Source organism: Aegilops tauschii, chromosome 1 (genome assembly GCF_002575655.3).
Source record: "Aegilops tauschii subsp. strangulata cultivar AL8/78 chromosome 1, Aet v6.0, whole genome shotgun sequence".
In the NCBI taxonomy this organism is placed as follows: domain Eukaryota; kingdom Viridiplantae; phylum Streptophyta; class Magnoliopsida; order Poales; family Poaceae; genus Aegilops; species Aegilops tauschii.
In genome coordinates, this window is record NC_053035.3 from 489646889 (window position 1) to 489718977 (window position 72089).

At 48.3% G+C, this 72089-nt stretch overlaps 3 protein-coding genes across 3 annotated transcripts; all 3 read right to left on the reverse strand.

Annotated features, from left to right (window-relative positions):
* Positions 1 to 10846: 10846 nt before the first annotated feature.
* LOC109759798 (phospholipase A1-II 7) lies at positions 10847 to 13731 on the reverse strand. The gene is made up of 2 exons (XM_020318636.4): positions 12968 to 13731; positions 10847 to 11575 (listed from the first exon to the last, which is right to left on the reverse strand). The coding sequence occupies exons 1-2, from the start codon at positions 13601 to 13603 to the stop codon at positions 10967 to 10969; spliced, it is 1245 nt and encodes a 414-aa protein (XP_020174225.1). The 5' UTR covers positions 13604 to 13731; the 3' UTR covers positions 10847 to 10966.
* Positions 13732 to 45191: 31460 nt separating this feature from the next.
* Positions 45192 to 49800, reverse strand: LOC109759790 (malate dehydrogenase 1, mitochondrial). Its single transcript, XM_020318629.4, has 7 exons — positions 49384 to 49800; positions 49120 to 49293; positions 47786 to 47954; positions 47619 to 47680; positions 47154 to 47278; positions 46286 to 46403; positions 45192 to 45695 (listed from the first exon to the last, which is right to left on the reverse strand). The coding sequence occupies exons 1-7, from the start codon at positions 49618 to 49620 to the stop codon at positions 45555 to 45557; spliced, it is 1026 nt and encodes a 341-aa protein (XP_020174218.1). The 5' UTR covers positions 49621 to 49800; the 3' UTR covers positions 45192 to 45554.
* Positions 49801 to 53541: 3741 nt separating this feature from the next.
* On the reverse strand, positions 53542 to 56298 carry LOC109759796 (GTP-binding nuclear protein Ran-2). The gene is made up of 8 exons (XM_020318634.4): positions 55957 to 56298; positions 55783 to 55852; positions 54817 to 54873; positions 54592 to 54709; positions 54390 to 54479; positions 54124 to 54303; positions 53961 to 54038; positions 53542 to 53856 (listed from the first exon to the last, which is right to left on the reverse strand). The coding sequence occupies exons 1-8, from the start codon at positions 55957 to 55959 to the stop codon at positions 53787 to 53789; spliced, it is 666 nt and encodes a 221-aa protein (XP_020174223.1). The 5' UTR covers positions 55960 to 56298; the 3' UTR covers positions 53542 to 53786.
* Between the last annotated feature and the right edge of the window lie 15791 nt (positions 56299 to 72089).

Sequence of the window (72089 nt, forward strand, 5' to 3'; positions counted from 1 at the left end):
GTGCGCCATTAGTGTGCATATTGTCTATAGCCCTTTTCCTAGTAGTGGCGCCAGGAGGAGGAGTCCTTCTCCTAGTAGGAGTGGGACTCCCTTCTTTCCTACTCCTACTAGGAGGGGGAAAGGAAGGGGGAGAGGGAGAAGGAAAGGGGGGTGCCGCCCCCCCCCCCCTCTCCTAGTCCAATTCGGACCAGAGGGGGAGGGGCGCGCGGCCTGCCCTAGGCCAGCCCTCTCTCTCTCCACTAAGGCCCATAAGGCCCAGTATTTGTCCGGGGGGGGTTCCGGTAACCCTCCGGTTTTCTCCGAAACCACTCGGAACACTTCCGGTGTCCGAATATAGTCGTCCAATATATCGATCTTTACGTATCGACCATATCGAGACTCCTCGTCTTGTCCATGATCATATCCGGAACACCGAACTACCTTCGGTACATCAAAACACAAAAACTCATAATACCGATCGTCACCGAACTTTAAGCGTGTGGACCCTACGGGTTCGAGAACTATGTAGACATGACCGAGACACGTCTCCGGTCAATAACCAATAGCGGAACCTGGATGCTCGTATTGGCTCCCACATATTCTACGAAGATCTTTATCGGTCAACCCGTATAACAACATACGTTGTTCCCTTTGTCATCGGTATGTTACTTGCCCGAGATTCGATCGTCGGTATCTCAATACCTAGTTCAATCTCGTTACCAGCAAGTCTCTTTACTTGTTCCATAATGCATCATCCCGCAACTAACTCATTAGTTACTTTCCTTGCAAGGCTTATAGTGATGTGCATTACCGAGAGGGCCCAGAGATACCTCTCCGACAATCGGAGTGACAAATCCTAATCTCGAAATACGCCAACTCAACAAGTACCTTCGGAGACACCTGTAGAGCACCTTTATAATCACCCGGTTACGTTGTGACATTTGGTATCACACAAAGTGTTCCTCTGGTAAACGGGAGTTGCATAATCTCATAGTCATAGGAACATGTATAAGTCATGAAGAAAGCAATAGCAACATACTAAACGATCAAGTGCTAAGCTAACGGAATGGGACAAGTCAATCACATCATTCTCCTAATGATGTGATCCCGTTAATCAAATGACAACTCATGTCCATGGCTAGGAAACTCAACCATCTTCAATTAACGAGCTAGTCAAGTAGAGGCATACTAGTGACACTATGTTTGTCTATGTATTCACACATGTATTATGTTTCCGGTTAATACAATTCTAGCATGAATAATAAACATTTATCATGATATGAGGAAATAAATAATAACTTTATTATTGCCTCTAGGGCATATTTCCTTCACCACTTCCCTCCCATTCTCTCCATTCCTCCCGCCAATCTCCCTCCCGCTCGCCTCCCAGCCGGCCGGCCGCCATGCCACCGAAGAAGTACGTTGTCCCTCGGGCCGCGGCAACCGCGACCGCCTCTGTCGCCCAGCCGAAGCAGAGGAAGCCGAGGGTGCCGTCGTCCAAGCCACCGGGCATGACAAACGCCTAGTGGAGGGTGGAAGTTCAGCCACAGGAGGCAGTCACCGCCGACCAGCGGAACAGGGCGATCGCCAAGAAGGGCCGTGACAACGCGGCGCGTGCGGCTGCGGCTTCGGCGTGGAGTATGAATCCACCCGGCAGCCACGCCCAGCACGCGCCCTGGGCCCAGCAAGGCGTCGGCTCTCCGTCGCCGCAACCATGGGGATGCACGTCCTCGCTGGGCTATGCCGACGGGGACGGAGCGTGGCCTCATCCTGAACCAGCTTCCCTCGAGAACGACGCCCACGCCCACGCCCACGCCCACGCCGCCGCCAAGCCCGAGTGATGCCGCCGAGACTCCCCGCAGCACAGAAGCCACGCCGACGCCGCCAAGCACAGAGACCCCGCCAAGCCCGCGCACGCCGACTCCACCGACGCTGGAGGCCGACCTCACCGTCTGATGCGCTGCACGCGCGTCCTTTCTTTTTTGTACGCCGAACTTTTCATTTATTCGCCGAACTGTGGCCGTATGATCGCCGGATTTGTGGCGCCTATTTTGTGAGCGGGAATGACTACGTTTGAATTTGCCGCGGGTCGGGGGGCGGCGCCTGGGGGCGTGGCTGGGAGCTAGGTCGTCCCCAGGGGCCGATCTAGCGCCGGTTCGCCCCCAGGCCGCTCTTTTTCGACGCCCTGGGAGGCTGAACGGGCTGGAGATGCTCTGAGCGCCCTCAAACCGCCGCCTTCCCGCCGTCTCCTCCAACCGCCGGCGGGAGTGCGGCCATACGCGTATCGCCACCTCCGCTCCAACCGTCGCGTCCCAAGCCCAACTCCTACAACCGCCGCGCCCCTTGGCGCCGCATATATACCCCCTCTGCACGCTGAAACTGCACACCACATATACCCACTGAGTCCAGTCAGTCCACGACACCGCCACCATCCCGCCGGCGACTTCACTCACGTACGTCTCCGTTCGCCACTCCATCAATCGAGCCTCCATGGCCGGCGAGCCCTACACCGAGGACGAGGTCACCCGCTTTCTCGAGCATGGCCCGACCGTCCCGGCCGCTGAGCAACAGCAGCAGGCTCCGGCGGCTCACGTCGGCGTCCAGCCCGCCTATCCGGCGGCCGCCGCGGCGGACGCGCAGCCCATCATCTGTGATGAGCAGATGATAGCCGACTCGCCGTCGGCGTCGGCGATGCAACTCGAACTCCAGCAGGCGCCTCCCATGATCAGCGTGCAGCACCTCAACCGGAGGCGCCGATGCCACTCTATGATCAACAGATGCCTGGCGTATCGCTGACGACGATGCCGCTCCACCCTGGCTCTCACATGGTGAACGAGTTGATGCCGGTTGTGCAACAAAAGCTTGGCGAATCGCCGGCAATAACGCCGCCACTTTTTGAAGGCCAGGGCCAGCACATATTGGGCGAGTCACCGTCGGCGATGCCGCTCCCTCACCAGCAGATGCCGAGCGACACGCCTGCCACAATGCCACGCCATCCTCACTCTCACATGATCAACGAGTTGTTGCAGGTATTGGAACAAAGGCTTGGCGAAACGACGGCAGCAATGCCGCAAGATGACGGACATGGCGAGCACATGATGGGCGAGCCGTCGGTAAGGATTCCACTCCAGTACCAGCAGATGATGGTGGATCATCCGCCCGTGGCCTACGGCTTCACAGACCTAGACGGCGATCTGGGTCTCCATGGGCTTTTCCTGGAAAACGAAGAACACCTCCCTGGCGGCAATGGCGTCACTGGCATGCCGGAACCGCTCGCGGTGCCTTCAGTCGTGCCGCTGGCACCAGCACCAGAGCAACAACCATCATGCCAAGACTGTCATGTCGTCCAACTGGCCAGGAGCCACAACGGTAAGCATGCAGCATGGAAACCCTACGTACGTTATACACTAGTTTCAATCAATCGCTATGCATGATCCTTACCTGTGATATATTTTTCTGCAGCGGCGATAGGAATGGTGACGACCTTGTCCCTGCACCTCGCGTCCGACGGAGCATATATGCACACAGTCCTCGAAATAACCAGCTCCCAAGGGCCAAACTCCGGCAGCGAACTAATATACGATAGGTAAATGTGTCTGGAACACTTTTGTGTGTGTGCACTCATGCTACATGCAATCAATGGCATCCCCAGATTGATATATATATAGGAGTAGTTTACCACAATAGAATGTTGTTTTTCTCTTTGTTTCAGCCTGCTTGACTACTCCCAAGAGGATGTGGCTAGGATTGTTGAGTCCTTGATTGGGACGATGAGGAGCATAGTCGGCCCGCTGGAAGAGGTCATCATCGCCGAGAGCGGAGCAGCCGCAGACGCAGAGGTAGCCATGAGCTCTGGCATGGTGGACGCGGCCGGTCCGTCCAGCGCGCCAGAGATGGACACGCTGCGCGGTACATTTTCTATCCTAATCTCTACCACCTCCGTTAATCGTCAGTAAGTTAACCAATCTGTGCACACATGTGTTTAGTGATACTACTCTAACTTCCTCCACGCATCGATTCGTGCAGCTGCGCCGGTTGTGCCACCGCCTCCACCGACACACAGGCAGCGGCCGCAGCAACCGGTGAGGGTGTTGAGCCCTGCGGAGCAACAGGACGAGGAGACCCGGCAGTACTTACACCACGTCCGAGAGCAGGCCGAGAAGGAGATGAGCTCGCTGCCACTCGCGCTCAAGCGATTCTGCCGCGACACAAAAAATCCAGACAAACGCAACCTGATCTTACGCCGGGTAACCAAGTTATTTTAGACTGCACTTGTTGTCATTTTGGGTTGGTTATGTAGTTCCTACTAATGATCCTATATCCATATGTAGAGTAATTCATCATTCATTTATATTGCTGAAATCACTTCGGTACCTAACTGGGAAAAGGTGATTATATGGATATAGTTCCCTAATCTTATTGTCAACCAATACATGCATTAAGAATATGTAAAATATAAAACAGCTGATTTCCCCTGTCTCAGGTGTCATTTCCAAGACAAATATGTGTTGTTAAACAGGAATAAATAGGATTGTTTACAAACATTTTTATTAGTGATGATCACCATCGTACTTAAACTTATGGTATTGGTCAATATCATACTTCTTTATATATTCAATTGATAATGATTTATTTCATGTGTCATTTGGGTTTTGATGTTGATAAAACTACTCAATAACAAGATCAAAGACACTCAGAAGGAGGGCTGGCGTGTGGGGAGTGAATTGACCAAGATCAGAAGGTGGGTGGATGGTTTAGTGATAGAGAAAACGCGGCTGTATGACTCTAACGGAGCTGATGGAGAAGGAAGGCAAAAGATGCCATGTTGTCCCTCCCCGCCGAGACGACGATGAAGTTGGTGGCAGTGGCGGCGCCGCTGGTGCTGCTGTGTCATAAGATTGTAGTATATGTAATGTAATCGTATGTAGTGGGACATTATACTTATATTTCCACCGATGTTTGCATGGCGTGCTCCATTATTTATGTAATAAACATATATCTTTGTTGGTGTGGTTGTCACTAGCTAGGTATGTAAAATCGAACAATTTGTGTAATAAACATATATGTTGTTAGTGTGGTTGTAAAATAATCAGGTAGGTACGCAGAATTCAAGTGTTGGATGTATTGTATGCCATGCAATGGCATCAAAGTGCATGGCCTAGCAAAGTTAAGGTGTTCGTTTGGAGGGTACAACACGAGGCACTGTCTCATCGGACAAATCTGATCAGAAGAGGTATGAAGTAGGATGATGTGAAATTAATGCCTACTTTGTGGTAGGGCAGACAAAGATGATGGCCACTTATTTGTCAAGTGCAAAGCTGTGAAGGTGATCTGGAGAGGTCCTGACCTTGAGGAGAATCAACAGAAGTTGCAAAATATTGGATCATCACATCAAATGCTAGACCTTGATGAGAGAACAGTGACGATACTCACCTTCTGGTGGCAATGGTGGTCCATGAGGAACAAAGTTCGGGAAGGAGAACTTCCAATGAGTGTTGACTAGCTGATACAGAGCACGAAATCTCACACCATAGAGTATCTTGCGAACTTCAGTCCCAAGGAGAAGAGGAGGATAGCAAACAAATGGGCGCCGCTTGGATAGAACATGATCAAGCTGCACTAATGGGCTCTTCGCCGAGAACCAAATCACGGGCACTCGGCAAAGCGAAGTACGCTGAAAGGGAGACTCGGCAATAGCTGCCGCACGGCAAACACAAGTATTTGCCAATACAATGCGGAAAAAAAAACTCGGCAAATGATCTGTTTGCCGAAGCCAAGCGGTGACCACACAGCAGAGTGGAGCCACATGGCAAGCCCGGAAGTGGTTAACGGCTCGGTGACGGTGGCACTTCTTTGCCGGGAGCCCGTAACTTGGCTCTCCGCAAAGCGTTGTTTCCTTGCCTTATTGATTTGGACTTTTTCATCTATGTGGGAGCTGAGTTTAGTCCCACCTTGCTAAAGGACGAGCGTCAAGACCGGTTTAAATAGGATAGTCCAGATGTAGTAAGCTTCGGTCTTCATTACACTGTCGTAAAGAAGGTGGACTATTACTATGAATATTCACATGTTCCTGGCAGAGAAGAATCATAGTGACAGTCCATCTTCCTAATGATGGATGATAGCGCTTTTTAGTAATTCAATTAATTGTTTTCGTCTGTGTGACATCAATGATCCATGGACTTTTTAAATCAATGGTTTGTGAAAGAAGTGCGGGTCACATGGCCCCTGTAGGGTGTAGTAAAAGTTTGAGTGTGTATTGAATAAGCCTCATCAGTGGCTACTTGTAAACTACACCATCTTCGAGTTAGTCTCTGGGTATTGAGAGGGAACGTGTCCGGTTTATGAAGTGTGGGTCTTGTTGCTTTGTTAGCCTCGAAACTTCACGTGCCCTCAAAGGAGGCCATTGCATGACACGTCTCAAGCCCCCGTACGTTTTGGACCCGCCTGCAATATTTGAAATTTATTGCACTGGTAGGGTTTTAGCGCCGGAAAATTACAGATCTGCAATGTGGCACATGAAATCATGCCCAAAAGTGAAATGGAAAATCCTATGCGATGTCTTTGCGACATGAGTAGGCCTTGTGTAGACGAGGGAGGGGCAGGCCCCACCACTGGGGGTGAAATTACCTCGAGGACATGCCTGATCCAACTGTTTAAATCCTAGAAAAATTGTACGATGCCAAAAATCCTCGGGAGCTGGCATGGTGTCATCACACGGCCCCTATAGGGTGTGATAAAAGTTTGGGCTCGTTTCGAATAAGCCTCATCTGATGTCTCTTGTAAACTACACCATCCCTAAGCTAGTCTACGATGAAGTGGTATGCGATGTACAGAGGTAGGTGTCCAGGAGTATATGGTTTATGGTCCGCATAAGGCAGCTCGTATGATTCGTTCAATAATACTCCCTCCATTCAAGAATAAAAGGTGTATTGATTTCTGTGCAAGTCAACCCTTTGAATGTTTGACCAAGATTATAGAATAAAATAACAACATCTGCAATACCTAATACTCCCTCCGTCCCAAAATTCTTGTCTTGGACCGTACCTAGACAAATCTAGGACATGATTTTGGAACGGAGGGAGTAGATAAAATATGAAACTACTTTTCATGATGAACCAAATGATATAAATTTCGTATTGTGGATATTGATATGTTTTTGTAAAAACTTGGTCGAACATGCACTCATTTGACTTTTGAAAAAACAAATACATCTTATATAACGGACCGAAGGGAGTAGAGAGGAGGAAGAGAATCATTACAATTAGTATGTATTTGATCAAAAGAGAAATATTGAATTAGGCAATGGTGTTGAGTGGATTGAAGAACTTGATAATCCTTTTTCAGTTCGTCCTAATTGTGGTGTTGCTTTTACTATGTGGTCGTATATAGACATGCATTGACCACTTTGTTATTTATTGAGATGGCATGCTAAATAATTACTTTTGTGACTTCATACAAAGCTTGTGTGAACCATATATAATGCCTTCTTCGTGAGTTAGTTGTTATGTGTGTGATCCATATATAATATACAAAGTTGTCTAAGTGGATATTCTTTTTATTTCTATTTTTGCTGCATGTTCACACGAAAAAGAGGCAAAAACTCTGCTGACAGTGCGTATTTGCCGAGAGCTACACTCGGTAAAACACTGTTGAAATTACCTTTTCTTAGAACTGCGCTCAGCAGAAGGAGTGTTGCTGGAGATGCTCGTTTTTGTAAGCCGGGGGTTTCTGGCACTTGGCAATGTGCAAGAATTTTCTGAGTGTTGGTTCTTGGCAAAGACCTGACGGGGGCAACAACTGTGAACTCACTTTATTTTGCTGAGACGCGTTGTTTGGCTCTCGGCAAACTGTTTGCCTAGTGCCGGACATTTGGTTCTCGACAAAGTTATGTTTACCTGAGAGGTGTACGTCGGGTACTCTTTGCCAAGAACTATTCTCGGCAAAGGTTTTCCGAGTTTATTTGGCCCTTTGCCGAGTATTTCTAGCACTCGAGGTAGGGTGTAACTCCAGTAGTATTGAATCTTGATAGTGCTTTTACTCCTGGTGATCTCATTTGCAAGATGGGGCGTTGTCGCTAGAGATGTGACCCATGCCCGTGACGGGAGATGCAACAACCACCTCCATCATCCACCATCATCATCATCCATCTCCATCTCCTTGTAATTTAGAACTCTTTGTGGATCATTATGTGTATTACTAGTTTGTTTTGTCCATGTTTATCACCACAATTCATATGATGTTTGTCATTCCCATGTGCAATTAGGCCCCCTAGTTCTCTGGGATATAGATGAACCTTGGTATGTATAGGTGCTTAAAACGTTAATAAGGACATTAGATCATCTGTTGAATGTTTGGTTTAATAGCATTCGTGAATGTTGTGAAGGGGTCCCAATCATCATTTCCGCCACAAGGCCATGAAGCATAGTATTGTCGTTGTAAAGGTTAGGGTGTCGAGGTAATTAGAGGTGACAGTAAAAGTCTCCATTCTCCTCATTTGCAACTGATAGGGAAATAACAGAGAACCCTTGGCGAGGCCGCGTCCACGGGGAAACCCTTAATTATCGTAGTGATAACCTGCACGGGGAAGATACGGTGGTGACGTGTGTCGTATCGAAGTCTACCTGAAATAGAACATATTTTGTATCCGGATCCACCCAAATCAAACGTCAAATGTGGCTCAAGTATCCAACTAGTACTATGCTAGTGCATAAGTCACAATAGACACATACCGATGAGAATTTCACCTCTCTGAGAATGCTTTAATTCTCTGCTAGTTCCAGCGTGTTACTTGTTCCGCTGCTTTCATTTATTTCTGTTGATGCTATTTTTTTTCGTTCACAACCTACTCAAAATCATTATTCACTTCCGCCCTTATTTTTCTTCGAGTTAACCATTGAATAACAACGGCAATGAATGTATGGTGGGGGTCACAGTATCCTGGGACACAGCCGACTATAGGAAGACCGACTACTTCTGCTTGGTGATGGCCGATTGCAGGACCCTGTCAGTCAGGGCGTGCACGATCCGACTGTAGCCACTTGGCTTGCTGGTGAAAATCCCTTGGTTGCCGATGCCTTGGGCTGTAACTTTAATAGGCATTACATGTTGCCCCTTGGCCTGCATCATTTTCTGAACTGTATCTCTGATTGGCTTGGGCCTTTGGCTGGGGCATATATACATTTAGGCCTACTACCTAGGTATAACCCGTCATTAAGTTACAGCAAACATTTCAGTAAAATTAAAGTATTGGTGTTATTGGTACCAAACTAAACTTGGAACACGTTATGCTCACAAGTGATCACAAGCTTTCTGAAAAATCTGATTTTCTTGGTATGGAAGGACATACAACTTATTATTATTATTATTATTATTATTATTATTATTATTATTATTATTATTATTATTATTATTATTATTATTATTATTATTATTATTATTATTATTATATCGTTCAACTAAAATATATTATTACTGTATGTCGGTTTATTTTTTTTAGAAAATGTGGATATAACCCCGGCCTCTGCATCTGGACGATGCATACGACCATTTTATTAATTATTATCCACAAAGTAATACATCAGTAAGTCTGAAGCCACCATCTAGGCAATATCTATTGCTACTCCTATCCCTTTGATGAAGCCGTGCCGAATATCCGAGCCAAATACCAAAGAGACATCGCACCAAAGCCTAACATCTAAAGACAGATGCCCCAGCCCAGTCAGGCCGTGCACCGCCGGCGTCGCTAGTCATCAGGCGCATCTGACGCATCGACTATCGGGATTGGGTCACACACCGGACCGGCACACTCTAACAGGCTGCTACCGCCATCATCCATCAGTCCATCTCCAGAGTAGGAACTGACGCATTGACCTTGCTTGGCCTGCCGTTGACACCACCATGGCGCCAGACAACGCCACCATCCTGCACGTGTCCGTCCACAAGCGCCCGTCGCCGAACCTCCACGACGCATGCCGCCGGGATCCGCCGTCAGCCTTGCGGTAGATGTAACACCGCTCCTCCAGTAGTCCCCTCCAACCAGCACTTGCTCCAAAACGATATCCCCAGGAGGGAGAACGACACCAAAGGCGTCGTCATCGTCCGATCCGGGAGGCCCAGATCTAGGGTTTCCCCCGGAGCATCCCGAGTATGATGACGCAAACTGCAACGACGATGCCTCAACAAGGAAACGACATCGGAGACGCCGCCATCGTCCACCATGACCGAAGTCGGCGCTATTTTCATCGGCAATCGCGCCACCAGGCCGTGCAAAGCCGGCGTCACTGGTCCCTTGAACCTGAGAAAACTCCAAAAACGATGCCCTCAAGTGGGACTACGACGCTAAACCACCGCCATCACTCGATCGCAATGCGATCTAGGGTTTCCCCCGGAGTTGCCCGCGGTGTCAAGGACCCAGACAAGGGCGTCGTCCGCAACCCGGCAACCATGGCCGGTAGCCAGCCACTGGGCCTCACGAACACGTCCAACCACCGACGGAGCCGCGCCGCCACACCCTGTTCCGCCGCTGCACGCACGTACCAGGAGCACCGGGCCGACGGCATCCGCCTGCAACCACCGCCGTCCCCTCCACCTCATAGCCCGGCGACGCGCACCGGTGCAGCGCCGCGCCGTCAGCCACCATCTGATCCCCCAGTTCGAGGGGTGACGATGCCCTAAGAGCCGCGGCCCGCCGCTGCCAGATCCGAGCGGGCTTTGCCCGGGGATGCGTTAGGCGGTGGCGGATGGGTGAACGCCGGGAGGAGGCCTTGCGCGGGGGGGTGAGACACCCCGCCCGAGTCGCCCTGGAGGAGGACGACGCGGGGGCTGATCCTATTTTTTGGGAGACGCTGGATCGCAGCCAGCCTGTATGTCGGTTTAGTATATCTTGTATAAATAAATTTTAAAACAATTTTTATTTGACGTAAAACTAAGCATGTCGGCATTAGTTGTACGTGGCATTGGCATGTGGCAGCACATACACACTTCTCAATCAGGTCTCCTCGAAGTCTCTGAGCTTCCAGTGACCATCGGAGTCCCTCACCATGGACTTGTTGTTGATGACATGCCAGTTGGGCGGCACTGGGTACTTATCCTTGAGCGCGTCAGCACCCTTGTTCACCAGGGCCACGTCGCGGTCCACCTCAAGCTTGAACCCGCCGCTGGCACCCTGGAACCCGGCGACGCCGTGCAGGTAGCACTCGAGGTTGTGGCGCGTTTGCACGGTGCCCGGCTGCTTTAGGTACGGCGACCGGCCAGTGTCCACGGGCAGCACCGCCGTCGCCGCATCCACGTACCCGAGAGGCGGGTATAGGGGCACCACGTCACCGGCGTTCCTCACATGAAGCGCACGGAGGTCTGGGAACGACGCGAAGGCCGACTTGAAGCTGTCGTCGCCTACGTGCGGGCTCGCGAAGAGGATCGCCGTCACCGGGCACGGCGGCTGCTGCTGCGGTGAGGAGGGTGGCACATTAACGCCGTGGGAGACCATGTCGACTGCGTTGAGGGTCGCCAGCGACGCGCCGAGGCTGTGGCCCGTGACGGTGATGCTGGTCGCCTCCTCCTTGTGCGCCTCCATCAGCCTCCTCACCTCCTCCGTGACCTGCATGTGGAATCCATGCGTGCACGCTTGATCAACAAGTATTCAAGTATTTAATCGAGCTCTAGATAGCTGAATTAAATTGCAGAATTAAAGCAACAGCACACGCTGCTTTCATGTGTGTGTCGCTCGGTACAACAAACTTTGAACGTTCGGAGATCCAATTCTTCAAGAAATCTACGTACGACACGCTGCCGGAGCTTGTTGTTGGTGGGACCGTCTCTGATCGAGCTTCGCATCTTACTACACTGTTGATCACTTCTAAATGTGCTGACATTTCATCAAAAAATCCATCTCTTCTATAGCAAACCTACCTTTCAACTTTCAAGTGTTAAATGCAGCTGCCTACCGATATGTAAGACCCTCATCAATATTAAAACACTTCAGTTCCTAAGAAAAAAGGAAATGATAAACACCTTACAAATGTGTTACTATATATGTGTAATGCATCTGTATTCCTATGTGTTGAGTACACGGTAGAGGTGAGAAAAATTGTGGAGCGCCACTGCCAATGGGATATAGAAAGATCAAGATACTTAGCAACAGTATGGCAAGCTTAATAATTACTTAATTAGCCCATACCGCCAAACTAAACAAACTACCAGTTGCTTTAATTAGATCAATTTCTTTACTCTTAGAAATATCTGAATTTTAATTAGCTAGTTTATGTAAAATCTCAAGTCTATATCCTTAGATAGGTGGTGCTAACTGCTAATAAATATGGTGAGGAAATTACTTATTATGTGAATGGAGAGATAAAACTTACCGTTCAGCCTTAGAGCAGCTCTAACCGATCCATTATAGCTTAGGCCCCTATATATATGGGCTCCTATCCTTTAACTCCTTATATTTGCTCCTCTAGAAAAGTGTGGTTCCTAGCGAAAAGAAAAAAAAATACTCCTCTAACATTTTTTAGGGATCGGTTAGAGATGTTTCAGCACCTAAAGTATGAGTATTAGCAAATGCAGGTGCTCTATGCTCAAACAACCTTTATACATAAATAATTTGATTTTATACACTTTTTTGTGGGTTATCATTCCATAGCATTCTTGCATAAAATGGGTTTTTACTACTCCCTCCGATCCAAATTAATTATGGCAGCCTTGGTACAACTTTGTACTTAAAAAATATAAAAGGTTGGCTTTTCTTCACTTTTTCTGAAAGTTCTAGAAGACAAAACCACTTTCAGAAATTGATCCTGTGTTTATTTGATAATGTCTAGAATACAAATAGATTTATTTTTCTTCTGAAATTAAGTACAACGTATTTCTTATTCGCAAAAATGGCACAACCAATTTAATTTCCATAGATGCATGCACATGCATGCTTGCTTGACTCGTTGTCGATCGTCTCTTCCGGCAATCAAGCCTAGAAAGAAAAGCAAGTAACGCTCACCTGATCTCTGGCACTCTGCTGGTTGAACTTGGAGTCCTCGTCGCTGGACGTGTACACCGACAGGAACCCATGATGCACGACGGCGGAGTCGAAATCACCCGCCGCGGGACCGAGCACGGGCTCGGCGGACGCCGGCGTGAAGTCCAGGTCATTGACCCACTCGAGGCTCTCCACGGTGCCGCGCCACGCGACGACGATGTCGCGCCGGCCGAGCGCCGCCACGCCCTCGTCGGTGGCCACGGCCACGTACCCCATCCAGTTGGACTCCCGGCACCAGGGCTCCTCCAGCAGCGACGGCAGCGGCAGCACGAAGAAGGCATCGGGCACGGACGTCCCCGTCGTGGGCGCCAGGAAGAACCCGCTGGTGGCGTAGATGAACTTGGTGACGGAGTAGTAGCCCGCGCGGGACACCCCGGCGGCGGCGAGCAGGTCGGCATGGCCGTAGAAGCACGCGCCGGCGTGCGGCGAGCGGCGCTGCGAGTTGAACCCGTCGTAGGTGGCCTCCGCCAGCTCGCCGTAGGCGATGATGGAGGCGCGCAGGTCCCGGTCCAGCGGGTCCAGCAGCCCCTTCCACGACCCCGCGCCCTGCAGCTCGCGCCACCGGCTCGGGATGCTTCCAGGCTCCGGCGACGACATGGCGTGCGTGGGTCTGCTGTCGATCGATCGGCAGTGGCGCGCGCGGTAATAGGCGTCTTAACCTTTTGATTCGCGGTGGCGCTGTATGGCAATGAGTTGGTTGCTAGTAGCTAGAGCTAGTGTTTGGCTCGTTTCTAGCATCATCTTGGGTGTGTATTTATATCCTTGCTAGCACTTCGGTTTTGTGATGTCCTTGGACTACCACCTTGTAAAGAATCCAGCTTTGCAACGGTACGTCCGACCATGCCGCCGGCAGCGACACACACCCGCCAGCTGCTGGTCTTCACCTGCGTGCGAGCGCTCTTTGGTTACTTGCGTGCAAGCTTCAGTTGCTTGCACCCACCAACATCTGACCACGACCTTGAGTACGTACGTACTACTACTATTTATCGTGTTCTTCATGTGCCGTACCAGTACGTGGAGGAAAAATTAAATGCAAGGCTTGGCCTTGGAGGGAGCGGGTGACTGGTTGATCCGACTGAGAAACTAGGTTGGTCATCCATCAATTTCAAGAACGACAGTGCCGTCGTGTAGCGCGCGTGGCTCCTGTGGAGCAAGGGAAGGAAAATGCAGTCTGTGGAGCAGGGCCTTGTGGTGGGTAAAATCGCGATGAGTTGTGCCGCCGTTGTCATCCGTGCGGTCCATCAAGTTATCGCATCAGTCGGTGGTAGGTTTAAGACGGAATTGGTGTTTTTCATGTGCCGTGTGGTACAATTTATCGTGTTCTTCATGCGCCGTGTGGAGTGGATAGGCACGGAGGAAAATTCAAATGAACGTATGGGGGAAACGAGTGACTGAATGATCATGGGCATGCAACAATTTCAAGGGGCATCTCTAACGTGGATTTTCTTTCGAGGGTATGCCTCGCGTATCATAGTTTGTACTCCCTCCGTCCGAAAATACTTGTCATCAAAATGGATAAAAGAGATGTATCTAGAACTAAAATATGTCTAGATGCATCCCCTTTTATCCATTTTGATGACAAGTATTTTCGGACGAAGGGAGTATAAGTCTTTTTAGACATTTCAAATGGACTATAACATGCATCCATACGGATGTATATAGACATATTTTAGAGTGTAGATTCACTCATTTTGCTCCGTCACTTGTTGGAATCTCTAAAAGACTTATATTTAGAAATTGAGAACAGAGGGAGTAGAAGATAGAAAATATGTACAAGAGAATAGAAATCTGCTAGTTAGGCATCACAGGTCGATTCTAACCCAGCCACACATCCACTCCCATAGATACCCTGTGGAGCTGCTTTTTGCTAAAAGATGAGGGGGAAAGGCATCGCCAACGCGGATTATGAATGTCCTCAAATATTTGTGGACATGTGTAGACGTTTCCGCGGATATTCGGTCGGGAGCCGGCCATACAATAATATTCCTCACAAACAAGGTGAACACTAATCCATGCAACTTTGATACATACTAGTTCATAGAGTTTACAAAGCTAACGAGCTCTAATAAACTAGAGAAAAGTACTTCTAATCCTACTCGGCCATGGGGGCGCTTTGCACGGACGCGTAGAGTGCCTAGTTCTTGAAGGCAAGTTCCGGGTCCACGAGGAGTGCCGCCACATTTGCAGCATCTGCATGATCCACCTCCAATTGTGTCTTCGCTGCGCTGCTCCTCCAGTATCGCGAGGGTGAATTGCTCCTCCACCTCCAGCATGGAGAAGAGACTGTCTTCCCTGCCGATTGCGGTGTCAACAGCCATAGCTTCCTCCTCGTCAGCGAGCGCCTCATTATCATCCTCCTGGACCTCCGCCAGCGCCATATGACCACCCCCCCCCCCCCCCCCCCCTTGGAGGTTGGCCCACTGCAATGCGGGCCTCACGCAGGTTGAAAACCTCTGCCACGATGGTGCTCCGGCATCAACATACTGTACCATGTGAGCTTCGAGCAGATCATGGCAATGGCAGAGACTTCATAAAGGTGGATGGGTGTGGAGGACTCTGCTCCAGGCAACAGCAGCTCGAATGGATGAAAATGAAAGAAATGGTTGTGGCTAGGTTGGGGTTGGGGGCTCACCGGCTGGCTTGTGTAGGTGTAGGTTCCTCGGGTGGCACGCTGACCGGCCGTGCGTGAATGCGTGTAGGCCGGAGGCCGTTGAGCCTCCATTTGGGTGAAAAATATGGGCGACTGTCGGGCGTCGTCGTACTTTCCTAGGTTGTCTCCCTATTTGGAGTGACCTGAGGGATTTCAAACATACGAAACGGTCCGACCTAAAATAAATGACCGCATTGAAGATCTAAGAGTGTTTGGATAGTCCGATCCAAACATATACTCCCTTCGTTTTTATTTACTCTGCATATTGAAGTTGAATGAAGTCAAACTTCGTATAGTTTGACCAAGTTTACATAAAATAATAAAAATGATTACCCTTACAAATCTACATGATGTGAAAGTACATTCAAGAATGAATCTAATGGTACTGATTGTTATTGTATATATTAATATTTTTGGTCTATTAAGTTTATCAAAGTTACAAAGCTTGACTTTGACCAAAACTAATATGCGGAGTACTACCTCCGTCCTTCAAAAAGTGTACCTCCAACTTTGTTGGAGAGTCAAACTATCTCAATTTTGACCGAATTTGTGCAAAAATATATCAATGTTTATGAAATCAAATAAATATATGATGAATGTATATGTTATCATGAATCTAATGCTACTAATTTAATGGCATAAATATTGATGTTTTATTATATAAATATGGTCAAACATAAAAAGTTTGACTTTCCAACAAAGTTGAAAGTACACTCTTCAACGAATGAAGGGAGTAAATAAGAATGGAGGGAGTAGAAAAGGTTCAGCCGTTCGTGTTGGAGATGCCCCAATCGCGGATGTAGAACGACAACTCCTTTTTTTTACTTGCCGACGTGTCGTGCGGCTCGAGCAGAGCAAGAGTGTTCCTCATACCGCCTTGAAAATCCGTGGAGCAGGGCGTGGTGTCGGAGCGTAGTAGGTTAATTCGGGACAAATTGTGATGCGTCGTCGTCGATGTTTGTGTGATCCATCCAGTTATCACATCAGCCAGCGGCGGGTTGGAGACGGCACTAGTTGGTTATTTTCTTCCATGACATCAGGCATCTTATGGCAGCGTTTTCGTCTTCGGCGAGTCCATTCGCAACATGTGTGCTCCTGAATGTTTCCCAAGAGAGGAAGGTATGAACGGAAGTCTTAAAGAGACAGCATCAACAACTTCTCCTCTTTTCTCGGTCGAAATCCAACAGCGTGCGTAACTAGTTTTTCTAGTTACGTCGAGCGGGCAGAGTTCACGGATTGACGTGCAACCTCTTTTTTTTCTCGAATATGCATGAATGTGCATATCATATATTAAAGAAGGAAAGGCATAGAAAGCCTCCACCAGTTAATTACAAATGTGGTGATTTCTCACACATATGTACAATACCACTCCACCTAGTACACATTAGACTACTACTCCCCACTAGTCCACCTCGCTAAACCCGCAAGCACGAAGTCAACATTGCCTTTCATAAGTCCAGAACGCGCCCAAATCCTTCCTTCCGCCTCTATTCTCCGCATGAGCTGGTGGATCAATGGCAACTCACCGTCAAACACCACAGCGTTCCGATGCTTCCACAACTCCCACATTGCCAGTAGTAAGATAGCATGCAGGTCTTTTTTGACCATCGTATTCAACCGTTGCTTCGTACAAATCCAAGATTGTAGTGTATCCTGCGCGGTTGGCGTCCACTCAGACTTCCCCAACGCAGTGCAAATGGCCGCCCAGATTGTCCTGGCAAAGACGCAGGTTAGCAGCACATGGTCTATTGTCTCCTCCTGTTGGTCACAAAGTGGGCACTTGTCCTGGTGCGGCAACCCTCTTCTGGCAAGCCGGTCGGACGTCCAACATCTGTTACGCAAAGCGAGCCACGTGAAGAATTTGCATTGTGACGGAGCGCGTGATTTCCAAGTTAACTCTGCAGTCGGTATCACCTCCCGGCCCCAAAACTTGGCAGCATATGCTGATCTCACTTAGTATTGCCCATTTGCTTCCCAGGACCAAGTGAATTCATCCGGGCCAGTCTCCATTGACGTGCAACCTCACAGAGCCACTGCCACTTCCAAGCATTACTTTGCATTACTATCTGCTTACACCCTTCACAATGTGAACCGTCGCGTCCATCGTACACTAGACATGATTGGCAAACAGTTATTTACTACTCGGCTTCATCATTCATTGGTTAAAGGGGGCACCTATTTAACAGATGCCTGAAAAAACATTGGATCTAATGTATAAAGAAAAGCCAGTCGATTTTCTAAAGCATCCGATCAGAATCCAATGGTCATCGTAAGTGTGACACCGTTCTTCTTCCTCGGCTTTCTTCTTCCGCTTGTGCCCTCATGAGGGGACCCCGCCTATCCCTCCCTCTGGCCTTTAGGAATGGCAACGATCTCCCCGCCCTGACCCGCACCGGTCCCGCTGCCTTGCCTCCGCCTAAGATGATGATGTAAGCGGCTGGCTCTGCCTTGCTTGTCCCCAAAATCGACTGAATCTAGAAAGAAAATCATGTACTCCCTCCGACCCATATTAATTATCGCTAAAATTAAGTCAGCGATAATTAATACGGATCAAAGGGAGTACCTGATGACTAGAAAACACGCTGGCTAAAACGTGTGGCAAAAGTTAATGCTCCATCTTTTTTTTAGAAAAGGAGGATGCCTCCCAGTCTCTACATCTCCCAGTCTCTGCATCTGGGAGATGCATGCAGCCACTTTATTAATTATTTACAAAGACCTTATAAAGTAATACATCAATATGTCTGAAGCTGTCATCTTAGCAACATCTGTCGCTACTCCTATTCATTAATGACGAGGTGCTGAAAGTGTGAGCCGAATACCCACCTCTCACCTAAGCCTAACATCTAAAGCCGAAGACCCCAATCAAGCCACATACCAGGTCTGGGCTCGGCGGCCGCTAGGGTAGCGGCCTGCCGAGTCGCCCGGTGCGGAAGCGACGTGGGCAAGAGCTGGGACGTGGGTGTATCAGTACTTCCAAGAGTAAGGTGCATGCATTATTCTAATGCTCCATCTTTAGTTTCAATTAATTAACGCCCTTCGACGGAGTAGTTAGGATGTTCGGATAGATCGAGACCCAACCGTGTAGGCATATCTATCTATCGATGGATCTGCTGGCAGCTGTCTGCTTCATCCATGCTGTGCTGACCTAAAAGCTTTGGTCGTCTCCGGTCATCCATGTGCCAAATTGGTGGTGCACTCAACACGCCATGTCCACAGTTTCATGCTCCAGGATCCAGCTGACCAGAAAAGGCAGAGACCCAATTCATTAGAGCATCTCCAGCTGCGCCCCCAACAAGGCCCTTCAGGCGACTTTTCGGCCGCCGGCGCCGAAAAATCGGCCCAGTCGCGCCTCCAAGGGCCTATTTTTCGCCGGCTCAGGCCAAAATTGGCGCCGGCGGACCCAACCCGAACCGGCGCGCTGGGGGGCGCTCGGGGGCGCCGGGCGAATCGTTTTGGCGCGAAAGAGCCGCGGGCCCTCCTTGCCAGCGACTCGTCTCTCTTCTCGCCGCTTCGTCGTCCTCATCGCCTCGTTTCCCGTGGCGAATCAATGCCAAAGCTGCCGCGCCGGTCAGCCTCCTCCATTGATGCCTCACGGGCGGCGCAGTGAAGACCGGACGACGCGTGACCCCTCGCCCGCCACGCGTACACGCGGCGGCCACGCGTACGCGCGGCGCCTCCGCCTATATAAGCTGACCCCCAGCGCGCCGGTGACACGCACAGAATCTCCACCACCGACGCGCCATTTCTCCCCCTTTCCTCCCTCTCCTCTCGCCGTCTCCAGTTCAAAGCATGGCCGAGCGCTTCCCAGGCGACGGCGCGGCGGCGAACGGCTTCAGCCGCCGCCACCTTCACGAGGACGAAGCTCGGCTCCTCTTCGAGGCCGAGTACCTGGTCCCGCCGGACATGCGGGTGCCCGGGGCATGGAGAATCAGCACCGGCGGGGTCCCGGTGCCACCACCGCCCACCGGGGTGGCGCGGCGTGCGGAGATCGCGCGTATCCGCGCCTCCCTACCGCGGGCGGCGGGGGAAGGTCCACGGTACGTCCCCGATAGCCCGCTCTGGGAGCCCTACTTCCGCCGCCGCCACGCCGAGCAGCTCGAGGCCACCAATGGCGTCGTGCCCTCCGGAAGGCTCAACTCCGAAGGGCGGCGCCGATGGTGGGGCGTGCCCGGCCGCACGCTGGAGACCGTCCTCGAGTACATCGAGGGCGGCAACACGCCGAGGCTGGAGTACCCCGCTCCCCTGTCCTTCTCTCGCCAACGTGGGAGCTCGTGGACGCCGAGGTGCATGGACCCCGGGGCGTCCTCCTCCTCGTCCGGCCGCTCGTCCGGCTCTCCCTGCCTCCGCCCCGTCAAGCCGGAGCCCCAGTACACGCGGGTCAGCCTGCGCACCCGTAGCTCCGGCGTCCGCATCGGCGACTCCACCCCCGCCTCTGGCCGCCTCGTCCTCGTCAGGCCCAAGCCGGAGCCCGGCCTCCCCGCGGAGTACGAGGAGATAGCCCGGCGCGGCTTCTCCGACGAGGACGCCCTACAGTGGGCGCGGGACGACTACCTCCGCGAAGAGATGGTCCGGCAGCGCCGGGCCCTGGAGGAGATAGCCACCCGCAAACGTGGGCGCGAGTGTCGGTGTCAAAACCGGCGGATCTCGGTAGGGGGTCCTGAACTGTGCGTCTAAGGCGGATGGTAACAGGAGGCGGGGGACACGATGTTTACCCAGGTTCGGGCCCTCTCGATGGAGGTAATACCCTACTTCCTGATTGATTGATCTTGATGATATGAGTATTACAAGAGTTGATCTACCACGAGATCGTAGAGGCTAAACCCTAGAAGCTAGCCTATGGTATGATTGTTGTTGTCCTACAGACTAAATCCTCCAGTTTATATAGACACCGGAGGGGGCTAGGGTGAAGGAAATATGCCCTAGAGGCAATAATAAAGTTATTATTTATTTCCTTATATCATGATAAATGTTTATTATTCATGCTAGAATTGTATTAACCGGAAACTTGATACATGTGTGAATACATAGACAAACAGAGTGTCACTAGTATGCCTCTACTTGACTAGCTCGTTGATCAAAGATGGTTATGTTTCCTAGCCATAGACATGAGTTGTCATTTGATTAACGGGATCACATCATTAGGAGAATGATGTGATTGACTTGACCCATTCCGTTAGCTTAGCACTCGATCGTTTAGTATGTTGCTATTGCTTTCTTCATGACTTATACATGTTTCTATGACTATGAGATATGCAACTCCCGTTTACCGGAGGAACACTTTGTGTGCTACCAAACGTCACAACATAACTGGGGGATTATAAAGGTGCTCTACAGGTGTCTCCGAAGGTACTTGTTGGGTTGGCGTATTTCGAGATTAGGATTTGTCACTCCGATTGTCGGAGAGGTATCTCTGGGCCCACTCGGTAATGCACATCACTATAAGCCTTGCAAGCATTGCAACTAATGAGCTAGTTGCGGGATGATGTATTACGGAACGAGTAAAGAGACTTGCCGGTAACGAGATTGAACTAGGTATTGAGATACCGACGATCGAATCTCGGGCAAGTAACATACCGATGACAAAGGGAACAACGTATGTTGTTATGCGGTTTGACCGATAAAGATCTTCGTAGAATATGTGGGAGCCAATATGAGCATCCAGGTTCCGCTATTGGTTATTGACCGGAGACATGTCTCGGTCATGTCTACATAGTTCTCGAACCCGTAGGGTCCGCACGCTTAAAGTTAGATGACGGTTATATTATGAGTTTATGTGTTTTGATGTACCGAAGGTAGTTCGGAGTCCCGGATGAGATCGGGGACGTGACGAGGAGTCTCGAAATGGCCGAGACGTAAAGATCGATATATTGGACGACTATATTCGGACTTCGGAAAGGTTCAGAGTGATTCGGGTATTTATCGGAGTACCGGAGAGTTACGGGAATTCGCCAGGGACTAGTATTGGGCCTTATTGGGCCATACGGGAATAGAGGAGAGAGGCCAAAAGGAAGGAGGCGCGCACCCCCCCCCCCTCTGGTCTGAATTGGACAAGGGGTGCAGCCCCCTTTTCCTTCTCCCCCTCTCCCTCTTTCCTTCTCTCCTACTCCAACAAGGAAAGGAGGAGTCCTACTCCCGGTGGGAGTAGGACTCCCCCCTTGGCGCGCCCTCCTCCTTGGCCGGCCGCCTCCCCCCTTGCTCCTTTATATACGGGGGCAGGGGCACCCCATAGACACAACAATTGATCTCTTGATCTCTTAGCCGTGTGCGGTGCCCCCCTCCACCATAGTCCACCTCGATAATACTGTAGCGGTGCTTAGGCGAAGCCCTGCGTCGGTTAGAACATCATCATCGTCACCATGCCGTCGTGCTGATGAAACTCTCCCTCAACACTCGGCTGGATCGGAGTTCGAGGTACGTCATCGGGCTGAACGTGTGCTGAACTCGGAGGTGCCGTGCGTTCGGTACTTGATCGGTCGGATCGTGAAGACGTACGACTACATCAACCGCGTTGTGCTAACGCTTCCGCTTTCGGTCTACGAGGGTACGTGGACAACACTCTCCCCTCTCGTTGCTATGCATCACCATGATCTTGCGTGTGTGTAGCAAAAATTTTGAAATCACTACGTTACCCAACAGTGGCATCCGAGCCTGGTTTTATGCGTAGATGTCATATGTACGAGTAGAACACAAGTGAGTTGTGGGCGATATAAGTCATGCTGCTTACCAGCATGTCATACTTTGGTTCGGCGGTATTGTTGGATGAATCGGACCGGACCGACATTACGCGTACGCTTACGCGAGACTGGTTCTACCGACGTGCTTTGCACATAGGTGGCTGGCGGGTGTCAGTTTCTCCAACTTTAGTTGAACCGAGTGTGGCTACGCCCGGTCCTTGCGAAGGTTAAAACAGCACCAACTTGACAAACTATTGTTGTGGTTTTGATGTGTAGGTAAGAACGGTTCTTGCTAAGCCCGTAGCAGCCACGTAAAACTTGCAACAACAAAGTAGAGGACGTCTAACTTGTTTTTGCAGGGCATGTTGTGATGTGATATGGTCAAAGCATGATGCTAAATTTATTATATGAGATGATCATGTTTTGTAACCGAGTTATCGGCAACTGGCAGGAGCCATATGGTTGTCGCTTTATTGTATGCAATGCAATCGCCCTGTAATGCTTTATTTTATCACTAAGCGGTAGCGATAGTCGTAGAAGCATAAGATTGGCGAGACGACAACGATGCTACGATGGAGATCAAGGTGTCGCGCCGGTGACGATGGTGATCATGACGGTGCTTCGGAGATGGAGATCACAAGCACAAGATGATGATGGCCATATCATATCACTTATATTGATTGCATGTGATGTTCATCTTTTATGCATCTTATCTTGTTTTGATTGACGGTAGCATTATAAGATGATCCCTCACTAAATTATCAAAGTATAAGTGTTCTCCCTGAGTATGCACCGTTGCGAAAGTTCTTCGTGCTGAGACACCACGTGATGATCGGGTGTGATAGGCTCTACGTTCAAATACAACGGGTGCAAAACAGTTGCACATGCGGAATACTCAGGTTAAGCTTGACGAGCCTAGCATATAACAGATATGGCCTCGGAACACGGAGACCGAAAGGTCGAGCGTGAATCATATAGTAGATATGATCAACATAGTGATGTTCACCGTTGAAACTACTCCATCTCACGTGATGATCGGACATGGTTTAGTTGATATGGATCACGTGATCACTTAGAGGATTAGAGGGATGTCTATCTAAGTGGGAGTTCTTAAGTAATATGATTAATTGAACTTAAATTTATCATGAACTTAGTCCTGATAGTATTTTGCAAATTATGTTGTAGATCAATAGCTCGCGTTGTTGCTTCCATGTGTTTATTTTTGATATGTTCCTAGAGAAAAATTATGTTGAAAGATGTTAGTAGCAAAGATGCGGATTGGATCCGTGATCTGAGGATTATCCTCATTGCTGCACAGAAGAATTATGTCCTTGATGCACCGCTAGGTGACAGACCTATTGCAGGAGCAGATGCAGACGTTATGAACGTTTGGCTAGCTCAATATGATGACTACTTGATAGTTTAGTGCACCATGCTTAACGGCTTAGAATCGGGACTTCAAAGACGTTTTGAACGTCACGGACCATATGAGATGTTCCAGGAGTTGAAGTTAATATTTCAAGCAAATACCCGAGTTGAGAGATATGAAGTCTCCAACCAGTTTTATAGCTAAAAGATGGAGGAGAATAGTTCAAGCAGTGTGCTCACATTGTCTGGGTACTACAATCGCTTGAATCAAGTGGGAGTTAATCTTCCAGATAAAATAGTGATTGACAGAATTCTCTAGTCACCATCACCAAGTTAGTAGAACTTCGTGATGAACTATAGTATGCAAGGGGTGACGAAAGTAATTCCCGAGCTCTTCGTGATGCTGAAATCGACGAAGGTAGAAATCAAGAAAAACATCAAGTGTTGATGGTTGACGAGACCACTAGTTTCAAGAAAAGGGCAAAGGGAAGAAGGGGAACTTCAAGAAGAACGGCAAGCAAGTTGCTGCTCAAGTGAAGAAGCCTAAGTCTGGTTCTAAGCCTGAGACTAAGTGCTTCTACTGCAAAGGGACTGGTCACTGGAAGCAGAACTACCCCAAGTATTTGGTGGATAAGAAGGATGGCAAAGTGAACAAAGGTATATTGGATATACATGTTATTGATGTGTACTTTACTAATGTTTATAGCAACCCCTCGGCATTAGCTACTGGTTCAGTTGCTAAGAGTAGTAACTCGAAACGGGAGTTGCAGAATAAACAGAGACTAGTAAAAGGCGAGGTGACGATGTGTGTTGGAAGTAGTTCCAAGATTGATATGATCATCATCGCACACTCCCTATACTTTCGGGATTAGTGTTGAAACTAAATAAGTGTTATTTGGTGTTTGCGTTGAGCATGAATATGATTTGATCATGTTTGTTGCAATACGTTTATTCATTTAAATTAGAGAATAATTGTTGTTCTGTTTACATGAATAAAACCTTCTATGGTCATACACCCAATAAAATGGTTTGTTGGATCTCGATCGTAGTGATACACATATTCATAATAATGAAGCCAAAAGATGCAAAGTTAATAATGATAGTGCAACTTATTTGTGGCACTGCCGTTTAGGTCATATTGGTGTAAAGCGCATGAAGAAACTCCATACTGATGGGATTTTTGAATCACTTGATTATGAATCACTTGATGCTTGCGAACCGTGCCTCATGGGCAAGATGACTAAAACGCCGTTCTCCGGAACTATGGAGAGAGCAACGGATTTGTTGAAAATCATACATACAGATGTATGTGGTCCGATGAATATTGAGGCTCGTAGCAGGTATCATTATTTTCTGACCTTCACAGATGATTTGAGCAGATATGGGTATATCTACTTAATGAAACAGAAGTCTGAAACATTTGAAAAGTTCATATAATTTCAGAGTGAAGTGGAAAATCATCGTAACAAGAAAATAAAGTTTCTACGATCTGATCGTGGAGAAGAGTATTTGAGTTACGAGTTTGGCCTTCAGTTAAAACAATGTGAAATAGTTTCACTACTCACGCCACCTGGAACACCACAGTGTAATGGGTGTCCGAACATCGTAACCATACTTTATTAGATATGGTGCGATATATGATGTCTCTTACCGATCTACCACTATCGTTTTGGGGTTATGCATTAGAGACAGTTGCATTCACGTTAAATAGGGTACCATCTAAATCCGTTGAGACGACATCTTATGAACTGTGGTTTGGCAAGAAACCAAAGTTGTCATTTCTTAAAGTTTGGGGTTGCGATGCTTATGTGAAAAAGTTTCATCCTGATAAGCTCAAACCCAAATCGGAGAAATGTGTCTTCATAGGATACCCAAAGGAGACAATTGGGTACACCTTCTATCACAGATCCGAAGGCAAGACATTCGTTGCTAAGAGTGGATCCTTTCTAGAGAAGGAGTTTCTTTCGAAAGAAGTGAGTGGGAGGAAAGTAGAAGTTGATGAGGTAATTGTACCTGCTCCCTTATTGGAAAGTAGTTCATCGCAGAAACTAGTTTCTGTGACGCCTATACCAATTAGTGAGGAAGTTAATGATGATGATCATGGAACTTCAGATCAAGTTATTACTGAACCTCGTAGGTCAACCAGAGTAAGATCCGCACCAGAGTGGTACGATAATCCTGTTCTGGAGGTTATGTTACTAGACCATGACGAACCTACAAACTATGAAGAAGCGATGGTGAGCCCAGATTCCGCAAAATGGCTTGAGGCCATGAAATCTGAGATGAGATCCATGTATGAGAACAAAGTATGGACTTTGATTGACTTGCCCAATGATCGGCGAGCCATTGAGATTAAATGGATCTTCAAGAGGAAGACGGACGCTGATAGTAGTGTTACTATCTACAAAGCTAGAATTGTCGCAAAAGGTTTTCGACAAGTTTAAGGTGTTGACTACGATGAGAGTTTCTCACTCGTATCTATGCTTAAGTCTGTCCGAATCATGTTAGCAATTGCCGCATTTTATGAAATCTGGCAAATGGATAAACAAAACTACATTCCTTAATGGATTTATTAAAGAAGAGTTGTATATGATGCAACCAGAAGGTTTTGTCAATCCTAAAGGTGCTAACAAAATATGCAAGCTCCAGCGATCCATCTATGGACTGGTGCAAGCATCTCGGAGTTGAAATATACGCTTTGATAAGTTGATCAAAGGATATAGTTTTATACAGACTTGCGGTGAAGCCTGTATTTACAAGAAAGTGAGTGGGAGCACTACAGCATTTCTGATAAGTATATGTGAATGACATATTGTTGATCGGAAATAATGTAGAATTATTCTGCAAAGCATAAAGGAGTGTTTGAAAGGATTTTTTCAAAGAAAGACCTCGGTGAAGCTGCTTACATATTGAGCATCAAGATCTATAGAGATAGATCAAGACGCTTGATAAGTTTTTTCAATGAGTACATACCTTAACAAGATTTTGAAGTGGTTCAAAATGGAACAGTCAAAGAAAGAGTTTCTTGCCTATGTTACAAGGTGTGAAATTGAGTAAGACTCAAAGCCCGACCACGGCAGAAGATAGAAAAAGAATGAAAGTCATTCCCTATGCCTCGGCCATAGGTTCTATAAAGTATGCCATGCTGTGTACCAGATCTATTGTATACCCTACACTGATTTTGGCAAGGGAGTACAATAGTGATCTAGGAGTAGATCACTGGACAGCGGTCAAAATTATCCTTAGTGGAATACGGATATGTTTCTCGATTATGGAAGTGACAAAAGGTTCGTCGTAAAGGGTTACGTCGATGCAAGTTTTGACACTAATCTAGATGACTCTAAGTCTCGGTCTAGATACATATTGAAAGTGGGAGCAATTAGCTAGAGTAGCTCCGTGCAGAGCATTGTAGACATAGAAATTTACAAAATACGTTCGGATCTGAATCTGACAGACCCGTTGACTAAAATTATCTCGCAAGCAAAACATGATCACATCTTAGTACTCTTTGGGTGTTAATCACATAGCAATGTGAACTAGATTACTGACTCTAGTAAACCCTTTGGGTGTTGGTCACATGACGATGTGAACTATGGATGTTAATCACATGGTGATGTGAACTATTGATGTTAAATCACATGGCGATGTGAACTAGATTATTGACTCTAGTGCAAGTGGGAGACTGAAGGAAATATGCCCCAGAGGCAATAATAAAGTTATTATCCATTAGCTTAGCACTCGATCGTTTAGTATGTTGCTATTGCTTTCTTCATGACTTATACATGTTTCTATGACTATGAGATATGCAACTCCCGTTTACCGGAGGAACACTTTGTGTGCTTCCAAACGTCACAACATAACTGGGTGATTATAAAGGTGCTCTACAGGTGTCTGCGAAGGTACTTGTTGGGTTGGCGTATTTCGAGATTAGGATTTGTCACTCCGATTGTCGGAGAGGTATCTCTGGGCCCACTCGGTAATGCACATCACTATAAGCCTTGCAAGCATTGCAAATAATGAGCTAGTTGCAGGATGATGTATTACGGAACGAGTAAAGAGACTTGCCGGTAACAGGTTGAACTAGGTATTGAGATACCGACGATCGAATCTCGGGCAAGTAACATACCGATGACAAAGGGAACAACGTATGTTGTTATGCGGTTTGACCGATAAAGATCTTCGTAGAATATGTGGGAGCCAATATGAGCATCCAGGTTCCGCTATTGGTTATTGACCGGAGACGTGTCTCGGTCATGTCTACATAGTTCTCGAACCCGTAGGGTCCGCACGCTTAAAGTTAGATGACGGTTATATTATGAGTTTGTGTGTTTTGATGTACCGAAGGTAGTTCGGAGTCCCGGATGAGATCGGGGACATGACGAGGAGTCTCGAAATGGCCGAGACATAAAGATCGATATATTGGACGACTATATTCGGACTTCGGAAAGGTTCCGAGTGATTCGGGTATTTATCGGAGTACCGGAGAGTTACGGGAATTCGCCAGGGACTAGTATTGGGCCTTATTGGGCCATACGGGAATAGAGGAGAGAGGCCAAAAGGAAGGAGGCGTGCACCCCCCCTCTGGTCCGAATTGGACAAGGGGTGCAGCCCCCTTTTCCTTCTCCCTCTCCCCCTCTTTCCTTCTCTCCTACTCCAACAAGGAAAGGAGGAGTCCTACTCCCGGTGGGAGTAGGACTCCCCCCTTGGCGTGCCCTCCTCCTTGGCCGGCCGCCTCCCCCCTTGCTCCTTTATATACGGGGGCAAGGGGCACCCCATGGACACAACAATTGATCTCTTGATCTCTTAGCCGTGTGCGGTGCCCCCCTCCATCATAGTCCACCTCGATAATACTGTAGCGGTGCTCAGGCGAAGCCCTGCGTCGGTAGAACATCATCATCGTCACCACGCCGTCGTGCTGACGAAACTCTCCCTCAACACTCGGCTGGATCGGAGTTCGAGGGACGTCATCGGGCTGAACGTGTGCTAAACTCGGAGGTGCCGTGCGTTCGGTACTTGATCGGTCAGATCGTGAAGACGTATGACTACATCAACCGCGTTGTGCTAACGCTTCCGCTTTCGGTCTACGAGGGTACGTGGACAACACTCTCCCCTCTCATTGCTATACATCACCATGATCTTGCGTGTGCGTAGCAAAAATTTTGAAATTACTACGTTACACAACATAAGGTTACACAGAGTCGGTTACAAGGGAGGAGATCTACATATCCGTATCGCCAAGCTTGCCTTCCACGCCAAGGAGAGTCCCATCCGGACACGGGACGAAGTCTTCAATCTTGTGTCTTCATAGTCCAACAGTCCGGCTAAAGTATATAGTCCGGCCGTCCGAGGACCCCCTAATCCAGGACTCCCTCAGTAGCCCCTGAACCAGGCTTCAATGACGATGAGTCCGGCGCGCAGATTTGTCTTCGGCATTGCAAGGCGGGTTCTTCCTCCGAATACTCCATAGAAGGTTTTTGAACACAAGGATAGTGTCCGGCTCTGCAAAACAAGTTCCACATACCACCGTAGAGAGAATAATATTTCCACAAATCTAATCTGCTCACAACTTTTCATAACGTGGCATCACACCACGGCCTGGTCTTGTTTCGAACCGTTTTTCTCAATCAGCCTGCCACTGCACGTTTTGCGAGGCGGTTTTATTAGCACGTCTTGTCGAAGTAGAGATCGTGTCACCCTTATTACGGGATTCTCATCAATACGGATGTGGGTAACCCAATCGTGCCCGTTGGTATGACTCCTCGATTTTAGGCAAGTTCCAAACGGCCACGCAGAGGACGCTTGATATTCACCCTTTTTATAAAGAGGCCAAGGCCTGTCCTTTTCTTCTTGCACTCAATCGAACCCTTCCCCCACCTCGAGTTCCAACACCCAAGGCTCAGGCTAGGCGCTTCGGACCTTCAACCATGTCCGGATCCAACCTTCAAGGTCGGTGGATGCCCTCCTCTGTCACAGAGGAGGACATCAAGAAGCTAAGAGAAGCCAGGTATCTGACCGCCGAAATGTCACACAGGCTACCTGCTCGAGGGCAGGTCATTCCCACTCCCGAACCCGGCGAGAGCGTCGTATTCATCTCTCACTTCCTCCGAGGTCTAGGCCTTAGTCTAGATCCCTTTGTTAGGGGGCTCATGTTCTATTACGGGCTGGATTTCCATGACCTGGCCCCGGATTCCATCCTTCACATCTCGTCGTTCATCGTCGTGTGTGAGGCCTTCCTCCACGTCACCCCGCACTTCGGCTTGTGGCTCAAGACCTTTAATGTGGAGCCGAAGACGATTAATGGGCGACACGCAGAATGCGGAGGAGCCGTAATAAGCAAAGGCGCCGATGTTCCATGGCCAAAGGGTTCCTTCCCGGAGGTATCCGGCTTATGGCAACGGGAGTGGTTTTACATCACAACTCCCCGCGGTACTAAGTGGGTGGCCTCCCCTGCCTTTCGCTCGGCCCCCCCGCCACAACTGACGTCATGGATCAACAAGGGGCCAGACTGGGGGCCAGTAAACGATGTGCCGATATTGCAGAGTCGCATCCGAGATCTCCTCGAGAGAGATGTCAGCCTGGTCACGGTAATGCAAGTCATGCTAGTTCGTCGAGTCCCGCCTTGCAAACGTCGACCTCTCCATATGTGGGAGTTCAACCCGGAAGGACCGCGAGCTATTCAGCACTTCCTCGGCATGACGCTAGAAGAGATGTACAGATTGTTCTTCGGATCACAAATAAAGTGTTCGGACACCACCGAGGATGCGGGTCTGAGCTGCAATCGTCCAGATACCCAAGTAAGTAGTCCTTCGGCCGAACACGTTGTCTCTTCATTTATCACAACATCATTTTGAAAAGTCGCTCTTTGACCATGACTGGGTAAAAAAGGCGAAGATGATCAGGTGTTCGGCCCCCCTTCCCGAAGGCTCAGCAGATCCAGTACTGGCCAGAATGCTTGAGCTTGCGCCTTATCAAGCACCCTCAGGGGAAGATAAAGGGGGGAATAAAGAGGCTGAAAGCGGGCCTCACTCATTATTCATCCAAACCGGGGGAATTAGCGCCTCCGCGAAGGAGGATAACCGGGGAGAAGAATCTGAAATTCCCTCTCCCCAGGGAAGGAAGAGGACCGCCTCTGAAGACTTGGAAACAATGGTTTCCAAACGAGGGAAGAAATCTTCGCCAGAGGGTCCTACCCCGGAGGGTATCCTTACCGCACAGTGCCCGCAAGGGGATCAGCCCTCCACCGAACTGTAAGTAAACAAAAGTACTTCATAGTAAAAATATCCTGCTTTATTTCTGAGGACAATAACCGAAGCATATGTCTTGTAGTTCGGATTGTAGCCCTTCTCGACAGAGTTCGTCTTCGGGGGATCTTCTTCCGGAGATGATGGAGAGCGAAACACCTCCCCATGCTTCCCCGCCTCATGAGGCGGGCGACCCTGAGGTGTTGTCACGGAGGGTTTCTCCTGATCCGCCAAGGCCAGAGGGTAACCCTTCGGCCACCCGAAGTCCAAAGTATTCGGCTCCTAAGGAGAGCAACAGAAAGAGGCCGGGACTGTCCGGTGCGCGACCCGACACACTGATGAATCTTCTGGAGCAAGCGGCTATCTCAGAAGCGCATCGTACGCTAATGGGTACGGTGGTTGAGAGGATTTCATCCGCTGAAAGCGGGTTGCATGAAGCTTTTATGAGCCTGCTGAGAGGCTTTGAGGTACGCAAAGTAATATATGTTTTTGACGGTAATGCACACGCTAGGTGTGCCCTATGCAGATAGTAGCCCCTGAGACTCTGGTTGCTGTCGAAAATGGCGGCAAACAGAGGATCATAGTCCCAGGTAATAATCATGCCGCCTTCATGTGCAGGTGCTGAAGGTCCGGTGGCTAGCCGGACTGGTGAGTTTGCCGAGCTGAAGGGGCAACTTGATGCGGCAGATGCCGACATCGTGCTTGTAAATAAGCGGCTTGACGAGGCACAGGGTATGTGTTTTCTCCGGTGATCAACACATATTAAGAGGAGCATGATGCTAGTATCTTTAATATGTTGTGACTGCAGATGGGGCTGCCGCCGTGGAGACCCTTCGGGCGGAACTTGCCCGAGCCAAGGAACAAGCCAGGAAGAGTGATGCGGGCGCTCTAAAGGCGGTCGAAGAGCTGAGAGCCGAACAGGCTGCGCATTGCCAAAGCAAGGATAAAATAGCCAAGATGGCTGTTGAGTTAAAAGATGCCGCCGACCATTACGAGCTTCTTGAAAAGGAAAGCCGAACGAAGATGACGGACCTGGAGAAGGCCATGGTAGCAGCCAAGGACGCCCGCTCTAAAATCAGAGCGGCGAAGGAGGAGCTACGTCAAGCCGGAGATATCGCGGCTGGGAAGCCCTTTTTGTTACGGACGAAGTTCGGAGATCCTAAGTATGCCCCTCTTGATCAATTATGAGTTCTGCAGACGCATCCGTGGATTTGGCAGCGAGTGCTGCTGATGCGGCCGAGTTTTTCAAAGATCAAAAAGATCGTGAAGTGGAAAAACTGTTCTCGTCACAGTTCAATGTTCCAGTGCGTCCGCTGCTGTTAAATGAGCGAATGGCCGAGTGGGCCGAGCTCCATAGGTTGTCCGGGCTTGCCATGAGGTCTTTTGTGGATCATCTTTGGCCGGAAGGACCAAGGCCGAATAGTTATTTTGGCTTAGTGCAACGATTCCTTGGTGCTGTGCCGCATATCGACGTTATGAAGAGGTCGGCGTGCATAGAGGGTGCGCGGATGGCTCTTGCCCGTGTCAAGACATACTGGACAGAGATGGAGGCCACCGCTATTGCAACCCAGAGTTCGGCCGTAGGCCGAGTATCGGCCGAGCACTACTTTGAAGAAGTCCTTGAAGGCGCTCGTTTAATAAAGGCTCAGTGCTCGAAGAATATTATGTTCTAGTGACATGTATCCCCATTGTAAGAACAATGTTATTTGAATTGTAAAGGCTGTGTTTATACTTTTGCCTGAAAGTATTATTATGCCTCCTGTGCGGTCGTTTATGTATATATAGGAGGCATAATAATACTTTCAGGCAAAAGTATAAACACAGCCTTTACAAAGTTTGCAGTCGTCGGCTTCAGCCCCCACGCATATAATGCGGGGGTGTTCGCAAAAAGCATGTCTTCACACTTGATCCAACGTCTTGGTCCATTAAGGAGGTGGTAGCGCGGCGAACGAGGCAATCGGACTATATTGCTTTAACACTTTCACTTAACCATAGGAATTTGACAGTGGGGCTACTATATAGCCCCTGGTATTTCCGCGGCTATCCGAATACGGTGCGCGTACGTACATGGCCGGGAAAACCGGCCCTTCGTTAATGCGGAGGAATCCCGAAGATTCCCATGAGTCTTCGAGTGGTTGACCAGTCTCACGCTTTATCATGACAGTCAGTTTTCGGCTTTCTCTATTGAGGTGCTCGTCCGGATGAACAGGGCACAATCGCAGTAGTTCTCCCGGTGCCACCTTAGCCGATAGAGCGTAACGTAAGGTAGCAAAACACGGGAGCCGGGCAAACCCAACATTTGACCAAAGACATGATTCGGAGCTGATGCATATAAGGCCAAACTCGCGACGCCGAACACTCCCTAAGGTATTCGGTCTTTTATAACATATACCGGGCTGAGCAATGCCCTTGATAATGAACCCCGAGTGTCCAGGTACGTGCAATATTCTGACGTGACGAAATGCCAATAACGTCAGCATCCTTCTCGGTTATACTGAGTATCCGGAGGATGTGAAGCAACAAAAGACAGTAAAAAAGGTTTACGCAGGGTCTTAATCTAAAAAGAAACCTTTGAGCGGGTCCCTGCTGCACGTCTGCGCCTATGTCTCCGTTGTGCCGTATCCTGGAAGGGTGTAGCACGATTGTCATCTGTAAAAGAGAAGAACTTAGGTGAAAGTTGTCGTGCGAAAAATTGGTTATTCTCAATAAATCATTAAAATTCAAGATAAGTAAAGTTGAGCCGAACTAGTCCTTTTTACACGCGGGAAGCCCCTGGTACCGCCTATGGGGGTATAATCATCAAACCAATCTCAGGTTTATCTAAGCTGTTACGGCTAGTAATGCACCGAACTCGTCTAGCCGTGTCCGCGGTCTTGACGACCGATCATTTATTCTGGTTGGAGAGGCCGTTTAGTGTTCGGCTGTTAAAGCCGCCGCACGTTCCTCCGCGCGTAAGGAACACTCAATATTTCCACTAACTGTGATGATGCCACGTGGACCGGGCATCTTGAGCTTAAGAGAAGCGTAATGCGGTACTGCATTAAAACAAACAAAAGTTGTTCTTCCGAGTAGTGCTTGATAGCCGCTTCGGAATGGAGCGATGTCGAAGGTTAACTTTTCACTTCGGAAGTTGCCGGGGGAACTGAATACAACCTCTAGTACTAGAGAGCCCGTACAACGGGCCTCTGGGCCTGGTATTACCCCTTTAAAGGTAGTAGTACTTTGGCAGATTCTTGTCGGGTCTATCCCCATTTTGCGGACTGTGTCCTGATATATCAGATTAAGACTACTGCCGCCGTCCATGAGGACTTGGGTGAGATGGTATCCGTCGATAATTGGGTCTAGCACCAAGGTAGCCAATCCTCCGTGCCAGATACTTGTCAAGTGATCCATGCGATCAAAGGTGATTGGGCGGGCCGACCAAGGGTTGAACTTGGGGGTGACGGGCTCTACGGCGCATGTGTCTTGGAGTGCATGTTTGCCCTTTCTTTCTGTTACGTGAATCATGTTCACTGTTTTGACCTCTGGTGGGAATTTTTTCTGTCCCCCAGTGCTTTGCTGACGAGGCTCATCCTCGTCTTCACTTGGTGTCTCCCTCCCCTTGTGTTCGGCGTTTAGCTTGTCGGCCTGCTTGAAGACCCAGCATTCTCTGTGGGTGTGATTCGCAGGTTTGTCGGAGGTGCCGTGAATCTGACATAATTTGTCTAGAATCTGGTTGAGGCTGGACGGTCCATCTCTGTTGCCTTTGAAAGGCTTCTTCCGCTGACCGGATAGAGAGCCCCTGAATCCGGCGTTTACCGCCATGTTGGCTGGGTTGTCTTCATTATTTCGACGCTTGCTTTTACTGCGTCGTGGTTTTCCATTACCATCCCTGACTTCATATGTGCCTGGGACCCTGGTGCTACTACGAGCCAGCCAGCTATCTTCGCCCGTGCAAAAGCGGGTCATGAGGCTTGTTAGGGCTGCCATTGTCCTTGGTTTTTCTTGGCCGAGGTGTCTGGCGAGCCACTCGTCGCGAACGCTATGTTTGAAAGCTCCTAAGGCTTCGGCGTCCGGGCAGTCGACGATTTGGTTCTTCTTAGTGAGAAATCTGTTCCAAAGCTTTCGGGCTGACTCTCCGGGCTGTTGAATTATATGACTTAAATCATCTGCATCCGGAGGTTGGACATAAGTCCCTTGAAAATTGGCCCTAAAAGCATCCTCAAGCTCCTCCCAACTTCATATTGAATTTTTGGGGAGGCTCTTCAGCCAGTGCCGAGTTGGTCCTTTCAGCTTGAGGGGCAGGTATTTAATGGCGTGGAGATCGTCTCCGCGAGCCATATGGGTATGGAGGATGAAGTCCTCAATCCAGACCCCAGGGTCTGTCGTTCCGTCGTACGCCTCTATGTTCACGGGCTTGAATCCCTCTGGAAATTCATGATCCAGTACCTCATCGGTGAAGCATAGGGGGTGTGCGGCACCCCTGTATTTGGATGTATCGTGGCGTTCGGACGGTTGTAGTATTCGGTTTTGATTTTGTGCCGGAGCACGCTTCCTAGATCCATAGATGGACCTGGTCATACCGGATTTTTAGCGCAAGTCCTCACGTAAATCGTGTGTCGACTTATGTGCGGCCCCGTTAGCCGCCCTATCGCGGCCACGAGGTGGTCGATCCGGCTGATCGGCCATTTTATTCTTCGGCTGTGTAGGCTCTACGGCCTCATCGTCGAACTCAGGCAACAGCTTGCGCTTTGGATAGCTCTTTGTATGGCAACTACCACCATACTTTTCTTCAGTGTCGAGCACTTTGTTCCATCTACTGTTGAGCGTATTCTGCGCGGCCTTAAGCCTTTGCTTCTGCTTCTTCAGACTCCTCGCGGTGGCAATAAACCTTCTACGGAGGTTCTCTTGTTCTAAGTGCCTTTCCGGGATGACGTGTGCGTCGTCGTTCAGACTGTTTTCCTCTCCGGAGAGAGGTTGATGAGCTTTATCCTCGGCGTCGACGTGTTCGGACAGCTTCTCCGTGCTATGTTCGTCGTTCGCTGGTTCATCCTGCTCTATCGCTCGGTCAATGTTGTCGTCTCCTCTGGAGTCGACCGGGGTGTTATTTTCTCTTGCGCTATTATCGCTGTTTTTGCCGAGGCGGGATTTGGAGCGGCGCCTACGCCGTCGCTTTGGTTGCTTCTCGAGGGAGCCATCCTTCGCTGCATCCTTCCGTTCCTCGTCATTGTTTTTTTGGGTGTATCCACCATGTATATATCGTGTGATGAGGTGGCTGTCCAGCGCCCTGTAGGCGGTGGTTCCTGCTCGTCTCCTGCATCGTCGTCCATACCGTCGATGTCTTCGGAGTCGAAATCGAGCATGTCGGTTAAATCGTCGATAGTGGCTACTAAGTGGGTGGTGGGTGGGGAGCGAATTTCTTCGTCGTCCGCATCCCATCTTAGCCGGACATAGTTCGGCCAAGGTCCTCCTGACAAGGAGAGAGACCTTAATGAATTTAGCACATCGCCAAAAGGCGAGTGCTGAAAGATATCCGCGGAGGTAAACTCCATGATCGGTGCCCAGTCGGATTCGATAGGCACAGACGCAGGCGGCTCGGAGCCCGTGGCCGGGGACGAATCCAATGGTTCGGCAACACGGCTCTCGTAGGAGGTGAAGTCAGTATTCGGCTCTATCGCCACTGAGAGTGCGGCCTCCGTGGCGGGGTCTATCCACCCGTCCTCAGATGGCGCAATTTGTTCCTAATTGAGGGCCGGAGTAGTTGCAGGTGTGATCTCCCGAATACTGTCCGACGACAGAGTTAAGTCATGCTCGTCGTGATTGTGCGGCGCACCTGACATGGGTTCGAATCCGTCGAAGATCAAGTCTCCGCGGATGTCGGTAGTATAGTTCAAGTTTCCGAACCTGACCTGATGGCCAGGGGCGTAGCTCTCGATCTGCTCCAATGGCCAAGCGAGTTGGCCCACAGTACGAAGCCGCCGAATACGAAGATCTGTCCGGGAAGGAAAACCTCACCCTGCATCGCATCGTTGCCGATGATCGAAGGAGCCATCAAGCCTTACGGTGACGGCACAGTGGAACTCTCAATGAAAGCACCAATGTCGGTGTCAAAACCAGCGGATCTCGGGTAGGGGGTCCCGAACTGTGCGTCTAAGGCGGATGGTAACGGGAGGCGGGGGACACGATGTTTACCCAGGTTCGGGCCCTCTCGATGGAGGTAATACCCTACTTCCTGCTTGATTGATCTTGATGATATGAGTATTACAAGAGTTGATCTACCACGAGATCGTAGAGGCTAAACCCTAGAAGCTAGCCTATGGTATGATTGTTGTTGTCCTACGGACTAAATCCTCCGGTTTATATAGACACCGAAGGGGGCTAGGGTTACACAGAGTCGGTTACAAGGGAGGAGATCTACATATCCGTATCGCCAAGCTTGCCTTCCACGCCAAGGAGAGTCACATCCGGACACGGGACGAAGTCTTCAATCTTGTGTCTTCATAGTCCAACAGTCCGGCTAAAGTATATAGTTCGGCCGTCCGAGGACCCCCTAATTCAGGACTCCCTCAGCGAGGACGAGCACGGCGTCGTGATCCTCGACAGTGACGACGACGAGGACGCCCCTGGACCGTCCAACCCGCCGCGCCAACCGGGGGAGGGTTGCAGCAGGGACGGCGGCCGCGGAGGAGGCGGCGATGACGACGACGACGGCGACTACACGCGGTTCTACAGCCTCCTCGGCATGTAGAACTTCAAGGGCGACGGGCGGCGAGGAGCGGCGAGGAGCAGCCAAGTAGCGTTTTTTTTCCTTTGTTGTAAAATATTTTAAATATGTACGAACTCGCCGAAGTTTGGTTGAATTTGCGCCGTGTTTGTGCCAGAATTTAAATTTAAAAAAAAACGTGAGCGCCGCAGCTGGGGCATCACGCCCCAGCACGCGGTTTGCACCTATGCGCTCCAGGGGCGATTTTTAGCGCGTCCTGAAAGGCCAACGGCTGGAGATGCTCTTAGCATACTGTCAGTGTCTCTTGCTTCCACACTTGGGGTTGGCAGCTCGCACTGATCCTACGCGTGACGCATCATTTAATAACCGATATCTCAATAGTGCCTAACCACTGCTCTGAATCTCCAGAGAAGCACACATCGATAGCAGGTTAACAGAGGCACCGGCGTTTGCTGTTTCTGGTACGTCAAGTCGGTTCACGTTGGCGACATCAATTTATTCTCAGAGCACAACGACACCTCGATGGCCCGCGCCACAAGCAACTATTAATACGATTCCGAATTGTTTTAATTTTTTATCAAAAGGGAAGTACCGGTCTCTACATCAAGCACACAGCCATTTTATCTTATCTTATTTTGTGAAAAAATATTTAAAAAGTTCACCAGAAATACAAAGCACCCCAAACCTGATAAAAATTACATCTAGATCTCTGGACTACTGAACAATCACTACCGCTGTCAAAACGAGTCGCCGACGTGTCGTTGATGCTGCTCCCCTACCAGTGTCAGCCTGATAATGTCGATAACACTCAGGAAGTCTTCGTGCACGTGTCTCTAAGGACCAGCGTCATGGAGCCGCAGTTGTCATCGTCGAACCCTTGAATTGATCCGAAGTGCCTGACATCAGATCTCGCCGTTACACACGCACGCCGAGAAACCCTTACCTCTCGTCTGCAAGCCTAAACAGTTTGGTGGCTTGGGTGTGCTTAATTTGAACAAATTCGCTAAGGCCCTCCGACTTCGATGGCTATGGTTCGAGTGGGTGGACAAAAGCAAGCCTTGGGTTGGCATGGGGTCTCCATGCACCGAGGACGACCGCAAATTTTGGACGCCGATAACTGCCACACGTGTGGTGTATCGGGTGGTTGTGCCGCACGCCCTGTGTGGCACAGAGACGACCCCGCCCGCACGACCACGTACGGGCGCGCGCAGCCACAGCCCGCACGTCCGGTGCAGCGCGATCACCCCCGCACGACCACGTACGGGCGAGCGAGCGCGCGGCCCGCACGACCCGTCTCGGCCGTCACCCCTCCCCGCCTGCGATGACCCGTCTCGGCCGTCGCCCCTCCCCGCCTGCGAGCCACACGCCCCGCGTGTCAGTAACCACGCGTCCTGCCGCGATTGCCATGGTCCGGACCTCTTCAGTTGCCATGTTGCCATGTTGCTGAACTACAGTTGCCATGTTGCTGAACTACAGTTGCCATGGTTGCTCAACTGCAGTTGCCGTCTTAGGTCAAAGTGTCGGATGCCATTTTTGGGCAACTGCAGTTGTTGCCATGTATGGTCTGGTCTACTACAGATACCATGATTTGAAAAACTTTAGGAGTTGCCACCTAGTAACACTAGACAGTTGCCATGTAGCACTAAAAAACATGGCAAAAAACATGTTTCCGTAAAAAGAGAGTTGCCATCTGCTTACAAGCGCGCTAGGGCAGTTGCCATGTACCCTGCAAAACACATGGCAACTGATAGCTTTTGGTGTGTGGGAGAGGAGACGGGCATGTGGGCGATGGTGGTATCTTTAGGAGTTGCCACCTACTAACACTAGACAGTTGCCATGTAGCGCTACAAAACAGACGTGGCAACAATAACATGTTCGGGGTAAGAAGAGAGTTGCCATCTGCTCATGCTAACAAATAGGGCAGTTGCCATGTACCCTGCAAAACACATGGCAACTGATAGCTTTTGGTGTGTGGGAGAGGAGACGGGCATGTGGGCGATGGTGGTATCTTTAGGAGTTGCCACCTACTAACACTAGACAGTTGCCATGTAGCGCTACAAAATAGATGTGGCAACAATAACATGTTCGGGGTAAAAAGAGAGTTGCCATCTGCTCATGCTCACAAATAGGGCAGTTGCCATGTACCCTGCAAAACACATGGCAACTGATAGCTTTTGGTGTGTCGGAGAGGAGACGGGCATGTGGGCGATGGTGGTATCTTTAGGAGTTGCCACCTACTAACACTAGACAGTTGCCATGTAGCGCTACAAAACAGACGTGGCAACAATAACATGTTCGGGGTAAAAAGAGAGTTGCCATCTGCTCATGCTCACAAATAGGGCAGTTGCCATGTACCATTCCAAAACATGGCAGCTTGGGTGTGGGAGAGTGGGAGAATGGGCAGTCGTAGGAGATGGTGCGCGGCGTGCGGGCGCGACAGCAGTTTCATCGCACGCCCCGACTGGCGAATCGTTGACCGTGGAGAGAAACCGGCGTGCGGGCGAACTCCCTCACACCCACACACACGAGTTGTCCTACGTGGCACACAAAATCAGCCTTTTCATGCCGAGATTCGTGCAAAGGGCGCTGGACGGCGATGGAGGCGTGTGGGTGAGTTGTCTAACGCCCACACGTGTGGGCGTTAGTGTTTTCGCAAAAATTTTGCGGCTGCTACAATGGTTATAGTGGGAAATGGGCGCACGGCCAGATTCTTGCACTCCCCTTGGCTGCATGGTCTCTGCCCCTGTGACTTAGCACCGAACATTTTTGCCATCTCCCGCAAGAAGAATTCCTTCGTCCAGCAAGCCCTCACCAATAACAGTTGGATCTCCCTCATTGACACCTCCAATGGCCTATCGGTTGCACACGTCCAACAGTTTGCCGACCTCTGGGAGAAGATATCCATGACCTCTCTGAATGATGACATAGAAGATTCCATCACCTGGAAGTTCACCAAGGATGGGGTGTACTCTGCTTCCTCTGCTTACAAGGCACAGTTTGAGGGTCTCACATCGTCCGATCTCGTTCACTCTGTATGGAGGGTTTGGGCCACCCCTCGGTGCAAGTTCTTTGCTTTGCTAGTCCTTCAAAATAGGATTTGGACATCGGATCGTGTCATACGTCACGGATGGCCAAATTGTGGCCTCTGCCCACTTTGTAAGCAATGCCAGGAGTCGGCGGCCCATCTCCTCTTCCAATGCCGCTTCACCATCCGCATTTGGAACCATATTCTTACGTGGCTTGGCATGTATCACATTTCTACGGCGATATGGCAGACGAGGACTTCGGTGAAAGACTGGTGGAACGGCAACCTTCAGATTCGCCTTGGCTCCCCTAAGGCGCTAGCCTCCTTGATGATGCTTATCTCATGGGAGATATGGACAGAGCGTAACGCTAGGGTCTTTCGAAACACGGCCATCCCTTTCATGGTCCTAATCTGTAAGATCAAAGAGGAGGTGTCTCTTTGGGCAGTGGCGGGTGCAAAGCACATGAGTGTTGTAATGCCGCGAGAGTAGACCTTTCATTTTGCCGCCGTGGGGCCATTGTTCGATAACTCCTTTCTTAATCAATGAAATGGCAAATCTTTTGCCTTGTTTCAAAAAAAATCATGTACTCCATATGATCCATCCATATTAATTGTTGCTGACTTAGTATAATTTTGTATATGAGAGGGAGTAGCTGATAACTACTCCCTCTGTCCCATAATATAAAAACGTTTTTGATACTACACTAGTATAAAAAGCGTTCTTATATTATTGGACGGAGGGAGAGTAGCAAACACGTTGGCTAAAACGTGTGGCACAAGCTTATGCTCTTCGTCTTCGGATAAATATAGATAGATGCATGGATAGAGACCCAACCGTGTAGGCATATCTATCTATCGATATGCTGGCAGCTGTCTGCTTCGGTCATGATGTGCTGACCTAAAAGCTTTGGTCGTCTCCGGTCATCCATGTCCACAGTTTCATGCTCCAGGATCCAACTGACCAGAAAAGGCAGAGACTTAATTCATTAGCATACTGTCAGTGTCTCTTACTTCCACACTTGGGGTTGGCAGCTCGCCCTGATCCTACGCGTCACGCATCATTCAATAACCGATATCACAATAGTGCCTAACCACTGCTCTGAATCTCTAGAGAAGCACACATCGATAGCACAGGTTAACAGTGTTGCTGTTTCTGGTACTTCAAGTCGGTTCACGTTGGCGACATCAATTTATTCTCAGAGCACACAACGACACCTCGATGGCCCGCGCCACAAGCAACTATTAATACGATTCCGAATTGTTTTAATTTTTTATCAAAAGGGAAGTACCCGTCTCTACATGAAGCACACAGCCATTTTATCTTATTTTATTTTGTGAAAAAAATATTTAAAAAATTCATCAGAAGTACGAAGCACCCCAAATCTGATAAAAATTACATCAAGATCTCTGGACCACTGAACAATCACTACCGCTGTCAAAACGAGTCGGCGATGTGTCGTTGATGCTGCTCCCCTACCAGTGTCAGCCTGATAATGTCGATAACAGTCAGGAAGTCTTCGTGCGCGTGTCCCTAAGGACCAGCGTCATGGAGCCGCAGTTGTCATCGTCGAACCCTTGAATTGATCCGAAGTGCCTGACATCAGATCTCGCCGTTGCACATGCACGCCGAGAAACCCTTACCTCTCCGCTCCAAGAAGAAGGCAGGAAACTACGCCAGAGCTTTGTCGGTTCCGTCCTAACAAATGAACTCGAGGAGGATTGGAGCATGTAACACCAACTCAAAGAAGAAGCGCCACCATCCGCCTGAACACCGCCTGTGCGAGGACTAAAAACCTAACCTAAACTACTAGCCGGACCCGAGGCGCTGAAATTCTCCTCTCCGCTACCAGCCGCCGGAGCGACAGGCAAAGGAGAGACGAATCAACGGACTCACCGGTGTTGTTTGGAAGGAATGCGTAACCTAGCCACATCTAGGGCCTGGGGAAAAGAACGCTTCGTGCCAATACATCCATTTCATTAATCGTAGTGATGGTGTACTGGATAAGAGGGTGCCAGCCACGTCGGCTCCTAGAGGACATGGGCTGGGCCGAGGATCCCAAAATGACCAACCAGTGGGCCACATTCGTCAAGCTCCCAGAGGAATCAAGATGAAATCTATCGAAGACTTGGCGCACACTCCAAGGCACGAATGCAATCTTCAGCATGTTTATCCTTATATGTAACCAACCTATGTGTAACCCTAGGTACCCATGGTGTCTATACAAACCGAAGGGTGTAGACCGTAAAGGCCAACTCATTCATACACGATCTCATGGTAGAACAACATGTACTCTTGTACCTCATTCCTCTATACAATCAAAGCGGGACGTAGGTTGTTGTCTCCTAGAGAGAGGGTAAAATCATGCATCCCTGTTACCATCGTGTCTATCAGCTCGGGAACCGTTCCTGAGATCTGCCGGATTCGACTCCGTCATGTAGCATGAGTTCAAGCCACCAGGTGTCGAATGGAAAATAAAAATAAAACATGACCACAACTAGTTAGAAACGACACTACATAGCTCAATGGCATAATCTACTACTCGCTCACCGGCCATACGGTTGAAGAAACCAGCACCCAAAGGCCATAAACGTCAACACGTTGTAGTGATGACTGCATACAAATTAACGATATAGCTCTAAAGGTAACCCGTAAAAAGTTAGGAATAGATGATCTGTTAAACACACTCATTCCGTTAATTACAAATTGTCCAAAGAACGGTACAAACTCCCATATGGACTTGGTCTTTCGGATTATGGTGAATGCCACCAACCCAGTCTCTAAAAAGATTCGATACACTTGTCGGTAGTGGTAAATTGTACTGTAGGTAACATGAGTTGTGCGTCAAATCAAGGTAGTGACCGGACATGGCAAAGATAAATGATGAACTGTTTTCCTTTGATTAAAAACATCATATTTTTTCACAACCCCTAAAAAATAAAATGTGACAACGACGTACAGTGGATAGGCATGGAGGAGAGTTAAATGTGCGGCTTGGCCTCGGAGGAAGCGGGTGACTGATTGATCGGACTGAGAAATTGACCTGCTGCCTTGTCTTGTCGTGTGGTGTGGAGCAAGGGTGCTCCTCGTACCATCCTGAAAACAGAGTCTGTGGAGCGGGGACGTGCATCCATCGAGTTACCCTGTCAGCTGTAGGTTTGAGACGGCGTCCGTTGATCATCTTCTTGGGCAACGGCAGTGTCATCTTTCGTTTTCGGGCGCGGGTCGTCTTGGGCAATCGCAGAAGAGAAACGCATGAGAGTCTTGAAATTGACGTCCAACCTGCCAGAGCCCAGAGGCCAGAGCCATTGCCAGTTCCAAAGCATAGCTTTCTTCAATTAGCAGCTGCTTACAACTTCATCACAAGGTTAAACGTCATGCCGCGTCGCCTACTTCTTCTTTTTTTGCGAGTTTAAAGAAAGTTTTATTCCAAAGTAACATGTAAGTTACAGTCCGCTAATACAAGATTATGAATGAAGGGGGGTGACCGTTGCAACCAACAAGCGGTGCTACGAGCCGTTCGAGCATAATTAGCAAGACAATGTGAGACCATGTTCTGTGATCTCAGGATCTTCACAGGTTTAAACTCCCTCTGCAGCATGTAGTTCTTGATATCCCTGGCCAATTGACCATTGGGTGATTTATCAAGTGGGGCAAAAATCATAGAAGAAAGGGTCACCAGCGAGTCCGACTGTACTAAGACCGGAAGGTTAGACCATTCAATAGCCATAGACATTCCTATCTTGATAGCTTGAATTTCCGCCCTAAGGGCATTGTTACAGTAGAACAATAGTTGACATGATGAAAAAAATGACAGAGCCCAAGTTATAGGATCATGCCTGCTACCGCCGAGCGCTCTTCCGCTAAGTAAAGAACCATCCACTGACAAGGCAAGCCAGCCAAGAGGTGGCGGCTGCCATGGTCTATCCGGCGGCTGCAACGCTCCCTTCAGAGGCGATTCCCCTCTGATAATTTGCTCTGTGGTGAGATTGTCTGCATTAAGATAGCTACACACCCAGCCTGATGGGATTGGCACGAGGAATCCACTCCATGATATATTGGCCGAGACGTGCAACACAAGCTTTTTTTGTGCTCCATCTTTAGAACCGAAATAACTAACGCCTTTACGCGGGGTCGTTGGCATTCTCTATCTATCTCTCCACTGGCTGCTGTCTGCTTCGCTCATGCTGCGTTGTGTTTTGACCCAGAAAAATGCTGTGGTCATCCATGCCCAGAACTGGGTGCGCACTCATCTCTCGCCACGCCCCCTGATGTTCATGTACCAGTACTGCTAGATATTGGTCAGTTGCCTTCTCCAAGCTCCAACTGACCAGAAAGGCAGAAACCCAATTCATCACCATCATCAGTGTCCGTTGCTTCGACACTTGAACTGGCAGTCTAGTTGGCACTGCTGCTGCTCCTCCTACGCGCCACGCATCATTCGGTGACCCAAATCGAGCTGACCTCTCAACAGTGTAACAAACCCCGGCTGCTACTGAATCTCCAAACAAGCACACACCGACAGATTCAGTTCAATTCAACAGATAACAAACGGTGTCGACAATTCAACAGAGGAATGGCAAACCCACCCCTGTATGTAGAGCACAAGGGGTCGATCCGCACGAATATAATGCCCACAGAATCCTCAGTTTCGCTTCTGATCTCGGGTACGAATGCTATAAGCACATAGGCACCGGTGTCTGCTGTTTCTGGTACTACAGGTTCAGTTCAATCTGGCGAGACATCAAAGCCAGTACATTTTATTGCGGAGCACGACGACGCCTCGATGCCCCGCAGCACAACCGGGTTTGGAGGCAACGAAAGCGGCCGAACAAAAATTGCATGAGTTCAAGTGTGAACCGTTCGATATAGGCTGAGCAGGTCGCCGCCTAGCTCTCCTGCGCGAACTTGACCCCCTTCTCGATGGAAGACAGCAGCTCGCCCTTGAGGCTCTCCAGCCCCTCCTTCTCCAAGGCCGACAGCTCGCCCAGCCCCATCACTTCCTCCACTCCACTCTTGCCCAGCCTCACCTGCAATGCCAAAGGAAGGAAAGTAGTGTTCAGCACATCAAGTCTCCATCTTCTCACGGGAGTTAACAGGTTGCGGAATAGCATTCAGCACAGGCATGTTTTCCGGGCTTCGAAAACGGGCTTAGATGATGTGAAACAAAGCACAATCTGTGAATCGTGGTATGCCAGTTCGATCATTATGACACATGGGACATGTCTGGCCCTCTACGACAATAGTAACTCCATAGACTTAACAATCAACCATAAGTTTGTCTATAAACTAATCAACCAAAAAATTACGGATCAACAAGAGTGTCTTGCCAGGCCTGTGAAAGACCACATGATTCAACTTAAAAGTGCAACCTACACTTTAGATACCTGCTTACAAAGTCAAAAACATCATGACACAACTAGGAATAAGCATGCAACCAAAATTCCTATCGGTATGAAACATTGGTAACCTGTTTAAAAACTTAATAACATGATAAAACAAAGAGAGTGTGGATTATGAAGGTTTTCTCTTGACAAATAATCTGCAGGGACATGATTGTGTACTATACAAGGACAATAGGATTTATTTATGCATTGACAGGGGGCGAACAGGAAATCACCTTGGAGGCGAAGAATGGCAGCTCTGTTACGGTTGATTGGACAAAAGAGCACTCTACAATGTCAGGAACACCGTTGAGCCCCTTCAAGCATGCATCTCCAAAAACTGCACCAGCATATCTGGAAAAACAGAAGATAAAATATTGTCAGCGAAAACCAAATAATGCAAAAGAGTCCAGTCTAAGATTAGCAATGTGATACTACAAAACATGAGGTTGCTACGGAATTCATCTACATAGATCAAAATGGCCATGTCTCATTTCAGATGGTAATTTCCAGCTAAAATGAGCAGAAAGTACAATATGTTGGACATAACTGAATTAAGTATGCATTTCACATGAAAGCAAAAGCAGAAGATCAGCAGTGGTATGAAAAAACTCTTTAGTAAAGAATATTCTCTACAATTAGTACGTAGGTCAGTACTCCAAAAATAAAATCAGGAATCCAGGGTGCAATATAATTTACGCAACCAGATGTTTTAAGTTTCACGCTGAAGTAAAACATTAAACTGAAGGACCAAACAAAATGAACACCTAAGAAAAAAGGCCACTTATACAATGAACATGTAACTACTGATAAACAGAATGGAAAACACATTCACATATGTACATATTTGGCAGTAAAGCACTGTTATGAACATACAATCAAATGGATACAAGAACTACAATACAGTAGTTAGTCAGATCAAATAGGTTATGAATACTGAATTTGGTCATATCCTGAGTGCAGAGTATAAACACTAATATACTACTTTGATATTCTACAAAAACCATGGACACACAGGGATAATAGCATGTTATTTTCAAGAGCATAAAACTAGCAGAAAGAGAACATGCTCAGGAAAGTCTGTGTGCGTGTTGATAGACTTACGCCATCGACAATGTTGCTGAGCCCTTTCCAGCCTTCGCTTCAACAACTTCCGTCCCACCATCTTGTGTCCTCTTCGTGAGGGCGACAAGGTCCTCATGGGACAATGCATTACTTGCAGGAGTAGCCTATATCAAATATAAAGAATTGAGTTGTTAACTTGAGATGTTGGCGGTAAAACATATGGCAGATATAGCATAAAATTAAAACAGCATTAGTTGCATAGTGTTTCGGTGATTGACAGATGAAAGATAAGCAGCACTAGAGAGGCATACTGTTGATTCTTATCCAAAACATAGATTTCATTAGCTAAAACGACTTGCCAACAGCATTCAGAATAATTTATACAACTATGCTATGAAGTTTTGTTATCAGTATGTGTTTACAATGTCGCTAGATTTGCACATCAATTTGTGTTGCTATTGAATGAAATGAAAGAAAACAAGTTAAGCCAGTAAGATGCCAGACCTGCGAGAACAGTGGCAGGATAGTGATTCCAGCATGGCCACCAACAACAGGAACATTCACCCCTGCAAAAGATCACAGCAACAACTCAGATTGAAAGGACAGAGGCATAAAATCCAACAACATAATCTCAATTTTCCCTATAATTAAGTGAAATGTCATCTTAATACCAGTAACTGGCACGTTCGCCTTTCCAGCATAGAATGTTTTAGCACGAACAACATCAAGAGTGGTCACACCAAACAGCTTCTTCTCATCATAGGTACCAGCCTTCTTGAACACCTCGGCTGCAATTGGGACAGTCGAGTTGACAGGGTTGCTGATCATATTGACGAGAGCCTGAACAAGCATAATTAACAATTCCACAATTAGATTTTTACATAAATACTGTATAATTTAAAAAAATACTTCATAAACAACGGTTGACATCTTGACATACAGTAGCACACGCATGAGGATGCTTTAATTACACACTGATGTCATGCCAGGCCTCCGGAGCCAATGGCTGGATAGTGTTAGTGTTAGAGCAGCTTTCTTTGCTTTTGCTTTTTTCGTTTATCTAATTTCAGTTAGCAGTTTTACGTCGAGTTGCATAGAGTTCTTTGCACTGCAGTCGTGCAAGTTCTGCAGCTTCTTGGTTTTCATCTAATACAAAAACACATGCATTTTGATGTGAATGCGTGTTTGAGTTGGAAAATAGAACTACCCATGGATGCCACACCTTGGCCATCGTAGTATACAGTGTGTGCAATAGGATGGAGGCAGAGAGATGAAGCCCAAAATGCAAAACAATGTCTGAAGCAAATTTGCCTCCTAGCAAACAGCCCCAGAACATAAATCGTAAGACAATGGCTGAAGCAAGTGTGCTGTCTAGAAACAGCCTAAAGACTGAGGCAGAAAAGAAACACCTGAGTTGGTAGTGGCAGTTGGGTTCATTTTGGGCAAACAGAGTGGCAGTCATCCTATGATGCGACTACTACGTGACTGCTCTCCCCCAGATCATCGCTGAATGCAAAGCATACAACCGACCGGCAGCGGCAATTCGATTCATTTGAAGCAAGCCATTGTTTTAAACTTTTATTGCTACCTACAACAATCATATGAAACAATGTGACTGCACCGCCAGAGAACAAAAATGAAGAGGGCCAGGCTCAAACTGTAAAACAAGGCCTGAACCAATTGTGCCTCCTACATAGAAGCAGCCTACAGATTTGGGGCACGAAAGTAACACCTGATTTTGTTGTGGCAGTTGGGTCCATTTTGGGAACAACTCTTGTGGACTAGTAGTACAGAGCAATCCTATGCAACAAATTTGACTGCTCTGTCCCTATGCCCCAGATCAGAAATGAACGCAAAACATACTAGAACCGTCGGCAAGTAGAAGCAATTCCGAGCAGGGAAACGTGCGATTGCCGCATTTGGCAACCAAATCTAGCTATGCCGCCTCCACCGAACTGCAGATCTAGAGTGGCGTGGCGGCAGAGTGGGTGATAAGGGGGCTTACGTTGGGGCAGTGCCTGGCGATGGCGGTGCAGAGGCCCTTGACGATCCCGGCGTTGATCTTGAAGAGGTCGTCCCTGGTCATGCCGGGCTTGCGGGGCACCCCGGCGGGGATGATGACGAGGTCGGCGCCCTCCAGCGCCTCCCCGAGCTGGTCGTCCCCGACGAAGCCCTTCACCTGCGGCCCCATCGGACTAGTTAGACACAGATCCAGCGGAGCGAGCTAGCCGGCGGGGAAGGGAGGGAGAGGGAGTAGGGACGGACGTACCAGGGCGCGGGTGTTGATGTGGGAGACGTCGGCGGCGACGCCGGGCGTGGCGGCGATGTCGTAGAGGGAGAGGGAGGAGACGAGCGGGTTGAGCTTCATGAGCAGCGCCAGCGGCTGGCCGATGCCGCCCGCCGCGCCGAGGATGGCCACCTTCCGCTCCGGCGAGGCGGCGGCGGAGGAGTAGTCGCGGCGGCGGCGCAGGTGCTGCGACGCGGATCTCAGCAGCGACATCCTCATCTTTTCCTCGCCCTCGCCTCCGCTCTAAGCTATGTGTGTGTGTGTCGCTGGCTGGCGGTAGTGCGGTCGATGGAGAGGGGGCGGCGGCTTTAAAGAGGAGCGGAGAAGGGGTGGATGGGATCCAAAGTGTTGCCGTCTCCGCCGATGCGGTGAGATGCTTTGTTTCGTTTCATTTCACCCGTGTGGGTGTGGTGGTGGGGTGGGTTTTGCTGGCCGAGGCACAACGGTGGTACCACCTGCGCTGCGCACCACATACACCACTTGTTCACAGCGACCTGCACCATGGCATCCAGCCATTGCCAGTCACCTCGCCACTACTGGTTACTCCCTCCGTTCGGAATTACTCGTCCAAAAAATAAATGAAAGTATCTGGATGTATTTAAGTTATAGATACATTCATTTTTGTGACAAGTAATTCCGAACGAAGGGAGTACAAATTATATGGAATCATAATGCTCTCTCGCTATTACTTTTCCAACGCCTTGCCACCCGCCATCGGCCATAGAAGCGCTTCCCCCCCTTGATGACGCGGAGGAGAATCAGAGGCGGTGCAAACTCGTGTGGGAAGATGCTCGCCTTTTTTTTTCATTCCAAATAATCTAGCTCATGAGAGTGGTAAGAGAGGCCATGGCTTTTTTTTGTTGGGGATGTTGTTCCCGGGTAAGTTTACCCGCCACTCATTCATTGAGCGCTCTACCAAATTCAACAACCTCAAGTTGAACCTGCACTTAGAGAAGAGGTGGGCAACGGATTCTTCCTCTTTTTAGGGCCTCTTTGATTCATAGAATTGCAAAAACACAGGAATAGGAAAAATATAGGATTGGAATGGCATGTCCATTGGATCCCTATAGGATTTGAGTTTGTTTGATTGTGTCACGGGAAAAACAAAGGATTGCTTCCAAGAGGTTGGAGTGGATGTAAGAATTCCTGTGAAATGTAGTACAAATGAATCCTTAGGAAAAAAAATCCTACGGGATTCAATCCCACGAATCAAACGACCAGCGTAGGAAAAATTACTAAGGATTCTAATCCATCAAAGATCCTATGAAAATCCTTTGGATCAAAAAGACCCTTAATTGGTTCAGGCCTTATTACTTGCACGCACCATTTGCCAATGGTGATAGTAATAGAGGCATAGAATAGATCGAGGTCCATTTCATCACAAGGGTTGCCCATTTCGACCCACATCTTGGTTGGATCCTTCCACTCATATCAAGGCACCGCAATCATAGAGCCCTAGCAAACTTCTCAAGATTGAGCACGCCGAGGCCGCCGAGTTCATGGGAGCGGGGCACGGTGTCCCAATTGACTTTGCATTTGGTATCAGTAGTCATATCTAACATCGACCAAAGAAAAGCTCTCATTAGCTTATTGGCTTCTGTGAAGTGTGTTTCCGAGGTGAGAACCGACTTGACGAGGGCGTTGCGACTACGGGAGCTAAATCCGACAAATCTCGTGTAGGAGGTCCCGAGCTAGTGATCTTGGCATGATGGTAACAAGACAAAAAGGAGATACAATATTTACCCAGGTTCGAGCCCTCTCGAAGAGGTAAAACTCTACGCCTTGCTTGTATTGTATTGATTGTGGATGGGGTACAAAGTATAGATTGATCTACTTCAAGATCGTATGTGTGAATGAATCTATAGAATATCTAGAATATGTTCTATCGACTAGCCTAGCCTCGGTTTATATAATGTACCAGAGGCCTAGGATTTAGAAGAGTCCTCATGTTGTGCGCAAGCCTTGTGGAATCTTCCTTGTATACGTCATGGTCTGCCCGAAGAGGCCTAGTAATTAACCGCCAAGGGGGTCCTTGGCCCGGCCCTACTGGTCGGGAGATGAGATGGTGAGCACCCTCTAGTCTAGGATACCATCAGCGGCCAATGTTAGTAATATTTTCAACTCACAAGGGACAAGACTTAGTGCAATTTTGTCCTCAAGGTATTAGAAGTCCACCTTCTTGAGTTGCCAAACCAAAAGTGTAAGGCCCAAGTATGTTATTAGGAAGGAAGCACGAGTAGCCGACAAACTTTGGAGGATTGGCTCAAGGTTTAAATGACCACATTCGATTGGGACCATGGAGCTCTTGTGGAAGTTGGTGGATAGATATCACACTCGATTGGGGCCATGAACATCCCGCATCATCTACATGAAGAGAGGTTCTAACCATGGTACCCCGACCATGATCTTGTGGAGAAGACCATGCCTTGTTGCCAAGTCAAGCACGCGCTAGAGGGGAACGATTGCGATGACGAAAAGGAGCGGGGGGGTCACCTTGTCGAAACCCACGACCATGCAAGATTGGAGGTCCGACCACCCCGTTTTAAAGCACCCTCGAGGAGGATGTGCAAATCAGGGCGGTGATCCAATCCCTAAACTTGCTTGGGAACTTCGGGCATTAGAAACAAGAGAGTTCATGTGCATACTAAGGCGGATAGCTAGTATCTTAGCAATGATTTTTGCAACGGAATAAATGAGGCTAATAGGCATAAAGTCGATGATCTCTTCCACACCCTCTTTCTGGGGCAAAAGCACAATGTTTACAGAGTTTAACCATTGGAGATTTGCACCATGGAGGTCACCAAAATGATGGTTGGCTCTCATGAGTTCAACCTTAACAATGTCCCAACACTTCCAAAAAATGCCCGATGAACTCATCCAACGTGAGTGCGTCATTTGGCATTTGGTTGGATGGCCTCTCACACCTCCTCCTTGGTGAAAGGGGCCTCAAGGTCATGCAAGTCCCGTACGTCAAGGTTGAGCTCCTCCCAGTTGAATTTGGTCTAGAGTATTTTTCCCATGGCATCGGAGAAGTGGGTATGAATGATGTCTTTTTGTTCATGCTCGATGACCCAACCAAGATTGTGCTTACCCTATGGATGTGATTTTCTTCTTTTCCTCGCGTTGATCCCGTTGTAGAACTTGGTGTTAGCATCACCGTTTTTTAAGTCGGTCATTCTTGTGTGTTGCTTCTTGTTCTCTGAAGCACCACCATGCTAATTACACATCTCTTTAGCTTCGCACTAATGTCATGCTTCTTCATGGTCGAGAAAGGAGAATAATCAATTGGGCCGCATAGAGGTGTATCTTCGCTTACCCTCTATTCCACTCGGAGAGGTGAAGCGCAGTCTTTTTAACACAAGGCTTGGTAGGGCTCTATGTGATTGGAATGCTCATTCCGACCAAGGTGCACAATTTCATTGAATGGCTTTGTAGACGTGCATTGTGCAGAACAGCTCAATTTCACTTGTTTGAAACGACTTATAAAAGTGAACAGCTCAATTTCACTTGTTTGAAACGACTTATAAAAGTGAATGGAGGAAGTACAAAAGTCTTGCTTTGAGGTGTCTTTCGCCCCTAGCATCAGCAAAAGAGGGCAATGGTCGGATAGCAAGATGAGTGGGTGACTGTTTGGACTAATTGGCAAAAGGGCCTCATTGGTGAGTGAGTGACTTCCCAGCATGACACTATGACGGATTTCTCGATGAAGTCTGCCTAGTACAAATTAGAACAGGACTGTGAAGCAAATTATAATGAAAAAAATTGAAGCAAACCTTTACATGTCAACCAGACTGGTAAGGTATGATTTTCTCAATGATCTTCCTCTTTTGGGCTTCAATTTGCCCAGTAAGAAATTAAATTGTCTTATGATTTAAATATTGGCAAGTTCAACATCATTGGATATGCTTTTAAGAGTGCTACCGCAAATTGTGTTTATCTAGAGATAAACAAAATCACCAGCTCAAAAAAAGAGAAATAAAATCCCTTTTGCTGCTTTTGACAGTGTGGCGAGTTCCGTTTCAAAAAAAGTGTGGCGAGTGCTTACCTGGCCATTGAGATGTCCAGCAGCTAACCTATTTAGCCCAAAACGATGCGCATAGCAAGCACACAGATGATCAAGATAAATATATGATCCACACATTGAGCCAACAGGCATAATAATACTGATGAACCATCAAGGTGGCCAACAACAAATCCATGGCAAGCAACATGATGTAGATCAATGTCACACAAACAGTTTGCAGCCCACCAGACAAGGCAAGGCAGACAGGAAAAACATCCGGCTTGACTACTCCAAATCAAGCCTTCAACCTAAAACCGACTCGCACAGTCTCTGGCTCTCAAAGTATTGATTGATAAGACAGACAAGACTCATGATCCTCTCTCTACTCGATCAGATCGTCATCGTCATCAGGCAGTGGCTGTGCCGCTGCAGCCGCAAGCTCAGCCTCGTGCCTGCACAAGTCACATCAAAAGGCAATCAGCGTTTGAATTCAGACTGAAACAGAGCGATTCCAGTGAACATAAATGAAACTATACAACAGATTAAAGTCACTTACTGTTGCTGCATGGCCAGGTCGAAGGTCACTTCCGGGGGCTTAAGGGCCACAGCTTCGACGAAGTGAATGTTGGGATCACTGTCATCATCAAAGATTAGTTAGTAAAAAAAGATGGATGATGAGAGGTTACAGGCAAAAAGAAACAATGGGGGAAGGCAATTACCCAGCAAGCTTCCTTGCAAGGTAAAGGAAGGGCTTCTCAAAGTTGTAGTTGCTCTTGGCAGAGATTTCATAGTACTGCAGGTTCTTCTTCCTGTGGAATGTCACCTGCTTGGCCTTAACCTGCCTGTTCTTCACATCAACCTTGTTCCCGCACAGGACAATGGGGATGTTCTCACACACCCTGCAACAGGTTAACATCCAGACATCAGAACACCAAGTCACAATATCACATGCAGTGAAGTAGAGATGATTGCATCAGAATCAAACCTGCACAAGTCCCTGTGCCACGTAGGAACATTCTTGTATGTCAGCCTTGAAGTGACATCAAACATGATTATCGCACACTGACCATGGATACTGTCAAAATGATTAAAGAAGAGCAGTGAGTCAATCATACATAGAAACAGTAAGCTTTGCATTTTCCATTGCAGAGCCGTAGTTAAATCATAGAGATCAACAAAACACTTACTAGTATCCATCCCTAAGGCCACCAAACTTCTCTTGCCCAGCAGTGTCCCAGCAGTAGAAACGGATCTTTCCACAGTTAGTGGTGAAATCCAATGGGTGAACTTCAACACCAATAGTGGCTGCAAAGGGGGGGGGGGGGGGGGGGGGGAAATGTTGAATTTCTTAGCCATGATGCATGCCAAGCAGTATAGGTGCAGAAGAGAAACTAAGAATAATCCACACATACGCTCATATTTCTTCTCAAACTCTCCAGTGAGATGCCTCTTCACAAAAGTGGTTTTGCCTGCAAACAGATAACAGTATCAGAGACTCTGCTGTCGCTGGTGGGAGAAGGATAATAACCAGACAAAGCAGGAAGCTAAAGAACCAAGGACTGAGCAGGCACAAAATTACTAACAATTGCAATTTGAAATATGGTATGTTAGGTAGGTTCATGTTTGATTAGAGAATATGATGCATGAGAAACCAATCTAGTAGATGCAACTAAAGTAATTCGGTACAGACACAAAATTATCTAGATGGTAAGGATTTCTTCACTTATAAGCAAAAGTATACTTCATATTAAGTCTTCCATTGCACCTAAACACAATTCTAATAGGCAGACCTTTTACACTGGTGCATGAAAAATGGAACATTTCATAAACAGTAATGCCACCACGTCTTTGCCTATCAGTAATATTCGATCTAATAATTCATAGAACACACACTCCCCTGTTCAAATAATCCTTTTAATACATAGAATCTGCTGGTAATTTTTCAATCTCCATACAGATGCTATAACTATTGGAGCAACTGCGTATAAGAAAAAAGTTCAAATCCGACAAACATAGTCTTGTCTTGCTACACAAACTTTTTCCTATTGGTAAAATATATGATGCAAAAGCATCAAGACCCCCCTGATCTAAATCCCTTTCGCAACTACTAACTCTGTTTTCCATGCGTTCAAACGGAAAGCATCAAAAGGTAATTCCCGCTGGCAAACGAATCACGAAACCCTTTCGTGGCAGGGATAACCATCGCCCCCGCAATCCCCAACTCCTAATACGGAGTCAGATTCCATCCGGAGGCCACGCAAACTGGTAACTGAGCCAGATCTCGCCGAAACGACGGCAACAAGCAGGCGCATCGGACAGATCACGGCCTAATCTACCGCAACCACAACGAACGAGAGTAAGGGGAGAAGGAGGCTCACCAGTCCCGCCATCGCCGACGATGACGAGCTTGAAGCTGGGGTAATCGACGGTGTTCTGGTTCGGCAGCGCCTGCGACAGACCAGACCGAAAAACAGATCAGACCCACCCAGCCGCGGATCCGACGCGGAATCAGACGGAAACCATGAACGCGGAATCGAACGGGATGGACTCACCATGGGGGGACGACGCTGGCGGGAGGCGGCGGCGGAGGCAGCAAAACCCTAGCTGGGGGAGGAGTATTTCGAATCGGAGTTGGGGGAGGCCGTGGAGGCGGAGGATGGGGTGGGGGTTTTATATGGCGATTTTTTTGGGGAATGGGATTTTTTTTTTATCTTTTTGCGGGGAGCCGGGGGTTTGGTTAGCTTTGGATGGACGCAGGAATGGTGGCCGCAGGATCGGCGGCGGGCGGCGGATCGCAGCGGGGGCGGGGGTCGATTAGCTTTCGTCCCACGCGAGGTTCCCGGCCGTCCGATCCGGGTGCTGCCGTTGGGTCGGGGAGCGGGGCGGCGCGTCCTGGGCTGCCTCTTTTCTGTGTGTGTTCCAGAAAGAACGAACGGTCGGTCCACGCATCGTGAAAGGGGCCGCCGGTTTCAGTCGCCCGTTCACACTTGCGCGTTTGATACTACTTGGGCCATTTTCACGGGAACGCTGAAGAGCTATTCTTCTGGGAAAAAAAGCAGGCTTATAGCTCGTTGAAATGTTTTTTTTTTATGTTGGTCCGGACATGGTCCATGGACATGATGCAAGAGGGAGCCGCCCGATCTTTAACCATAATTACTCAAATAAAAAGGAATCTTTTGTTGAAGATATGCCCTAGAGGCAATAATAAAGTGATTATTATTATATTTCCTTCTTCATGATAATCGTTAATTATCCATGCTATAATTGTATTGACCGAAAACTCAAATACATGTGTGGATACATAGACAACAACATGTCCCTAGTGAGCCTCTACCGGACTAGCTCGTTGATCAAAGATGACTATGGTTTCCTAAGCCATGGACATGAGTTGTCATTTGATAACGGGATCACGTCATTAGGAGAATCATGTGATGGACAAGACCCAAACTATGAACGTAGCATATGATCGTGTCAAGTTTATTGCTATCATTTTTCTGCATGTCAAGTATATGTTCCTATGTCTATGAGATCATGCAACTCACTGACACCGGAGGAGTGCCTTGTGTGTACCAAACGTCGCAACGTAACTGGGTGACTATAAAGGTGCTCTACATGTATCTCCGAGGGTGGTTGTTGAGTTGGCATGGATCAAGACTGGGATTTGTCACTCCGTATGACGAATAGGTATCTCAGGGCCCACTCGGTAATACAACATCACAATAAGCTTGCAAGCAATGTGACCAATGAGTTAGTCACGGGATCTTGTATTACGGAACGAGTAAAGAGACTTGCCGGTAACGAGATTGAACTAGGTATGGAGATACCGACGATCGGATCTCGGGCAAGTAACATACCGATAGACAAAGGGAACTGCATACGGGATTAATTGAATCCTTGACATCGAGGTTCGACCGATAAGATCTTCGTAGAATATGTAGGAACCAATATGGGCATCCAGGTCCTGCTATTGGTTATTGACCGTAGAGATGTCTCGGTCATGTCTGCATAATTCTCGAACCTGCAGGGTCTACACACTTAACGTTTGGTGAGGATATAAGTGTAGTTCAGTCATAATGGTGGTTACCGAAGGTTGTTCGGAGTCCCGGATGAGATCCTGGACGTGACGAGGAACTCCGGAATGGTCCGGAGGTGAAGATTGATATATTGGACGAAGGGTATTGGAGTCCGGAATTGTGTGGGGGGTACCGGGTGATGACCAGCGTCACCGAAAGGGGTTTCGGGGGGGCCCCGACAAGTGTTGGGGGGCCCCATGGGCCAAGGGGAGGGGGCAAACCAGTCCATTAAGGGGCCGAGCGCCCCCCTCACCCCATCTCACGTAACCAGGAGGGTTGGGGGCGCCCCCATAGGGCTTCCCACCTCCCGGCTTGGGGGGCAAGTCACCCTACGGGAGATCCCATCTGCCCTGGCCGCCGCCCCCTAGGGGAAACCCTAGGGGCGCCACCCCCTCCTCTCTTCCCCTATATATAGAGAGGTAGAGAGAGGGCAGCCGCACCCCCTTGAGCACATCTCCACGCCACGGCGATGCCTCTCCTCTCCCTCTCATCCCTCTTCCTCTCCGTAGTGCTTAGCGAAGCTCTGCTGAGATTCCGCCACCACCACTGTCACCACGTCGTCGTGCTGCCAGAGGACTCGAGCTACTACATCACCATCGCTCGCTGGATCGAGAAGGTGAAGGCGTCATCAAGCCGTACGTGTGTTGAACGCGGAAGTGCCGTCCATTCGGCACTTGGATCGGGAGTTCGCGGGACGGATCGTGATTGGGTCACGAAGATGTTCGACTACATCAACCACGTTTGTTAATGCTTCTGCTTAGCGATCTACAAGGGTATGTAGATCCAATCTCTCCTATCGTAGATGGTCATCTCCTATATTGGATCTTGGTGAGCGTATGAAATTTTTTGTTTCCCATGTAACGTTCCCCAACAGTGGCATCATGAGCTAGGTCTATGCATAGATGACATCACGAGTAGAACACAAAGGAGTTTGTGGGCGTTGATATTCAGATTGCTTCCTTCCTTGGTCTTTTCTTGATTCGACGGTATTGTGGGATGAAGCAGCCCGGACCAACTGTACATGTCCACGTACATGAGACCGGTTCCATCGACAGACATGTGACTTTGTTGCATAAAGATGGCTGGCGGGTGTCTGTCTCTCCCACCTTAGTTGAATCGGATTCGACAAAGGCGGTCCTTGTAGAAGGTTAAATAGCAACCTGCATATCACCTTGTGGCTTTGCGTAGGTAAGAATCATTCTTGCTAGATACCCATAGCAGCCACGTAAAACATGCAACAACAATTAGAGGACGTCTAACTTGTTTTTGCAGGGTATGTTGTGATATGATATGGCCAAAGGCATGATGAAATATATTTGATGTATGATATGATCATGTTTGTAATAGTTTATATCGACTTGCATGTCGATGCATACGACAACCGGCAGGAGCCATTGGGTTCTATTTAATTATTGTATGACCTGCGTATCATCATTAAGCGCTATGTAATGCTTTACTTTATCGCTAAGCGGTAGCAATAGTAGTAGAAGCATGGTTGGGGTGACACCCCCGATGGCAACACAATGATGGAGATCATGATGATGGAGATCATGGTGTCATGCCGGTGACGATGGAGATCATGCCGGTGCTTTGAAGATGGAGATCAAAAGCACGAGTTGATGGCCATATCATGTCACTTATGATTTGCATGTGATGTTAATCCTTTTATGCATCTTATTTTGCTTAGGACGACGGTAGCATTATAAGGTGATCCCTCACTAAAATTTCAAGATAAAATTGTGTTCTCCCCAAGTGTGCACCGTTGCGAAAGTTCGTCATTTCGAAGCACCACATGATGATCGGGTGTGATAGCACTATACGTTCAGATACAACGGGTGCAAGCCAGTGTTGCACATGCGGAACACTTGGGCTAAATTTGACGAGCCTAGCATGTACAGAGATGGCCTCGGAACACAAGAGACAGAAAGGTCGAACACGAGTCATATAGTAGATATGATCAACATGGATATGTTCACCATTGAAACCAGCTCATCTCACGTGATGATCGTGAAGGAAATATGCCCTAGAGGCAATAATAAAGTTATTATTTATTTCCTTATATCATGATAAATGTTTTTTATTCATGCTAGAATTGTATTAACCGGAAACATGATACATGTGTGAATACATAGACAAACAGAGTGTCGCTAGTATGCCTCTACTTGACTAGCTCGTTGATCAAAGATGGTTATGTTTCCTAGCCATAGACAAAGAGTTGTCATTTGATTAATGAGATCACATCATTAGGAGAATGATGTGATTGACTTGACCCATTCCGTTAGCTTAGCACTCGATCATTTAGTATGTTGCTATTGCTTTCTTCATGACTTATACATGTTCCTATGACTATGAGATTATGCAACTCCCGTTTACCGGAGGAACACTTTGTGTGCTACCAAACGTCACAACGTAACTGGGTGATTATAAAGGTGCTCTACAGATGTCTCTGAAGGTACTTGTTGGGTTGGCGTATTTCGAGATTAGGATTTGTCACTCCGATTGTCGGAGAGGTATCTCTGGGCCCACTCGGTAATGCACATCACTATAAGCCTTGCAAGCATTGTAACTAATGAGTTAGTTGCGGGATGATGTATTACGGAACGAGTAAAGAGACTTGCCGGTAACGAGATTGAACTAGGTATTGAGATACCGACGATCGAATCTCGGGCAAGTAACATACCGATGACAAAGGGAACAACATATGTTGTTATGCGGTTTGACCGATAAAGATCTTCGTAGATGTTGGGGATCGTAGCAGAATTTTAAAATTTCCTACGCATCACCAAGATCCATCTATGGAGTTTACTAGCAACGAGGGGAAAGGAGTGCATCTACATACCCTTGTAGATCACGAGCGGAAGCGTTCCAATGAACGGGGTTGATGGAGTCGTACTCGCCGTGATCCAAATCACCGATGACCGAGTGCCGAACGGACGGCACGTCCGCGTTCAACACACGTACGGAGCAGCGACGTCTCCTCCTTCTTGATCCAGCAAGGGGGAAGGAGAGGTTGATGGAGATCCAGCAGCACGACGGCGTGGTGGTGGAAGTAGCGGGATCTCGGCAGGGCTTCGCCAAGCTTCTGCGAGAGGGAGAGGTGTTGCAGGGGGAGAGGGAGGCGCCAGGGGCTGTGGTGCTGCTGCCCTCCCTCCCCCCACTATATATAGGACCCCTGGGGGGGCGCCGGCCCTGGGAGATCAGATCTCCAAGGGGGGCGGCGGCCAAGGGGGAAGGGGGGGTGGCTTCCCCCCCCCCCCAAGCCAAGTGGGGCGCCCCCCACCCCCAGGGTTTCCAACCCTAGGCGCAAGGGGAGGCCCAAGGGGTGGCACCCCAGCCCACTAAGGGCTGGTTCCCTTCCCACTTCAGCCCATGGGGCCCTCCGGGATAGGTGGCCCCACCCGGTGGACCCCCGGGACCCTTCCGGTGGTCCCGGTACAATACCGATAACCCCCGAAACTTTCCCGGTGGCCGAAACTGGACTTCCTATATATAATTCTTCACCTCCGGACCATTCCGGAACTCCTCGTGACGTCCGGGATCTCATCTGGGACTCCGAACAACTTTCGGGTTTCCGCATACTAATATCTCTACAACCCTAGCGTCACCGAACCTTAAGTGTGTAGACCCTACGGGTTCGGGAGACATGCAGACATGACCGAGACGCCTCTCCGGTCAATAACCAACAGCGGGATCTAGATACCCATGTTGGTTCCCACATGTTCCACGATGATCTCTCATCGGATGAACCACAATGTCGAGGATTCAATCAATCCCGTATACAATTCCCTTTGTCAATCAGTACGTTACTTGCCCGAGATTCGATCGTCGGTATCCCAATACCTTGTTCAATCTCGTTACCGGCAAGTCACTTTACTCGTACCGTAATGCATGATCCCGTGGCCAACTCCTTAGTCACATTGAGCTCATTATGATGATGCATTACCGAGTGGGCCCAGAGATACCTCTCCGTCATACGGAGTGACAAATCCCAGTCTCGATCCGTGTCAACCCAACAGACACTTTCAGAGATACCCGCAGTGTACCTTTATAGTCACCCAGTTACGTTGTGACGTTTGGCACACCCAAAGCACTCCTACGGCATCCGGGAGTTACACGATCTCATGGTCTAAGGAAAAGTTACTTGACATTGGAAAAGCTCTAGCAAACGAACTACACGATCTTTGAGCTATGCTTAGGATTGGGTCTTGTCCATCACATCATTCTCCTAATGATGTGATCCCGTTATCAATGACATCCAATGTCCATAGTCAGGAAACCTTGACTATCTGTTGATCAACGAGCTAGTCAACTAGAGGCTTACTAGGGACACGTTGTGGTCTATGTATTCACACATGTATTACGATTTCCGGATAACACAATTATAGCATGAACAATAGACAATTATCATGAACAAAGAAATATAATAATAACCATTTATTATTGCCTCTAGGGCATATTTCCAACAGTCTCCCACTTGCACTAGAGTCAATAATCTAGTTACATTGTGATGAATCGAACACCCATAGCGTTCTGGTGTTGATCATGTTTTGCTCTAGGGAGAGGTTTAGTCAACGGATCTGCTACATTCAGGTCCGTATGTACTTTACAAATATCTATGTCTCCATTTTGAACACTTTCACGAATGGAGTTGAAGCGACGCTTGATATGCCTGGTCTTCCTGTGAAACCTGGGCTCCTTGGCAAGGGCAATAGCTCCAGTGTTGTCACAGAAGAGAGTCATCGGGCCCGACGCATTGGGAATCACCCCTAGGTCGGTAATGAACTCCTTTATCCAGACTACTTCCTGCGCTGCCTCTGAGGCCGCCATGTACTCCGCTTCACATGTAGATCCCGCCACGACGCTTTGCTTGCAACTGCACCAGCTTACTGCTCCTCCATTCAAAATATACACGTATCCGGTTTGTGACTTCGAGTCATCCAGATCTGTGTTGAAGCTAGCGTCGACGTAACCCTTTACGACGAGCTCTTCATCACCTCCATAAACGAGAAACATATCCTTAGTCCTTTTCAGGTACTTCAGGATGTTCTTGACCGCTGTCCAGTGTTCCATGCCGGGGTTACTTTGGTACCTACCTACCAAACTTATGGCAAGGTTTACATCAGGTCTGGTACACAGCATGGCATACATAATAGACCCTATGGCCGAGGCATAGGGGATGACACTCATCTTTTCTCTATCTTCTGCCGTGGTCGGGCATTGAGCCGTGCTCAATTGCACACCTTGCAATACAGGCAAGAACCCCTTCTTGGACTGATCCATATTGAACTTCTTCAATATCTTGTCAAGGTACGTACTCTGTGAAAGACCAATGAGGCATCTTGATGTATCTCTATAGATCTTGATGCCTAATATATAAGCAGCTTCTCCAAGGTCCTTCATTGAAAAACACTTATTCAAATAGGCCTTTATACTTTCCAAGAATTCTATATCATTTCCCATCAATAGTATGTCATCCACATATCATAAGAGAAATGCTACAGAGCTCCCACTCACTTTCTTGTAAACACAGGCTTCTCCTTAAGTCTGTGTAAACCCAAACGCTTTGATCATCTCATCAAATCGAATGTTCCAACTCCGAGATGCTTGCACCAGCCCATAGATGGAGCGCTGGAGCTTGCATACCTTGTTAGCATTCTTAGGATTGACAAAACCTTCTGGCTGCATCATATACAATTCTTCCTTAAGAAAGCCGTTAAGGAATGCCGTTTTGACGTCCATTTGCCATATCTCATAATCGTAGAATGCGGCAATTGCTAACATGATTCGGACGGACTTCAGCTTCCTACGGGTGAGAAAGTCTCATCGTAGTCAACCCCTTGAACTTGTCAATAACCCTTAGCAACAAGTCGAGCCTTATAGATGGTCACATTACCATCCGCGTCTGTCTTCTTCTTAAAGATCCATTTATTTTCTATGGCTCGCCGATCATCGGGCAAGTCAGTCAAAGTCCATACTTCGTTTTCATACATGGATCCTATCTCAGATTTCATGGCTTCTAGCCATTTGTCGGAATCCGGGCCCGCCATCGCTTCTTCATAGTTCGAAGGTTCACCGTTGTCTAACAACATGATTTCCAGGACAGGGTTGCCGTACCACTCTGGTGCGGAACGTGTCCTTGTGGACCTACGAAGTTCAGCAGTACTTGATCCGAAGCTTCATGATCATCATCATTAACTTCCTCCCCAGTCGGTATAGGCACCACAGGAACATCTTCCCGCGCTGCGCTACTTTCCGGTTCGGAAGGGGTGACTATCACCTCATCAAGTTCCACTCTCCTCCCACTCAATTCTTTCGAGAGAAACTCTTTCTCCAGAAAGGACCCGTTCTTGGCAACAAAGATCTTGCCTTCGGATCTGAGGTAGAAGGTATACCCAATGGTTTCCTTAGGGTATCCTATGAAGACGCATTTTTCTGACTTGGGTTCGAGCTTTTCAGGTTGAAGTTTCTTGACATAAGCATCGCATCCCCAAACTTTTAGAAACGACAGCTTAGGTTTCTTCCCAAACCATAATTCATACGGTGTCGTCTCAACGGATTTTGACGGAGCCCTATTTAAAGTGAATGCGGCAGTCTCTAAAGCATAGCCCCAAAATGAGAGCGGTAGATCGGTAAGAGACATCATAGATCGCACCATATCCAATAGAGTGCGATTACGACGTTCGGACACACCGTTTCGCTGAGGTGTTCCAGGCGGCGTGAGTTGTGAAACGATTCCACATTTCCTTAAGTGCGTACCAAATTCGTGACTTAAATATTCTCCACCACGATCTGATCGCAAGAACTTTATTTTCCTGTCACGTTGATTCTCAACCTCACTCTGAAATTCCTTGAACTTTTCAAAGGTTTCAGACTTGTGTTTCATTAGGTAGACATACCCATATCTACTTAAGTCATCAGTGAGAGTGAGAACATAACGATATCCTCCGCGAGCCTCAACACTCATTGGACCGCACACATCGGTATGTATGATTTCCAATAAGTTGGTTGCTCGCTCCATTGTTCCGGAGAACAGAGTCTTGGTCATCTTACCCATAAGGCATGGCTCGCACGTGTCAAATGATTCGTAATCAAGAGATTCCAAAAGTCCATCTGCATGGAGCTTCTTCATGCGTTTGACACCAATGTGACCAAGGCGGCAGTGCCATAAGTATGTGGGACTATCGTTATCAACTTTACATCTTTTGGTATTCACACTATGAATATGTGTAACATCACGTTCGAGATTCATCAGGAATAAACCATTGACCAGCGGGGCATGACCATAAAACATATCTCTCATATAAATAGAACAACCATTATTCTCGGATTTAAATGAGTAGCCATCTCGAATTAAACGAGATCCAGATACAATGTTCATGCTCAAAGCTGGCACTAAATAACAATTATTGAGGTTTAAAACTAATCCCGTAGGTAAATGTAGAGGCAGCGTGCCGACGGCGATCACATCGACCTTGGAACCATTCCCGACGCGCATCGTCACCTCGCCCTTTGCCAGTCTCCGCTTATTCCGCAGTTCCTGTTTTTAGTTACAAATATGAGCAACCGCACCGGTATCAAATACCCAGGAGCTACTACGAGTACTGGTAAGGTACACATCAATTACATGTATATCACATATACCTTTGGTGTTGCCGGCCTTCTTGTCCACTAAGTATTTGGGGCAGTTCCGCTTCCAGTGACCACTTCCCTTGCAATAAAAGCACTCGGTCTCAGGCTTGGGTCCATTCCTTGGCTTCTTCCCGGCAACTGGCTTACCGGGCGCGGCAACTCCCTTGCCGTCCTTCTTGAAGTTCTTCTTACCCTTGCCTTTCTTGAACTTAGTGGTTTTATTCACCATCAACACTTGATGTTCCTTTCTGATCTCCACCTTCGCTGATTTCAGCATTGAATATACCTCGGGAATGGTCTTTTCCATCCCCTGCATATTGAAGTTCATCACAAAGCTCTTGTAGCTTGGTGGAAGCGACTGAAGGATTCTGTCAATGACCGCGTCATCCGGGAGATTAACTCCCAGCTGAGACAAGCGGTTGTGTAACCCAGACATTCTGAGTATGTGCTCACTAACAGAACTATTTTCCTCCATTTTACAGCTGAAGAACTTGTCGGAGACTTCATATCTCTCGACCCGGGCATGAGCTTGGAAAACCATTTTCAGCTCTTCGAACATCTCATATGCTCCATGTTTCTCAAAATGCTTTTGGAGACCCGGTTCTAAGCTGTAAAGCATGCCGCACTGAACGAGGGAGTAATCATCAACACGTGATTGCCAAGCGTTCATAACGTCTTGGTTCTCTGGGATTGGTGCTTCACCTAGCGGTGCTTCTAGGACATAATCTTTCTTGGCAGCTATGAGGATGATCCTCAGGTTCCAGACCCAGTCCGTATAGTTGCTGCCATCATCTTTCAGCTTGGTTTTCTCTAGGAACGCGTTGAAGTTGAGGACAACGTGGGCCATTTGATCTACAAGACATATTGTAAAGATTTTAGACTAAGTTCATGATAATTAAGTTCATATAATCAAATTATTCAATGAACTCCCACTCAGATAGACATCCCTCCAGTCATCTAAGTGAAACATGATCCGAGTTAACTAGGTCGTGTCCGATCATCACGTGAGACGGACTAGTCAAGATCGGTGAACATCTCCATGTTGATCGTATCTTCTATACGACTCATGCTCGACCTTTCGGTCCTCCGAGTTCCGAGGCCATGTCTGTACATGCTAGGCTCGTCAAGTCAACCTAAGTGTATTGCGTGTGTTCCGAGGCCATGTCTGTACATGCTAGGCTCGTCAACACCCGTTGTATGCGAACGTTAGAATCTACCACACCCGATCATCACGTGGTGCTTCGAAACAACGAACCTTCGCAATGGTGCACAGTTAGGGGGAACACTTTCTTGAAATTATTATAAGGGATCATCTTACTTACTACCGTCGTTCTAAGCAAATAAGATGCAAAACATGATAAACATCACATGCAATCAAATAGTGACATGATATGGCCAATATCATTTTGCTCCTTTGATCTCCATCTTCGGGGCACCATGATCATCTTCGTCACCGGCATGACACCATGATCTCCATCATTGTGTCGTCATGAAGTTGTCACGCCAACGATTACTTCTACTTCTATGGCTAACGCGTTTAGCAATAAAGTAAAGTAATTTACATGGCGTTATTCAATGACACGCAGGTCATACAAAAAATAAAGACAACTCCTATGGCTCCTGCCGGTTGTCATACTCATCGACATGCAAGTCGTGATTCCTATTACAAGAATATGATCAATCTCATACATCACATATATCATTCATCACATCTTCTGGCCATATCACATCACATAGCACATGCTGCAAAAACAAGTTAGACGTCCTCTAATTGTTCTTGCAAGTTTTTACGTGGCTTGCATAGGTTTCTAGCAAGAACGTTTCTTACCTACGTAAAACCACAACGTGATATGCCAATTTCTATTTACCCTTCATAAGGACCCTTTTCATCGAATCCGTTCCGACTAAAGTGGGAGAGACAGACACCCGCTAGCCACCTTATGCAACTAGTGCATCTCAGTCAGTGGAACCTGTCTCACGTAAGCGTACGTGTAAGGTCGGTCTGGGCCGCTTCATCCCACAATACCGCCGCAACAAGATAAGACTAGTAGCGGCAAGAAGAATTGGCAACATCTACGCCCACAACTGCTTTGTGTTCTACTCGTGCATAGTAACTACGCATAGGCCTGGCTCATGATGCCACTGTTGGGGACCGTAGCAGAATTTTAAAATTTCCTACGCATCACCAAGATCCATCTATGGAGTTTACTAGCAACGAGGGGAAAGGAGTGCATCTACATACCCTTGTAGATCGCGAGCAGAAGCGTTCCAATGAACGGGGTTGATGGAGTCGTACTCGCCGTGATCCAAATCACCGATGACCGAGTGCCGAACGGACGGCACCTCCGCGTTCAACACACGTACGGAGCAGCGACGTCTCCTCCTTCTTGATCCAGCAAGGGGGAAGGAGAGGTTGATGGAGATCCAGCAGCACGACGGCGTGGTGGTGGAAGTAGCGGGATCTCGGCAGGGCTTCGCCAAGCTTCTGCGAGAGGGAGAGGTGTTGCAGGGGGAGAGGGAGGTGCCAGGGGCTGTGGTGCTGCTGCCCTCCCTCCCCCCACTATATATAGGACCCCTGGGGGGGGCCGGACCTGGGAGATCAGATCTCCAAGGGGGGGCGGCGGCCAAGGGGGAAGGGGGGTGGCTTCCCCCCCAAGCCAAGTGGGGCGCCCCCACCCCCAGGGTTTCCAACCCTAGGCGCAAGGGGAGTCCCAAGGGGGGCGCCCCAGCCCACTAAGGGCTGGTTCCCTTCCCACTTCAGCCCATGGGGCCCTCCGGGATAGGTGGCCCCACCCGATGGACCCCCGGGACCCTTTCGGTGGTCCCGGTACAATACCGATAACCCCCGAAACTTTCCCGGTGGCCGAAACTGGACTTCCTATATATAATTCTTCACCTCCGGACCATTCTGGAACTCCTCGTGACGTTCGGGATCTCATCCGGGACTCCGAACAACTTTCGGGTTTCCGCATACTAATATCTCTACAACCCTAGCGTCACCGAACCTTAAGTGTGTAGACCCTACGGGTTCGAGAGACATGCAGACATGACCGAGATGCCTCTCCGGTCAATAACCAACAGCGGGATCTGGATACCCATGTTGGCTCCCACATGTTCCACGATGATCTCATCGGATGAACCACAATGTCGAGGATTCAATCAATCCTGTATACAATTCCCTTTGTCAATCGGTACGTTACTTGCCCGAGATTCGATCGTCGGTATCCCAATACCTTGTTCAATATCGTTACCGGCAAGTCACTTTACTCGTACCGTAATGCATGATCTCGTGGCCAACTCCTTAGTCACATTGAGCTCATTATGATGATGCATTACCGAGTGGGCCCAGAGATACCTCTCCGTCATACGGAGTGACAAATCCCAGTCTCGATCCGTGTCAACCCAACAGACACTTTCAGAGATACCCGCAGTGTACCTTTATAGTCACCCAGTTACGTTGTGATGTTTGGCACACCCAAAGCACTCCTGCGGCATCCGGGAGTTACACTATCGCATGGTCTAAGGAAAAGATACTTGACATTGGAAAAGCTCTAGCAAACGAACTACACGATCTTTGAGCTATGCTTAGGATTGGGTCTTGTCCATCACATCATTCTCCTAATGATGTGATCCCGTTATCAATGACATCCAATGTCCATAGTCAGGAAACCTTGACTATCTGTTGATCAATGAGCTAGTCAACTAGAGGCTTACTAGGGACACGTTGTGGTCTATGTATTCACATATGTATTACGATTTCCGGATAACACAATTATAGCATGAACAATAGACAATTATCATGAACAAAGAAATATAATAATAACCATTTATTATTGCCTCTAGGGCATATTTCCAACAGTAGAATATGTGGGAGCCAATATGAGCATCCAGGTTCCTCTATTGGTTATTGGCCGGAGACGTGTCTCGGTCATGTCTACATAGTTCTCGAACCCGTAGGGTCCGCACGCTTAAAGTTACGATGACAGTTATATTATGAGTTTATATGTTTTGATGTACCGAAGGTAGTTCAGAGTCCCGGATGTGATCACGGACATGACGAGGAGTCTCGAAATGGTCGAGACATGAAGATTGATATATTGGACGACTATATTCGGACACCGGAATGGTTCCGGAGGTTATCGGATATATACCGGAGTACCGGGGGGTTACCGGAACCCCCCCGGAGGTTATTGGGCCTCATGGGCCCAATTGGTGGAAGAGGAGAGGCGACCAAGGGGCAGCCGCGCGCCCCTCCCCCCAGTCCGAATTGGACAAGGAGGGGGGGCGGCGCCCCCCCTTTCCTTTCCCCCTCTCTCTCCTTCCCTCTCCTCTCCTAATCCAACAAGGAAAAGGGAGGGAGTCCTAAGTAGGACTCCTCCTGGCGCGCCCCTCCTGGCCGTCCGCCTCTCCCCCCTTGCTCCTTTATATACGGGGGCAGGGGGACCCTAGAGACACAACAATTGATCTGTTGATCTTTTAGCCGTGTGCGGTGCCCCCTCCACCATAGTCCACCTCGATAATACTGTAGCGGTGCTCAGGCGAAGCCCTGCGTCGGTAGAACATCATCATCGTCACCACGCCGTCGTGCTGACGAAACTCTCCCTCAACACTCGGCTGGATCGGAGTTCGAGGGACGTCATCGGGCTGAACGTGTGCTGAACTCGGAGGTGCCGTGCGTTCAGTACTTGATCGGTCGGATCGTGAAGACGTACGACTACATCAACCGCGTTGTGCTAACGCTTCCGCTTTCGGTCTACGAGGGTACGTGGACAACACTCTCCCCTCTCGTTGCTATGCATCACCATGATCTTGCGTGTGCATAGGAAAACTTTTAAAATTACTACGTTACCCAACAGTGGCATCAGAGCCAGGTTTTATGCGTAGATGTCATATGCACGAGTAGAACACAAGTGAGTTGTGGGCGATATAAGTCATACTGCTTACCAGCATGTCATACTTTGGTTCGGCGGTATTGTTGGATGAAGCGGCCCGGACCGACATTACGCGTACGCTTACGCGAGACTGGTTCTACCGACGTGCTTTGCACACAGGTGGCTGGCGGGTGTCAGTTTCTCCAACTTTAGTTGAACCGAGTGTGGCTACGCCCGGTCCTTGAGAAGGTTAAAACAACGCCAACTTGACAAACTATCGTTGTGGTTTTGATGCGTAGGTAAGAACGGTTCTTGCTAAGCCCGTAGCAGCCACGTAAAATTTGCAACAACAAAGTAGAGGACGTCTAACTTGTTTTTGCAGGGCATGTTGTGATGTGATATGGTCAAGACATGATGCTAAATTTTATTGTATGAGATGATCATGTTTTGTAACCGAGTTATCGACAACTGGCAGGAGCCATATGGTTGCCGCTTTATTGTATGCAATGCAATCGCCCTGTAATGCTTTACTTTATCACTAAGCGGTAGCGATAGTCGTAGAAGCATAAGATTGGCGAGACGACAACGATGCTACGATGGAGATCAAGGTGTCGCGCCGGTGACGATGGTGATCATGACGGTGCTTCGGAGATGGAGATCACAGGCACAAGATGATGATGGCCATATCATATCACTTATATTGATTGCATGTGATGTTTATCTTTTATGCATCTTATCTTGCTTTGATTGACGGTAGCATTATAAGATGATCCCTCACTAAATTATCAAAGTATAAGTGTTCTCCCTGAGTATGCCCCGTTGCGAAAGTTCTTCGTGCTGAGACACCACGTGATGATCGGGTGTGATAGGCTCTACGTTCAAATACAATGGGTGCAAAACAGTTGCACACGCGGAATACTCAGGTTAAACTTGACGAGCCTAGCATATAACAGACATGGCCTCGGAACATGGAGACCGAAAGGTCGAGCGTGAATCATATAGTAGATATGATCAACATAGTGATGTTCACCATTGAAACTACTCCATCTCACGTGATGATCGGAGATGGTTTAGTTAATTTGGATCACGTGATCACTTAGAGGATTAGAGGGATGTGTATCTAAGTGGGAGTTCTTTAATAATATGATTAATTGAACTTAAATTTATCATGAACTTAGTACCTGATAGTATTTTGCTTGTCTATGTTGATTGTAGATAGATGGCCCGTGCTGTTGTTCCGTTGAATTTTAATGCGTTCCTTGAGAAAGCAAAGTTGAAAGATGATGGTAGCAATTACACGGACTGGGTCCGTAACTTGAGGATTATCCTCATTGCTGCACAGAAGAATTACGTCCTGGAAGCACCGCTGGGTGCCAGACCTGCTGCAGGAGCAACGCCAGATGTTATGAACGTCTGGCAGAGCAAAGCTGATGACTACTCGATAGTTCAGTGTGCCATGCTTTACGGCTTAGAACCGGGTCTTCAACGACGTTTTGAACGTCATGGAGCATATGAGATGTTCCAGGAGTTGAAGTTAATATTTCAAGCAAATGCCCGGATTGAGAGATATGAAGTCTCCAATAAGTTCTACAGCTGCAAGATGGAGGAGAATAGTTCTGTCAGTGAGCATATACTCAAAATGTCTGGGTATAACAATCACTTGATTCAACTGGGAGTTAATCTTCCGGATGATAGCGTCATTGAAAGAATTCTTCAATCACTGCCACCAAGCTACAAGAGCTTCATGATGAACTATAACATGCAAGGGATGGATAAGACGATTCCCGAGCTCTTCGTAATGCTAAAGGCCGCGGAGGTAGAAATGAAGAAGGAGCATCAAGTGTTGATGGTCAATAAGACCACCAGTTTCAAGAAAAAGGGCAAAGGGAAGAAGAAGGGGAACTTCAAGAAGAACAGCAAGCAAGTTGTTGCTCAGGAGAAGAAACCCAAGTCTGGACCTAAGCCTGAGACTGAGTGCTTCTACTGCAAGCAGACTGGTCACTGGAAGCGGAACTGCCCCAAGTATTTGGCGGATAAGAAGGATGGCAAGGTGAACAAAGGTATATGTGATATACATGTTATTGATGTGTACCTTACTAATGCTCGCACTAG

Excerpts from the sequence above, each read along its gene's own strand:
- LOC109759798 (XM_020318636.4), bottom strand. The coding sequence starts at position 13,603 with ATGTCGTCGCCGGAGCCTGGAAGCATCCCGAGCCGGTGGCGCGAGCTG. Across the intron at positions 11,576-12,967 it reads AGCAGAGTGCCAGAGATCAG|GTCACGGAGGAGGTGAGGAG; the intron begins GTGAGCGTTACT and ends TTCCACATGCAG.
- LOC109759790 (XM_020318629.4), bottom strand. The coding sequence starts at position 49,620 with ATGAGGATGTCGCTGCTGAGATCCGCGTCGCAGCACCTGCGCCGCCGC. Across the intron at positions 49,294-49,383 it reads ACATCAACACCCGCGCCCTG|GTGAAGGGCTTCGTCGGGGA; the intron begins GTACGTCCGTCC and ends ATGGGGCCGCAG. Across the intron at positions 45,696-46,285 it reads TGCCATTCTTCGCCTCCAAG|GTGAGGCTGGGCAAGAGTGG; the intron begins GTGATTTCCTGT and ends TTGGCATTGCAG.
- LOC109759796 (XM_020318634.4), bottom strand. Across the intron at positions 54,874-55,782 it reads CGTCGGCGATGGCGGGACTG|GCAAAACCACTTTTGTGAAG; the intron begins GTGAGCCTCCTT and ends ATCTGTTTGCAG. Across the intron at positions 54,480-54,591 it reads GGCCTTAGGGATGGATACTA|TATCCATGGTCAGTGTGCGA; the intron begins GTAAGTGTTTTG and ends TCATTTTGACAG.